Source organism: Petromyzon marinus, chromosome 23 (genome assembly GCF_048934315.1).
Source record: "Petromyzon marinus isolate PM22_M1 ecotype Great Lakes invasive population chromosome 23, UKy_Petmar_22M1.pri1.0, whole genome shotgun sequence".
Classification (NCBI taxonomy): Eukaryota; Metazoa; Chordata; class Hyperoartia; order Petromyzontiformes; family Petromyzontidae; genus Petromyzon; species Petromyzon marinus.
The window spans coordinates 27578428-27650516 of record NC_133689.1 but is presented as its reverse complement, the minus strand read 5'-3'; the positions used below and the strand labels follow the sequence as shown (position 1 = coordinate 27650516).

Below are 72089 nucleotides of genomic sequence, written 5' to 3'. Positions count from 1 at the left end.
ATGGCGTGATATCAAAACCATTATAGTGAACTACATGACGTGTGTAAGAAAACTATATAAACATCTATTGGAAACATTTCATGAAAATATGTACAAAAATGAACACGTTAATAGTGTTTCATGGTATTCCAAAAATCTAGGCATATTTGATTGGTTAAGATGGTTTACTCGTTGGGATGATAAATGGCAATGATCCTTCATCATGTAAAAGATTGTAAGCTGCTTTCAAAAATATATATTTTTTGAAGATCGTATTCACATTCTGCAACAGTCTATTTTCGACATCAAACCATAATGTGTCTGTCGACTGCTACTAAGCATGCATCAATTTCCAATTGCAATCGGGTGAACAAACATTGAAATGTGTCACATGTTCGTGTCTGGGTGACTTTTGCTTGAGATTAGGGATCTTGTGAAAAAAGTTATAAGACTTTATATGAAAACCTCCTCCACAGAGGCCGATTTTGACACTGTTGGTACAAGTCATCAGAAAGTCCAATTAGCTCCATCCACATCCTTCTGAACCACATAATTCCATCTCTTCTAGCCTATAACACATCCATTTAGCCCCATCCAGCCAAACAAGCTGTATCATGGGACCTTATCCAGAATCAAAGTGTGAAAAATAATAAAAGGTTTCATCCTTTCTGGCAGTAAAGCAGGAAGTGGTGTTAAAATGTTCAAACAACCAATTAGAAACCTGTTGCAAGGAATCAAGTTACTGCATTAACCACACGGTACCTGTGGTGAATATGCAAACAAACATGCTCTGATAATATTTGCATTGTCTTTGAAACTGATTGGCCTACAGAGACAGCCTTCTTTATGAACTAGTCTCACCACCAGTGTCAGACCAGAGATCGCCAAAAGGCGAACAGTACAAAGGCAATGCCACACGTATCGGAGCATTTATAGCTAACCACTGTGCCCACCGCTCCCCACTCACTCGGTGTGCTAACCGCGGTGCCACCACTCCCCCCTCATACAATGTGCAAACCACTACGCCACCAATCTCCACATTCTCACACAGTGCGCTCACCGCTGCGCCACCGGTCCCCACTCACATCTAGAATATGAATTAAATATCCACAGTCATCGTTTTCTGATTTCCGAAATAATTGTTCCCGAAATAATACGAGTTGCATTTCATTCAACATTGGGAAGGGGTCTGCCCTTCGTTTAAGGCCCTGGCTGCTTACAGAATTGTCCAGACTGTTTTGCCTCAGCAGCTTTCCTCTTTTCTCCCCCTGATGACGATCGCTTGTGTTGTGATCGAAACGTCGTAGTTTTTTTGTTATTTTTTTAAATTATTTTCTTTCAACCTATCTACGTGACTTTACCGAAAGACCCAAAGAATATGATTGCATGGATGTTTATGAGGTCTGTTGCCGAGGGTTTCAAAGTGGAGGCCTCTCTCAGTACATAAGAGTGAGGGGTTGTAGGTTTCGGCTTGGGTCATGGGTACGGGTTATTTTTTTGGCATATTTTAAACAAAAATCGAATTCCAATGTGGATATTGTGATGTTTGGATTATTGACGGTAGAATTAATATTATTGCGAATATTTCTTATATTCTCGTTTTATGGCACTGATTATTGATGTAAAAAATAGGTTCAAATTTAAAAACGGCATGCAAAGAAGGTTACAGTTAATTATGAAACAATTCGCAACTGTTGATGTATGTGTTGTAGTGTATGATTGTCTGCGCGACTCAATTTCTGAGGATCTCACATTTATTTCTATATTATTGTACATTTTACAGTAGTACTATAAAAATAAAATGAAAAAAATGTTAGATTTTCACCACAAACTAGGCTACAATGGTTATGATGTGATAATTAGATTTTCACCACAAACTAGGCTACAATGGTTATGATATTGTGATTAGATTTTCTGCCACCAAATTACAATTAGATTCGTTGCTTCGCATATTCCCTGATATTTTGTTTAGACCGCAAGCATGTATCCATTTAAACTTTTGCTAACTAGCTTGTTTATGTCATCTAGAATATGAATACAATTTTCACCATCGGTTTTTTTTTATTTCTGGGACAATTGTGCCCTAAATAATAGGAGTTGCATTACATTCAGATCCTGGCTGATGACTTAGTTGCCTCCAGTCTGTGATGTCAGTCATGTGGGTGGTACCTTTGACATCATGATGTCTATGACGTCATGCACCACGTGTCATTCATATTGGAAGAGCTGCGTTATTGGTGGCTGTGTTTCTTGCCTCAGCTAAAATAAGCGTGATATTATTTAGCCTCGTGGTTATTAAAGCCTCCACTACTGTTGATGAAACTGAAATTAATCTCAGGAGTTGTCAGCCTGCACATAATTTAACCGGTGAGCCTGAAAGGGGTGGTTTAAGGATTATTTGCGTGTTAATCGGGTTTATTATTGAAGCTTTCAAGGGTGTGGGGGTCTCACTCACTACATGAGCATGAGGGGTTTGGGGGTTTAGCTTAGCTTAAGGTAACGTGTTGTAACAAATACTTTTGAATATACAATTTTAGCATATGTTATCAGAAAATCAAACTGCAATGTCGTGGCTATTATGATTCTTGACGGTAGAATTAATATTGATGTGGATATTTCTGACAGTCGTTTTATGCGACTGATTATTGATGTAAAAATTAGTTTCAAATAGAAACGGCATGCAAAAAAGGTGAACATTAATCATTAAACAATTCCCAATTGTTTATTTGTGTTGCAGTGTATGATCATCTGCTTGACACAATTTATGATTTTCTTTTATTTCTATAATATTGTAAAGGTTACAATCGTTTTTTCATAAGATGCCATTTTAAAAATATAATTTTACATTGTCACCACAAAGTAGACTCAAATATTCATAATATTGTGGTAATTGGATTGTCTGCCATCAAATTAAGACAATTAGATTCGTTACTTGGAATATCGCTTCATATATTGCCGTTTCTAACATTGTTTAGACCGTAACCGTGTAACCATTCAAAACGTTGATAACGAGCCTGTTTAAGTCATCTAGATTACGAATAAAATGTACACAATCATCATTTTCTTATTACTGGGACAATTGTGCCCGAAATAATCTGAGTTACATTATATTTAACATTAGGAAGGGGTCTGCTGTTCAGGTCAGATCCTGGCTGATGACGTAGTTGTCTCCAGTCTGTGATGACAGTCATGTGGGTGGTACCTTTGACATCATGATGTCTATGACGTCATGCACCACGTGTCATTCATATTGGAAGAGTTGTGTTTATTGGTGGCTGTTTCTTGTCTCAGCTAAAATAAGCGTGATATTATTTAGCCTCGTCGTTATTAAAGCCTCCACTATTGTTGATGAAACTGAAATTAATCTCCGCAGTTGTCAGCCTGCACATCATTTAACCGGTGAGCCTGAAAGGGGTGGTTTAAGGATTGTTTGCGTGTTAATGGGGTTTATTATTGAGGCTCTCAAGGGTGTGGGGGTCTCACTCACTACATGGAGCATGAGGGGTTTGGGGGTTTCGCTCAGCTTATGGTAACGTGTTGTAACAAATACGTTTAAATATAATTTTAGCAAATGTTATTATGAAATCAAACTACAATGTCGTGGATAGTGATTTTTGGATTCTTGACGGTAGAATTAAAATTGATGTAGATATTTCTTACATTGTAAAAATTAGTTTCAAATAGAAACGGCATGCAAAAAAGGTGAACATTAATCATTAAACAATTCTTAATTGTTAATTTACGTGTTGCAGTTTATGATCGTCTGCTTGACACAATTTATTATTTTCTCTTTTATTTCTATAATATTGTAAATGTTACAATAGTTTTCATAATAATGCAAATACTCCTGCATTTTGTCTTGTTATTCAACAATTATTTAATTGATGGAAAACATTGTTTGTAAAGCAAAATTATGTAAATGCATTTACAATTAAATAATGTGCAACTGGACGCGATTATTTCGCATTCTAGTTTTTAAAAGATGCACAACCGGTGATAAAAGTAAAGTTAATCTCGTCAGTTGTGAGCCTGGTCTTCACATCTGAAAAGTGAGCCCGATACGGGCGTTTTAAAAATGATCAGGGATTGTTGTTAATGATTAGGGGTGAAAAGTTGTGGTTATGGGCTACAGGCTGAGTTTTAGTGTTTGGGGATAGAGTGAAGGGTTAGAGTTCAGTTATAATTAGAGGTTGGAGTTTGCCATAGGGGCAAGTGTGATACAGTTACGGTTTAGGAGTTAGAGGTACGGTTGTGTGTTAGGGTTTGTGTATTAAGGGTTAGTGTTCGGTATGAGGGGTTAGGGTTGCCTATCAGGTGTTCGGGTTATGCTTGAGTAATAGTATTGTTGTTTGGGCGAGGGATATTGCTCAGGTTATTCGATTGGTTGACCTCTGAATAGATTACCCGTTATGTTCCCGATTTCATCAGGTCTCAGAAGCCAAGCAGGGTCTAGCTTGGGGAGTGATTGGATGTCCTAGCATTGGGTGGCCACCACGTGCTATAGATGGTGTAATAGCCATTGTGAGCATTCCTAGGGCAGTGCAGAAATATATTTTCTTTTGTAGTCTCCCCGACCTTCACCAACCCACACTGACCAGCGTTTTAAAGTATGGTTACATAACCCTCATCATCCATGAGGTATTGAGAGGCCTCTATCAACCAGTGGATTAATACAAATGGGTTCTACATGAACATGGTTAAGTCTGACGATTATGTTCAATGGAATAGTGGATTGGAATAAACATGTGTGAGTGGGTGAGTGAATTAGTGAGTGAGCGGGTGCACAAGTGAGTGAGTTGGAAGTAAGCAAGTAAATGAAGGGGCTTGTAAATCAATATGCACAAGAGTGAATGAACTGGTACTGTGAGTGGGAAATGGTAATAATTGAGAGGATGAGTGATTCGTTGAGTTGATAAATTTGATCCTTGTTCCAGCCCCTCCAGGCCACCACCATCAAACAGACACAACACCGACACCATGGACAGACAACTTAAGTGGACTGATATCTTGGAGCACTGAGAGTAAGTTACATATACCTACATAAAATAGTTTGTTAGAATCAGAATATTTATATATTCTGAAGGATTCTGATGAGTTAAACTTACTTTTCACAAATTACTAGGAAATGCAGAGGAGAACTCCCTAATAATGACATTCAGTAGAACTGTCTTGGTGGGTAAGGGATTAGACACTGATCCAGCATGGCAGAGAACGTTGGTTAAGCTCTGGGTTTCAGCAACCTATAATTAAACTAGGGTCTCAAGTTTATGGAATGAATGATCTCAACATGCTCACAAAAACATGACATGTAAAGTGTTAATGCCATGTGATGAATATTTCTCAATAGCAGGGCCTGTAGTGTGATGAGGTAACTAGAGGGATCTCAGAATGAGTTCTGTGAAATCTCCATGTGCTTCGTTCTCTAATCCATCACTCATCCTTTGAATGAAATGTCTGTGCTCCGTAGCCCGGAAGTCGCAGCTCCAAACGACCACGTGGGGGGACATGGACAGAGTTTACCCTTTCTCGAACCAAAGTGACAACAATGGCGACCAAAAGGTGTGTATGTGGTCGGTGAGGGTCAAAGACACCATCCCTACACGATAGCACACCATGCCACCACACGATCAAACTACAACATGACTACACATCACCAAACCATCTCTCCACACCACCTTTCCCATCATACCACCCCACCATCCAGTCAATAACCCATCATAGAACCTCACCATGTGTCTACAGTCTACACCATCACATGACAAGATCTCTCCATAACATTCCAACACATCACATCTAAATACCACCACATCATCTCCCGACATCACCCCATCTTGCCACCATGTCACGCCATATCCCACTCGTGCATGCACATCAATTGGCCTTTTTTTCAGGCAGTGATGCGACCTCAGTCTGTGAGCTCATTGGAAGGTGCTATTCCAGTTGCCCACGATGAGCGCTGCTGTTAGATTTTTTCCAGATTATGGGCAGCTAGATCCTTACAATGGAACATTATGTGGCACCTATTGCCCGTGATGAATGTTGATAACAATCGCCACTAAAATTATCGCAGTTGATCAAGACCTTAATGGGGTTCATGAGGTCTGTGGGGTCGATAGGTGTCTGTGGGAATATATGAGGGTGTAACATGTATCATTAGTTTGTAGGGTTTAGGTGAATTAGGGGTTAGGGCTACATTAATGCTGTGTTCAAAAGTACTGATTGGTAAAGGTATTTTTTAACATCGGGTGATTGTGTATATGTATGTGTGTGCTCGGCATATTTGGATGAGTCAATATACATGTTTGCGTCCATGCATAAGTGTGCGAGTAGGCATTTGTGTATGGGTGGAAATGCATGTTTGCGTGCGGGTATGATTTTGTGCATGTGTGCATGTCTGAATGTTCTTGTGCTTATCGTTGCGCATATGTATGAATGGAAGCAGCTCAAGTGTAGGCGCCCCAAGAACCAGAGGAGCATTCGGGAGGTGAATAACCTCGGCGAGGTGAAGCCTCGAGGAGGAGAAGCGCATCACCAAATTGAAGCACCACTGCCTCCTGACCACGGCCGCCAGCACCACCGCCAGCACCACTCCTGTGCAGGGCCCAATCACACTGCACATTGGAGAAGATGTCTTTAGAGAAGGAGCCGCCGAGCCAGGGTAAGCAACTCTGCGTGTGTCCTGTGTGTATTTATTATTGTTTACGCAGGATAAGCATCACCGAGTCTCAAGACCTTTTTTCAGCAGGGTCCTGCCAAGTTTTGTTAGTAATTGGGAACAAATTTGCTGTTGTTTGCTATCCCAATTGAGTGATTTGCATTGCTTATGTGGGTTCAGTTATGGGGAGAAAGCTGCAGAGCCCACCCAGAACAGGGGGAGAGAACAAACGCCACAGAGAAAGTGGCCAAAGTTGGGAATCGAACCCAGATCCCTCTAGCTATGAGGCAAATATGTTCCAGCTCTGCCACCCGCACAAACACAGACAGTGCAAACCCCACATGTACATTCGGCGATAGAAATGTTCTCCATAATTGGTTTCTGGGTGAGACCACGTAACAATGCGGTAATACATTCACCATGTAACCCTACATCCACTATTGTTGCCAGACTAATGCCCGTTTCCTGGCCAACTGCCAAGTGTATTTTTACTGCACGAGGATAGCTACCATTGGGAGGAGGGGGGAGCCCCCTTTCAAATGCATTGAGACGAGAAATGCAAGATGTGAGTGGCTCATCACCTGTAAAGCGCTCTGAGATGCCATCAAAGTCAAAGGGGGCAACTTAGTCGACCACGAATCACCATAGATATTTTTTCCACAATCGTGCATGCGTGAAGCGGGCCAGCGATAGCGGGTTCATCACTCACTGCCTACAGTTCAGCTCTGGTGTCCTGCCCTGGGTATTACTGCTGCTGCGTAAACCACAAAGACACGCACACCCTCTCCTTCGTAGCAGACGTTAAAGATCTCCCCCGATGTCATTGGAAATGAGTATGCCATTGTGTGCCAGGGATCAATTATAATACACATACAAATGTCACTGCAAGTAATTCGATTGGATTTACACAGCAATGCCAGCCACTCCTGTGAAACTACAGCAGTCTGTGTTAGATTCAGCAGCACCTTTCTTCGTGCTAGCCTTGCATTGAGATAATGACAGCTGCAATGCCAAGCGTACTCACTGATTGTGATGTTGTGTGGTTATTAAATTCGAATTAATCCGCCACAGTCCACCTACAGATTGTAAGGAGACTATTGCGATGTCTGCCATAGCAGGAAGGTTGAACGGTGTCATGCGCGTCTCTTCACGGAGCGGAGCCAGCGCAGCAATCCTCGCAGGCCGTTGAAGAGAGGAGAGAGGTTGTGGAGAAGAAGATGAAAGAGGAAGTGAAGGAGGAGGTGAAAGAGGAAATGGAGAAGGTGGAGAGGGAGTTGGAGAAGACAAATGAGGAGATAGCGGTGGAGGACGAAGAGGACGACAAGGAGATGGAGGAGAAGATGGCTGTGGAGGAGGAAAAGGAGAAGATGGTGGTGGTGGAAGAGATGGTGATGCAGGAGGTCGAAAAGACGGAGAAAGAGAAGACGGAGGAGACAGAGGAGGCGACGGGGAAGGAGACAGAGGAGGAGACAGTGGCAGGAGGCGGTGATAGTGCAGGAACGAAAGGGCCTGGCTCGTGTGGCGAACGCGATCCGTGCGCTCTTCCGCAGCATGATGCTGTTTGGTTGCGGCCGGTCGACCGCACAGTTGGGATGATGGAGGTGCCACTGGGACCGCAGCCGGGGAAGGAAACTGAGCAGCAGATGCCAGGACTGCACTGGACACTGACTGCTGCGAACAGACTAACTCTGTTAAGAGTGAGGATCAATCCAATGCATTATTTAATAATTATCATTGTTGTTTTTATCATAAACTTTATGACATACACCTATGAGGAAACAATGTAACTTTGCATTGCTTGTGAGCGCTGCCTGGGTTGGTTCAATGTGCCTTGGCTTGTGTGCAGTGTCCCGGCTGTGTGTGCGGCGGTACAATGACAACCATGTCATGAGAGAAGTTTCAGGCAATGGCCCTTCTTCAGAACGTGTACAAGCAGTGGTGGGAAAAGATAATCAGGCGATTCGTCTGACACATCCACCCCTTCACTGCCCCACTGCCAAGCTGCTTCCGCTGTCCTGCTGCCCCTCTGCCCACTGCCCCTCTGCTCCGCTGCCCCACTGCTTTGGTGCCACTCTGCCCTAATGCCCCGCTGTTCCATTGCTCCACTTTCCCACTGCCATCACAGCCATCACGAAGCAGCGAGACGTCCATACCACCTCATTAAATATTACTCTGATGTGCACGCAGAGAGAGACCCTCGTTTAGCATTGCATACTGGAGGGGGCTGCTGTGATGCAATGGCTCGTAAACTTCACTGGCAATAGAGAGATTGCTGGTTCCACCTTCTGGCACAGCAGTTGAAACAAATGGTCGAGTATCTGAAGTTCCCCTGCCTCTGTCCGCCAAACAGTACAACTGGGTACACCAAAATCGAGTGGAAAGTTGCGTGTGGTGGGTAAATGTGTGGATACTCCTTCCTCTTCAAAATCATCGGGCGAGTCTGGAAGAATAGACCAAAATATCGTTCAAACGCCTTTCTAGAGGTCTCTATTGTGGAATTTCTTCCTGCCAGCAGAGGCATGAGAAAGCAATTGCAGGACCGCTCCACATTACCAATTGCCTTGGCAAAGTATTCCAATAATGCTGCTTACTAAGCAGGCTGCATATGTATTTAACATGTGGAGGGGGGGGGGTGTTGATTGTCTAGAGATGGTCCAGTGGCTCAGAGGTCAGAGCACTAAAATGGGGTTGAATCCAGGCAGTCACCTACGATTAAAAGCAGGTTCTCAAGTCTGCAAGTCTGGTGAATTAATGGTCTCGGCTCGGTTGCCATTGACTGCACATAATACACCATCACATTACTGCTTGGGTGAGTGGGAAATTGAGTAAGTGGGTGGGTAGGTGGATGAATTAGTGCATTGGTGTGTGGATGTGTGGGTGAGTGGATGGGTAATTGGATGCGTAATTGGATGAGTTGGTGCCTGGGTGAGTGGATGGTTGGTGGTTAAATGGGTGGATGGGTAATTGAATGAGTGGGTCAGTGTGTAGATTGGTGGATGTGTGAATGTGTTCATGAGTAAGTGGGTGGTTGAGTTGGTGAATGATTAGGTGGATGGATGAGTGAGTGGGCGGGTCAGTGAGTTAGTTTGAATGAATGGCTAATTAAATGAATGGGGAGGTGGATACATTATTTGGTGCTTGGGTGGGTCAGTGGGTAATTGAGCGAGTGGGTGAATGAGTATGTGGGTGACTGGATTTTTGAATGAATGATTTGGTGAATGGGTGAGTTCGTGAGTGTGTGTGAGTGATTGGGTGAGTGAGGGTGGGTGAGTGAGGGTGGGTGGGTGGGTGAGTAGGTGGGTGAGCGGGTGAGAGTAGGTTGGTGGGTGGGTGAGGGTGAGTGGGTGATTGAGTGAGTGGATGAGTGGGTGGGTGAGTGTGTCGATATGTGGCGAGTCTGTCCCTGGTGAGTGTCTCTGGTGAGTCTGAGGACCAGACACTGTTCTGACCATTCCGTCCCCTTCGAGCGCCTTGCTGGCCTTCATCGGGGCTCACTACCAACACAAGCTGCCCCAGATATGTATATAAGAATCAAAATCTGAATATGTAATCATACTGGAGGAATCCGATGAGCTATACAGCTTTCAGAGATGTCCAGTAGGGACGGCTTTGTACGTTACAGCAACAAACAATACAAAAAAAACGATCGGAGTGCAAGGTATAGGAAAAGTAAACAAATCCCTAAAAGAATAAACTAAGCAAATTTTTAAAATGTTATCAGGTGAAGTCCAATGAGGTATTAGCTTATTTTTCAGAAGCCAATTGACCACAACTGATAACTCATGTCTGGAGGCAGCTATTGAAGGCCGAATTTCTTTCGCACCGTACATAGGCAACCGTGCTAGTCGGAGGTGCCGGGGAAGGATAACAAAAGTATTAGGTTAGGATCAGGGCTATAGTGTCAGGGCTACAGGATGTAGGGGCACTGCAGGTTCTCCACAAGGCACGTAATGCCCTCTAGTGGACAAACGCATAACTACAGCTGCTGCAGCTCAAGGAACAAGATAACCGAGCTGTACAGCCTCCACATCGCCACTTCTCCATGCACACAATGCGAGTGGTGCTACTCAGCCGCACAAGCTTCTGAGAGTGCATCTCATCATCAACATTAACTCAACACAAGCGGCACCCTGAAACAGGCTTCGTCTTTCAGTGTCTCATCAGCAGTCAGGCTCGCTTGAACTGGTGAACTGCCAGATGTTACCGAGAGGGAACCATTGTTAGACTCGCCTTTTGCCCGTCCAAGGACGGGTGTATTGCAGTAAATCTGAAATTTGCAAACGAAAAAGCAGACCACGACGTGATATTCATTGCATTAATGCGTGTGTCACCGCGCCCTTACAAATTGCACAAACCGATGTTCTGTACTTTTGAGGCATAAGCAATTGGAAAACGACACTATCCAGGAACCTATTTTTTTGTTAGTGATATTAATGAGGGGAGCTGTTTAATGTGGAGTGACGTCTCATGCTCATGATTCTTTCGGTAAAGTCACGTAGAATGGAAACAAAATAATAAAAATAATAATAAAAATTCCCACGAAGTTTTGGCCACAACACAAGTAGCCTTCCTCAGGTGAAGAAACAGAACTGTCGGGAAGACAGCGCTTCAGTGAACACTGCCAGGCTTGGCAGCGTCTTTTAAGCTGGGTGGGAGAAGGAGAGCGCCTTGACAAAGGAGTTTACATATCAACAGTAGCTGTGTTAATGTGTTAGATTAGTAGTAGATTAGTAGGATGTTAAAGTCAGAAATTAGCATGTAACTGGGGGATTAGCATGATGTTAGTGTGAGGGATTAGCACCACGGAGAGCTACGAGCTTTGTTCAGACGAACGAGTCCATCTATGTTCGGAACGGAGGAGGGGGGAGTTAACGTGTGGGATTAGCATGGATGTTAAAGTCAGAAATTAGCATGCTAATCCCCCAGTTACATGCTAATTTCTGACTTTAACATCCTGCTAATCCAATTTCAGAAATTAGCATGTAACTGGGGGATTAGCATGCTAATCCCCCAGTTACATGCTACTTTCTGACTTTAACATCCTGCTAATCCAACACATTAACAAAGCAACTTTTGATATGTAAACTCCTTTGTCAAGGCGCTCTGCTTCTCCCACCCAGCTTAAAAGACGCTGCCAAGCCTGGCACTGAAGAGCTGTCTTCCCGACAGTTCTGTTTCTTCACCTAAGGAAGGCTACTTGTGATGTGGCCGAAACGTCGTGAGAATGTTTTATTTTTGTTTTTTTTATTTTCATTCTACGTGACTTTACCGAAAGAACCAAGAAGATGAATCTCTGCAGTCACGAAAGCTTTAAATCGAAATGCTCACGATTCTTAATGAGGGAGGGGGGGGGGGGTCCATGTGGAGGACGTAACCTGTTCATGATTATTGAGGGGGGCTGTTCGATGTGGAGTGACGTCACTTGTTCATGATTACGAGTGGGGGGGGGGGGGGGGGGGGGGAGTACTCCATCTTGAGTGACGTCACCTACTCATGATTACGAATGAGGGGTGGGGGTGTGTCCATTTGGAGGACGTCACCTTCTCATGAATATTAATGAGGGGGGCTAGTCGATGTGGAGTGACGTCACGAACGTTAAGGCCATACATTCCTGGGTGATTACAGTAGATATATAACAACCGCCATTCGCCCCTAAGTGGCGGTGACGTCACCACGACGCTTGTGCCAGGCCATGTGCACCTCGAGGCCACGTGCAGTGTCGAACGCCCGCTGGCAGGAGGTCACGGGGCAGACCCAGGTGCCACGGGTCGACTGAGATGACTGGCTGATGCACCACCTGTGCCCCCTACTGTGCCAACCTGCTGTGCCCTAGCCACCCGGCGCTCCGCTCGTTGTTGTGAGCGTCGCTCCTCCGCCCTCCATTGTTGTTGGAGGGCGACTACCTCGAACTGCCCAGTAGCGTCCTTCACGAGCCTCCTCCACAGAGGCCGATTTTGACACCGCTGGTACCAGTCATCGGCAAGTCCACTCAGCTCCACGTCCTCCTGTACCACATCACTCCTCTTCTCTAGCCCGTGCGGCGCCCGTTTAGCCCCCTCGATCCGGCTGAACAAAAGCCGTTTCGGCATGCGGTGGCTGGGCATGCGGGCTACACGACCCAGCCATCGCAGCCATGCCTGCCGGAGGAGCTCACCGATGGGACCTTGCCCAGACCTTTCAAGGATTTGTGAGCTCCTCACACAATCCAGTCTGGTTAAACCCAGGATGGATCGTAGGCAGGCCTGTCTAAATGTTTCTAACCGGCGAAGATGTTCCATTAGGGGGGGGGTCCACGTTTCGCAAGCGTAGAGAAGGGAGGGAATGACCGTGGCCGAGAAGACCCGAAGCTTCGTGTGGCGTGACAGACCAGGTAGCTTCCACACAGCGTTACGCAACCAATGAAAATATATTGCCGCTCGACTGATTCGGAGTGAGACCTCTGCTATTAAACTGGAGCCAGTCATAAGCACACTCCCCAGGTATGGGAAACGCTCTAATCTCTCCACAACTGCCCCATCACCGATTGGGAGTTGTGGGGTTGCAGTGTCCCATGGTACAAAATAACCAGGTAGGTGCTTAGTTTTGGTGGGGTTGATGGTAAGGCCCCATCTCTTAGTGGCACGCTCCAGCCTCAGCAGCAGCATCTCCAACTCCTCTGAATGAGCAGCTATTACCAAATAATCGGCTTACATAACGTGGTTGAGCAATAGGGAGCCATCCCTTGACCGCACCCGGGCATCGATCAGCCTCCCATTATATCTGTACCATATGGAGATTCCCCCGGTACAGCTATTGAAGGCTTCATGAACTACGTGGTCAAAATAGATGTTAAATAATGTGGGAGCAAGAGGACATCCCTGTCGCACCCCAAGGTATACAGGGAATGGCTCGGACTCCTGGCCACGTAGTTTTATCCGGGCTCACCATCATGAAGGTCCTTAATGATCGTGAGCAAAGGGTCAGGTACTCCAAAAGCACGAAGAACAAACCATAGCCCAGGCCTACTGATGGTATCATAGGCCTTGACCAGGTCAATAAAGCATAGATGTAGGTCTTGCTGGAATTCCCTACATCTCTGCTGTAGCAGACGGACAGAAAATATGGCATCTGTGCAGGACCACCCTTTCCTGAAACCGCATTGGGGCTCCGCAAGACTCTTCTCAGCGTGCCTGGCAAGGCGATGTTGAATAATCCTTGCCAGGACCTCCCGGCACACGTGGTGTATTCCGCAAATATGCCCGACTATGAGGGCAGGCACAAGTCGGCGTGAGTAGGTTAAACGTTGAGTTTTATAAGGGCACCACGGGGTGACCAGCCCCTCCCCACCCAGCCCCTCCCATTTTTGTATGCACGACGGACGGTCACAATGATCCCCTGTGGGCTAGTGTCACCAGGAGGTTCCTACCAGTATTAACGATATACATTTCAGATTATTTATTTATTTGGTATAGCCCTGTGAGCAATTTGCCCCTTGAAATCGGGTGCAACCGCAACAAACAAAAAAAGAAAAAACGAACAAGAAAACATCTTCAAGTGACTGTGCAAACAGAAAATCCAGTAAACAGCAAAATATTCTTGAAAAAGCACTGTACACCAACGCTGTGTGCAAAAATCCCAGTGGGATGCAAGTCAAACAACAAAAAGAAAGCTTAGATTAAGGCCACCAGTCGAACTCCGTACTACAAACATGTCCAAACCAAAAAACTTTTCGAAATAACCAAAAAATAAAGCCATAATTGCAATGTAACAGTGATCATAGGGACTGACCGAATTTTTAACAAGTACATGAATAACATGCAACACCAAACCCTAGAGCCACAGCTGGCTGCATGAGTTACTCCACAACAGAAGCATCAGTCGGAGTATCTATTTTTTTAATGCACCTTTAAGATCAGCACGCTAAATCAAAATACAAATAATACTTTGCAGTAGTCATCTGGAGCGAAACATTTTATTTTACGCTAATGAATAGCAGTGGCAGCTAGGGGTGTACAACTCCTCTAGAGCAGTGTTGAGAGAAGATCTCATTGGTAGCGATTCAAGTTGCAGTTTATTGGCAATAGCATTCCAGACCCTGGGGGCATCAATAGCAAAGGCCCTTCCTCCAGTTTTTGTACGGCAATAGGGAATGTGAAGCTGGTAAATGAGCGAAGACCTGAGGTCAAATTTGTTCTTTGAAACAGAGACGAGATCCAGTAGGTAGTCTGCGGAATTGTGTGAGTACATCGTGAATAAATAAGATCTGTTGCACAAGCCGTCGAACATTAAGAGATGTTAAGTTTGACCCAATGTAGAGATCAGTGGTGAGTCCTATATGGGCAGTGCAATGTAAATCTTAAGGCCGAGTGATAGATGGAATCGAGCTTCAGTACTTGGGGCTGATTTTTACACGATGTCACAGTAATCAAGTAGAGGCAGTATGGTAGCTTTTATCAATGCAAAACGGAACATTGGGGGAGAAGCAGTGCTTGTATCGATACAGAAAACCAATTTATATTTTCGTCTTTTTACCAATATAATCAATGCGATCTTCAAAATTCAGTTTTGAATCCAGGATGACCAAGATACTTATAGATCTTGACTTGCTCTATTTGATAATTATTTAATGACTGTAATTGGGGAAAAATAACTTCCAGCTTTAGTCCTGGTGAGAAGCATAGCACCTTGGTTTTGGAGGTATTCAGGACTAGTTTAAGAGCAACTAGCTGATGTATTTTGTTGAAATCACCCTGTAGCTTAGCAATCACGTCATCCGGAGCGGCCAGCAGTAATTAGTATCTTGTAATTTGCAAAAAGATTTACCCTGGGAATGATCCAGGTCAATGCCCAAGTCATTGACAGTTTGGGTGCGAGAAGAGGTAATTTTGTAACCATTTTACTGCGTTTTCAGAAAAACAGAGGCAACTTAGTTTACTTAGCAGGGTGTTGTGGTCTACTGTATCAAAAGCTTTGGACAGGTCAAGAAAATCAGGCACATTACTGCTTAGTATCAAGGCTACTGTAAATGTGATTCAGAGAGTATAATGGAGCAGACGTGGTGCTGTATTTTTTTCAGAACCCAGATTGTTTTAGATGTAGTAGATTGTTGGTGGACAAGGAACTGCTAATTTGGTAGTTCAATAATTTTTCAAAAATTTTCATGAACGGGGACAAAATTGAGATAGGTCGGTAGTTATTTGGATCATCTTTAGGGCCCTCTTTGTGAAGTGGACGGACATAGGAATGTTTCCATTCTAGAACAACTGATGCTTATATGATGGACAGGTTGAAAATATGGGCTATAGGTTTGTATATTAGGTGACCAACAGTTAGTAGAGCAAAGATGGGAATACTATCTGCTCCGGTAGAGGAAGACCCTTTGAGGTAGGACAGTTGTTTCAGAACAATACTTTCGTGGATTTGCTGGAAACTAAAGTCGTTTAATGTTTGGACAGGGGTGTATGAATTTGCATGAGCAGGGGTGACTCCCAATACATTATCAAAAAGATTACCAGCTTCAGAAAAATGAAGGTTAAAATTGTCAACTATTTTTTTGGGATCTGAAAAATGTTCCCCATTTCCGTTAAGCTCAACGGGCGGATTATCTGTATTGGATGTCTTTTCGATACATTTGATTGTTTCCCAGAAAATCCTGGCATTTCCATGTGATTCCAGGAGGAAAAAATAGGCATTTGTTTGACGCATCTATTCCTTAAAATCCTGTATTCTAGCCAGTCATTGACCAAAGTACTTTTCTGAGCACATGTCCAAGCATTGTCCCTAGTTTTCATGAGCTTTGTAATCAAAGGATCAAACCATGGTGGGTGGTTGCCTTTAGTTTTAAATCTAAGCAACGGAGCATGTTTGTTAAGAATTTGGAGAAACGTGTACCTGAAGGTCTCCTAAGCCGTAGTTAGGTTGGGGATATCACAGATCTTGTCAATATTCGAGTGAAGCACATCATTAGTAAATGCCCGAGTGCTGAAGTGTCCGAGTGCTTCGGGTCTGGCTGATGATCTCACCCCAAAAATGGAGTGATCACCAAGGTCTTTACCCAGAACACCAGTCAGTGTGAAATTGTGAGGGGCATTTGTCAATAGGACGTCAGGCAGAGATGACTGTACCAGATTTTTTAGGTTGGGTCTTGTGGGGACATTTATTAATTGAAACAGGTTAAATTCATCTGCAAAATTTGTGGCCACGGCCAGCGGGTTTAGCAAATTCCAATTTAGATCACCAATTAAAACTATTTCACCTTTAGGGAGGCCTCCAAAAAGCTCTGCAGACGCAGCTTCAACATCCTTCCCACTAGGCGGTCTATATCAGGACACTACCAATATATGTTATTTGGGAGAGTTAATCTGAGAGCCAGCCCTTCAAAGCAACATTTTTTAAACAAGGAGTGAGCTGGTGAACATGCAATAGTATTACGATACTATAACATGTACGACCAAAGTTGCAGCCATAGCTGGCAGCATGACACTCCCAGTGTATGATGTGTGCGAGTCAGTGGTAGTGTGAGTGAGTGTATGATGTCTGAGTCAGTGTATGATGAGTGAATGGGTCTGTGGTTGTGTGAGTGATTGATGTGCGAGTGAGTCAGTGTAAGATGAGCGAGTTTATCACGGCATTCTTCTCGCCACCACGGCCTCCATGACGTGGCGAGTGAGCACTCGAGTCAAGAAGTGCCGAAAATAAATGTCACTCTTGGTAGGTAAGAGGCCAATGTTCAGTATAACCCTCCACCAACCGACAGAGGCAATCACTTCAAGTCGTCACTTGGGAAAACATGCCAATTGATTTGGCACTTCAGCAATAGCCGAAATATTAAAAAGCGAGTAAAATTTCCAATTTTATATTCGACGTTTCACTGCAGATACCATTGTCGGCGTTAACAGAACAATAAAATTCACGACGTTTCGACTGCAACACAACAATCATCAGGTGTGAAAACCACGTGACTTTACCGAAAGAACCAAGAATATAGCAATACAACTGTTAAACTTTTTTTTGGTAAACTGTATTCAAGCGACACCCTTTATTGCCTCCATACGCAATAATATAATCGTGATTGAGCGAACCAGTGAGTGAGTGTTGTTGAGACCTGTAGTGTGGTGGTTGAACACAGCTTAACATGTTAATACAGGTTTTAGGATTAGATCCCATAAGTATAGATGCGTCACAACCCTCCACCACCCGACAGCCAATAAGGTATGTCACGTAAACAACGTGCCAAATAGTTAATTAAAATACAATATTGCCAACAGCCTACTGTAGCCAGCACATATGAAGGCTGGTACGATACACAATGGGGTGTGTGGCCAGCACCATGCTTGGCCGCCTTTGTCTCACCAGTGGCGTTGTTTACACATTGTAATTGATACTCATTAGAGGTTAAGTTAATCTAGGGGAGGCCCAGGACCGGCTCAGATAATTGTCACTGGTGTTGGACAATCGAACCCTGGTCGCCATGTTGATTACAGTGTGCTAACCGCTGCGCCACCGCTCCCCACACTAGGTCTGATGCCCTATAAAAATTTGCCCACGAACTGCTCTATTTGAAGGGGTTAGAAGAACCTCACTCCCAGTGATTTCATGGTCGAGCCGTTTCCACAGCTCAAGGGTATGAGCATCTGTGCACCCGGGGGAACCCTAACAGTTTCACACACCATGGCCTGAACCACAGTGTTAGCGATACACCATCCAGTAGGGGACTCCAAAAATCTAAACCGATGCCCCGATGGTAACTCCACACAACCCTGGTCAATTAAAATCCAGAGGGGCATCCTCTTCCAAAAATCCTTTCACAATAAACAAGGCACCGCTAACGAACTTGAAACCAACACCAGGCCCGTCCTTTCAATATCGCCAATCCGTATAGATGCCTTGATTTAGCCCACAATGCCTAAACTCCCACCATTAGCGGCAACACACAGATTCTCTACCAGACCCAGGCAACACACATCTATGGCAGAGTCCTAAAAATAAACTCTGAAACCATGGTGGCGGATGCCCCCGTATATGAGCATTCGCACCTCAACAGCCTCCACAAAGCCACATACCGTGGATGATCCCGCTGCCATGACACAGTGTGCCAGTGCGGTCCATTGCCAATCATCATGCACCGAAGCACCACCTTCATACCCCGTATTCCTATGCGGGGCGATGGCGTGTGCACCTGACACTGACTGCAATGGGATGCATGAGGTGGCTGTGTCGGCCAGGTGTGTGAAGTATTGCAACTTGCCTTTGGACCCAGAGGAGCGGAGGCTGCCCCAAATCAGCACGGCAGCCCCTGGAGATGTGTCCCGGTAGGCCACAACTGAAAGAGGTAATGGGCCCCCCCCCGCCGCTTGTCCCATCGTCGTCCCACTCCGAATGTCCTCCGCAGGCTCCAACCACCTGACGCGCAGACCCAAGGAGGCTGAGCGCCTGGTTGCCCTTTTCTCCCGGAAATCCAGCCCCTGCCGTCACCCCAGCACGTCGTCGCAGGTTATAGTGGGCCTGGATGCAATGGGCTACCTGAATCGAGGACAGGTCATCCTCCTCTGTGGCCGGCAAACAAACGTTAATTTCCCGAGCCAGCGTCAACATTTTCTCAAGCACCAGAGAATCCAGTCCTGTCCGCTCCATCTTTGGGTACACATCCTTGGCCAGCGACAGCAGTGCGCTGCAGAAAGCGCGGGGTGTCTCCGTCTCCCCCCCCCCCCCCCCCCCCCCCAACTCTGTATTACGAATGTCTGCCGCGCGTTGGACGGTAGATCAAAAATTGCCGCCAACTGGAAGTACGCTTGACGCAGCTTCGTTCTGTCCACCTCCGGAATGTAAAAAAAAACGCCGCCAAGGCTGTCATCCAGTGCGGTGGGAAGAATAAGTAGCGCCTCCGCATCGGACCACCCTGCGAGCTCGCATGGTGGAGAACCGCCGCTGGAAGGCCGCCCAATCACCCCCCGCAGCCGAAAATTAATTGAGAAGCGGCAGCCGCTGCGCGAGGGAAGGTGCCCCCGGATGAGCTGTCGGCGGCAGGTTAAAGGGACCCAATTCCTGCCCTCGGTCGGCAGTGATGGCGGAGTCGCCCGCTCGCCACCCCTGAGCCACAGCCCCTTCCTTCGGCTGTTTCCTGCCCAGCTGCCCCCCAGGGTTGACACTGTGGAAAGCAGCCCCACGATGCGCTTGCTGATTGCCCGCAGCCCCCCTTCAGCCGGCGGCAGTGCAGAGCCGTCGCCCTTTGCTCGCTGCCCCGCCGGGATCACCACTCCGGGGCTCCCCACAAGGGGTCCCGGTTGCCAGCCCTGCCCGGCAATTCTCCTTGCCCGAGGGTATGCGGGTGAGAGCCTTCCTCTTCATGTGTTTCAGCATAGTCTATTTCCCCCTCAAGGATTCGAAGAAAGAAATTTCATAACAATCCTAAAATATAAAAAAAAAAAATTCGTTAACACGCCTGACACCAAATGTTGTGTTCTAGTTCACAGACACTAATAGGATGTACTCTCTCTCTTTTATTCCGACCTTCAGAGCCTTAGGGGATAACCACACACCGGGTCGGGACAACATGCTGCCAAACCCACAGCTTGAAAAGGGTGAAGATCACAATTACAACAGCACGACGAATTCTATTCCAGATCGCAGCTGCCCCGACTGTGAGTTGGAGCTCGCCTTATATCCTGAAAAGCGTGGCCAGGCTCCACCCTCGGCCCTGCACCCCTCTGGATCCTTCAGATGGCTTCATGCTTTGCCCACAGCTGCAACTGGTAGAACGGGCTGATAGTCCTAATGCCATTGTCTACCAATCTCCCAGCGGCACGCGCTCCAGTGACTCATTCCACGTCACCACACAAGTGTGTGAGCATTAGCTAATAATTAAGTCAGTATCCATCGAGCAGTGGATTAAACATATCCGATGATGAAGAATTTAAACTGAAAGCATACACTTATATTTTATTAACGAAGAGCGTACAGACATTAAATGGCTCAATCGTGGCATGATGCCTCAATCTTCCACCTATCTAAATATGGCGACATAATTGACGTGAATAATTTCACACATTAAACTCATATTGCACACGTGTATATATTCTGCGCGAAGATGACTGAACAAAATATAATATATAATGCCAACCAACCGAATAAATGTTCCGTGTAGTTAACTGGTTCACAGTGGGTGTCCATTAAATGTGTAGTGACATATAATGGGTCACTACGGCACCTAGTGCCATCTACCGACAGAGAGAAGAATAGTGGGTATAGTAGCCCTCTGCCAGCAGAGTATATGTCATGGTAGACGTCTCTGGGGCTGGCAGAGTAGAGGGCAGTTGAGGATGTAGCAGCCCGATTGGCCGCACGGGCACGTGATGGCATGTAGGCCAAAGGTGACAGAGGGGACACGTGTTGTAGGACCCAGTACCTTCTAGTGAGTTCCAGAAGGGGGCGTGGCCGAGGGCAGAGCCAGGCAGGGGACACGTGGAAGACGATCCAGAACCTTCTAGTAGGTTCTGGAGGGAATCGTGTCCGAGGGCGGAGCGGGGCCATGCTGAGCGGTATGAAAGGGGGGTCCCGGGGCTGCATCAGGGCTGTTTGCTGCAATAGAACCCGCCTTGCTACGTCTTTTCTTCGGTCTTCATGCTCAGCAACTTGGGTCAGGCAGTGTGCCGACTGACCTGACGCGTTTGTGTCGTTACCCCATTGTGGTCATAGAATACATGTGTTGCCTCCTGAATCAGTGTGTCTTTGAAGTGAGCCCACTACACGTGCACTGTACTTAAATACATACGAAAAATACTTAGAAATTATAACTAAGCTCGTCTGAATTATACGTGAGGCTAACAAGATAAATACATTGTAAATTGAGAACGCCGCAATAAAATAAATACGTAATACTATCAAACTTAGTCACGTATTATTGATGTAATAGACTTGGAGTGAGTTCAACTGAGTCGCAGACATAGACTTGGAGGCAACACATGTATTTAACTCCAACACACGGGATAACTACCCTTTAACAGAATAACAACCTATGGTGGTGACCACCAGGCTAACTACACTAATTACAACGTAACGAGCTACTACGGACCGGGACCACAGCTCGGGTCCAGGTCCACGTATTGGAGACTCATTGAACTGAGAACGGAGAACGTAGAACGTAGACAAAGGTTTATTCATGGATGAACAACAACGCCGGTCCCTCTGGGGACCCAGATTATATTCTCTGCGACGTGGCTGGCTCTGCACTTGGCCATGACCACCTTCCAAAATCCTCGGGAAGGATCTGGATTCTAACCACGTGACCACACCTAGCCACCACTTGGGCCCCTTTGTAGACTTAACTGGTCACGTGTCCTCTCGGGTCAACCAGAGTGCCATGCCCTCTAGTAACCTCATTCCTATGGTCAGCACTCCCACACCCTGTCCTGTAGGGTTGGCACTGCACGCCAAGCATGGTGCCATCTAGCGCTATCCATCAGCGCTCACCGGGCCCCTCTAAGGCCAGTACTAGACCCACACTTTTGTGGTTTCCGTGATGTGGCTACACCACACACCATGCCTCTCTAGGGCCGGCACTGCACAGTGACTTCCCGCGATGTCACTACATAACCCCCCCCCCCCCCCCCTTTGTAGCACTCAACAGTCCCGGCTGTCAACTCCCCCTTCAACAAAAGAACAACCCCTTAGTGTTCCGCAACAAACAAATACCCCAACCCATCTATACAACATATACACTATATACAGAATATACAGTAACTAATGGGGGAAGAGGATGGAAGTACATAACAACAATAGGCAAAAAAAGTAAGAGAGAAAAGGGAAAAAAGAGAGAGAAAAAAACAAAACGCAGTAACACATGAAACCTTGGACCCCCTCCAGCACCAGCATCTCCCACACTCACCGTGTAACAACATCCACAAGCATAATGAAGGCCAGGTTCAGCCAATAACCAATACAACTGCCGAGCGGCTGATGTCAAATTTTTGGAGCAGATGACACTTCTTCGGCTTAAATTTGAGGTTCGCCACACACATTTTAAGAATGACAGCACGTAACTGTTCCAGATGTTCTTCAAACGTACAGCTAAAAACGAAAACATCATCGAGACATATCAGGCACGATACCCACTGCAGGCCAGCTAGAACCAGTTCTATCAATCGCTGGAACATAGCCAGCGTGGAATGAAGACCCATCGGAAGCCGATTAATTTCAAATAAGACTTGTGGTGTATGAAAGGCTGTCTTGGGCTTAGAGGACTCATCTAGTGGCAACTCCCAAAATCAGGATAGGAAGTCAAGAGTCGAAAAATAATGTGCTCCTGCGAGAGCATCCAGGGAATCGTCCATCCAAGGAAGAGGGTATGTGTCAACCACAGATATCTTATTAAGCTTCCGGAAGTCAACACAGAAGTGCAAACTACAATCCTGCTTTTTAACAAGGACAATCAGGACTCCCCACGGGCTGGTGGACAGCGAGATAATATTGGCGGCCAACATTTCCTCAACTGCCAGCCGTACGTGTTCTTTTTCCATAGGGCTCAGCCGATAGGGGTTCTGCCGGATGGGAGTGGCGTCGCCCGTATCGATGTGGTGACTCAAAAGCGTAGTGCGGCTGATGTCAAATTTGCCCTTGCTAAATACATCGGAGAATTCACGCAAAAGCGCCCTCAACTCCCACCTCTGGGACTCAGAAAAATCAGAATTTTCGGAACAAAATGTATCCATCAGAAACCTGTTGCGGCTTCGTATTTAAAACGGCCCCCTTACCGCTATCGATGTTTCCCTCATGAAGCGCGGGTGATGTGTGGGCTAGCACGGTGCCCTCCTGAATGACAGACGTGTCCAACCCTGCATTCAGGACTTGAATGAACGGTTCCTGGTCATTGGATAACCAGAGTCTGGGCGCCTACCAACCTCAACTTCCGAATGGCTTTGTTTGAGGGTCCTAGGAGAATTCCTCCCGCAGTCGCCTCCAGGTCTAGCGGCTTGCGCAATCATAAAGGAACGAACATTTTCACACCGGGGGGAATCTTTACGGTCTTACTCGCAAGCGCTTGTACAGTAGTGTGGCCATGCCCATTCGAGTGGGAGAAAGCGAAAAGGCCATTTGACGGCCCGATGGCAACTCAAGGCAACCATGATCGATCAAAATTATTAGGGGCATCTTCCCCAATATGTCAGTCTTGAGCAAGCAAAGCACGGCCAAGGACGTTGATACATGAACTGGTCCCGTCATTTTCTGGGTTGGAATCATTCTCAGGTGGTGCAATATATTTGGGAGGGTCAACATTGTAATCAAGTGCACCCTGTTAGGAAGAGACAATGGGATATGATTCCACACTACCAGGGAAGTTTGGATCTATTGGGGTAGATGGGAGAAGTTCACCTTAAAAAGCTCACTCAGCCGACTCGGAATAATGACTCCGAGATATTTAATCCTCTCAAGGCACCATTTGAAGGGGCAGAATTTAATTGGGAGGCCTTGAGAGTCTGGGAGATGGTAATTAGTTATGATTTGTTTACATTTAGCTTATATCCTGCCATTTCTCCATATTCCTTAATCTCCTTCAGGAGGGCCGGGATTGAGGTTACAGGCTCGGTGATATTATATTGTCTGCATAGAGATGTATTTGATTTACTCAATCCCCACAGGACAGCACTTTGATCTCTATGCTTTTTCTAATCTTCTCAGCCAGGGCTTCTATGGATAGCACGCTCAGGAGGGAGAATTCCATGCGTGAGTGTGAACCTTCTTGAAATGATTCCGTTGGTGGAGACCGTTGTGCAGGGGTGGCGAATACAATATATGGCACCAATTGACGAATCGGGTCAGTATCCCTATTTCTTCCATGGTACTGAACAGGAACTTCTATTTTGTATTTTGTGGTGTGTTGTATATATAGGCCTTTTTTCCAAATATTGATATTAAGAATAATTCTGCCAATATTTGTTTTTTTAATAATAATAGATCGGGGTGTCGCTTGGGGCAAAAAGGGGGCGACACAAACATCCTCCCCTCAAACAGCAGCTGCCTCCAACAAGCTACACCAGGCAAGGAAGTAGCCATAAAATGTAATAAATAAATAAAAACCGGTGCAAAAGGGGGAGAGGGGGGGTTGCTAATGAGATTCTGGGGAAATCTCTACACGGCTTCAAAGACCGCCACAAAGCACGTACAAACAATAGGCGCCACAATTCTTCCCGGGCGGCGAGAACCGAACGGACAACTTTTTTGTAGTTTATTTTAGTTAACGGTAAAGTTCGAAACTTCGCGACAAGAATAAGTCTACATCATAGACTACCAACACACTCACCAAGATTACGAACCAGACAAAGGTTGAGAATAGTGGCTTTTATTTATTACTTACCTTCTTATAATCTTATTCACCATATATATTGTTTTTTTATTGTATCTTTCTATCTATGTGACTTTACCTAAAGAACCAAGGAATATGAGTTCTGGCAATCACGAAAGCTTAACTCAAAACTTAGTTATATCTCCAACCTCAGGATATTAAAATATAACTCGAGAATAAGAAGCACAGATCCCTGGTGACATGGACAAAGAACAAAGCTTAATTAAACCATAAGAATACCTGAGGTAACAACTATGGTAGATCACAAATCTTGGTTAAACATAAACCAATTAATAATTATAAAGTATTAGACCGAGGGTCATCCAGAAGAAATACAATGCGAAACAGGTCAATCACACACGACCAAGACAATATGTATTCCATAGAATCAGAGCCTCCCATCCACCTTTGTCTTCCAGAAGGACGTGGTAGCAATAACTCACATATGCAGGGAGGGCGCCTCCCCTTGAGATATCAAACACCACGAAGTATTCTAAACCAAGCGTACTGTAAACACTGCTCAAAATATACCTTGAGTCACTTAAAGAGTCAACACCGCAAAAAGGGATACACACTAAGATAAGGGGTGGAAAATAATGTTTCTTTTTCTCTCAACTCACAACCCACAAGAGTGAACAGAAAACATAGTAACGGGAGGTCACACTTCAAGAGACGGCGCCCCTCTTTTTGAGAGACAAGAAAATGTAACATCTCCAACGGCGAGGGAAGAGGGGGGAGAACGCAACCGGGCAAAAGGAACCCCTCCCTCCTTCCAGATTAATCATTGCAGAAGTTGGAAAACTAGAAAAACACACTTAGGGACAATTGAAAGCATCTGTTTCCACAGTTGGCGAGATGGCTTGAGGAGGGGGACAGGAACCAGGCCTTGATGAGACTTAACAGATTGCTTAATAAATCAGAACACACACACACAACGTACACCGGACAAACAACTGCTCCCACAAGCTGAGAGTGAAATCAAAGGAATTCCGGTCATTTGTGAGAAGGCAAGCCAAGGGTAGAGAATTTTAGATATAAGCAGGGACACAACACACACAATTCAGTTCTGCAAGTGGCAGGCTTCGGGAATCTTCCCCCGATAGGGAGCTGCATCGACAGAAGCCACGAGTCTACGAAGTCAACGGAAATTGAGTCTTGCTGCGGCAAGCTCAGGGGGTGGGCCCCGCAATCGACACAGGATGGCGAGGCTTGCAGAGTAGCGATGTGTCACCGATTACGAGTTCGGCGCTGACAGACAAAGTATCGCTGAAAGTTTTATTCTACATTGAATGCCAGCTCCCACAACGAAGCCGAGCTTAATCAGCATACTTACATCACACTTGCATAACTTCATACAATTCAGTGTATTATCCCGATTGATAATACAACCCTATACAACGAGGCAGGGCCTAATTATCATAATTGCATACATTAGCATACTTACATACACTTGCATAACTTAACACAATTACACCTTCCTAATTAGCATAAAGTTATTTGCATAATTACATACGTTGTTGGATAATTACACGTTTTTTATTTTCATTTTTTCGTTATAATTTTTATATTTCAAGACCCAAAATATACAACAGGTGACATCAACCGCATTGACGAGGGTCCTTATGTTATCTGCGGAGTCTCTCCCCCTGATGACTATATATGCTGAAGTTACTTTTAAATTTCCATACGATTTTTGTTTACATATATAATCATTGACAGCTCTCGTTTAATCTATTGCTGGATGAATGTCTTTCCATGGCTTGTCGATCGTGGGGTTTGTTTAACCGTACATGATCACCCTCGTCAGTGCGGGTTGATAAATTTGTATGTATGTGTGTTACGTAATAAACCGTGCTAATCGGAGGTGGGGATGACTGATTTAAGGGAACACCACCCTGTTTATATACCAGGTTTTATTTGATCAAAACATTCATCATCTAAAAGGTAATAAAGTATTTGGCTGCCATCAATTTTCGTGATAAGCCACTTCGTTGAGCTATATGGCCAGGTCGCTTCTGAAAGGGAACAGTACGGCTGAGTGGACCTTGCATGGTAAAATAAACATAGTTGTCTAGAAACATTGGCGTTCAACTCACAGCTTTTAAGTTGGTGCTTGCGGTGTTTTAAATTAAATATCAAAAGCAGCCTGGCTGGGCACTGGAATAAGTGTCCCGAATAGTTTGAGGACCATTTGTGATATTTTAAGAATTTTTAATTATTATGAATTTAATCAATATTTTAATGTTGCTTGTTGTTTTACTGTGAGTCTTAAATGTTAATGTCAATGTTACATCACGAAATCTTGGTCTGTGCGGCTTTTCAGTTTCCTGGGTGTTATGTGGGCTAGGTTTTTTTTCTTTCCAATCCTGGCCAGCTGGCTCAAAACAGTGATGTTGGCCGTAACCAAAATAGTTCTGAGATTATCGGGTTCATAGAGCAGCGCTGTTCTACATCCACCTCTACAAATCTGTAAATTATCTTTCAAATTGTATCAATCTTGATTTGAAATTGTATCATTTCGATGTTTTCTGCAATCATGTATTTTTTTACGTCGTGGTCCTAAAATACTGAAATGTAATATTTTACAGATTGTGCTTTGTTGTTTGTTTTTGGCAATACAGAGATACAAATGTGATTAAAAGTAATGTGCTAATACATTAATACGTAAATATATCGGGCCCTGGTCTACAGAATACCTATTACTGTTTATGGTGATTTGGTCCAGTTATAATGAATGCGTGCTATCTGAAGCAGTTTAATGCCAGATTGATCATAGCCAAGACAACCAAGTAATTGATCTCTATTTTATTTATAGTGTGCTTTAACCTGGTAAGGCAGGTTTGCGTTTAGAATATCACATAGCTCAAAATCATAACGTTTTAATTTCCAGATTGGGAGTAGTTTCATTTTTCTACGGTTGATCAAACGAGAACCCCTTAGATGAGATTTAGAGTCACACAAACTGCCAACTATGTTAAGAGGCCACCTTTATGTGTGTTCCGCAGTACACAGCTTCATGTGAAGCAACAGCAATGGTAGTATGTCCGACATCCTTCCATGTGTAATGAGCGACTTCTGCGACACGTCGTTTAGAGGGTACTCTTCTTTATTTCACACATGGGCACAACACAGGCCAACGTTATCTTCTCTTCTCCCGAGTACACACGTAGATATTAACGCCTCACAGACGACACACACGGGTGATCTCCCGGCGGGTCCCGCCCGTCCACTCCCGGCCTCGCCGCTGACTGATGGCGTGCTGGTGAGGGCGGTGGAGCTCCGCGTGGCCGGATGACGGAGAGAGATGACGGCGAGCAGCGACGCAGTCCGGACCCAAGACTCCACACACCGACCACGAGTCCGCCTCCGCTTATATTAGTGCAGGCGCGGCTAATCTCCGCCCCCGGCCACGCTCTCTCGTGTAACTTTCTAGCCGGCTCTCGGAGTTTCTCGGTCAGCCCCACCCTTCACCTTTGGCCCAAATACCTCTCTCTTTTGGAATTGGATAATGTTTATAGTGGTGCCTGTACCCGTGCTTCCCTTTACTAACCAGTAGATGGCACTATCTGATTACACATGTAATTAGAGAAGATGCAACACGTGTTACCTTCACACATCAGCCGATGACCTTTATACGGTCTTTCCTGGCGAATAAACTGATGGCAGCGAAGCAAATGGACCACCCCTGAAGGACACGGCAGCCTTCCGATTAGTCCATCGCCGTGAATCGTGCAGCTCAACGTGGACGGATTGTGAAGCATCAAATGCGACTATCTTGTGAATGTTTTGAGGACAGAAGACATCATGTCCTGGCGCTGCATGATGGTGCACTTGAGAAGTCAAGGCTCCTGCTGGAAGATTCGTGGATACTGCCTTGTGACAGTGAGCCACAAACCCCGAAACGCTGACTGGCATTCTTTGTTACAGAAGACATCAGAGACACCATTCAAGTGCTGGACATCCCCGCTTTCCTGAACTATCACCATCAAGATCAGCGAACTGGCTGTCGTGAACTCGTATCAATCACGACCCACAGAATGGTCACAGCCAACGGTACCAACAGTGAATGAACACCTCAATACCACACTCAAAATATATTTGTATTGTTAAATGCTATACAGAGCGTTTACTCATTTTAAGTTAATACATAGTTTACTGCATATCAGAATGCACATTTTGTTGTATTTAAGACAGTTACATTAGATACCAAGGGCAAAGATAAAACTTGCTTGAAATGTTCAGGAACCGAAAGCATTAGCCAATCCCATATCATAGGTTTGGTCCGTACACTCCTTGAGAGCATCTCTAATGCTTTTGAAATGATCATGAAGCCCAGGCGATCATCACTAAGTGCATTGCGCTCATTCTAATCCTGCGGTCGGGGCCGTGCCGGGACTCAGCCGCGATTGAACGTGGAGGTCACGTAAAGAGCGAAATACCATGCTCAGAGAAATTGTTCAAGAAAGGGACGGGCAAGAAGGCGTGACAAGGGGATGTGGGATTTTAAACCATTAAATAAACTTTTCTTCATTTTTACAGATAAAGATCACTCAGCTATATATATTTTTTTCAGAAGCGACCTGGCAGCAAATGATAGCCCCATGAAGTGGCTTATCATTTTGAAATTTATAGCAGCCAAATACTCTAAACGCACATTTAGAAATGTGTAGGGAAACCCCATCTACCTGACCAAGAGGAGAGAGACATGTAAACTCCAAATATACAGGCATCCGAGTCGGAATCGAACCTACGAACTCCTGCATACAAGGCGAGGGAGATAACATTTCGCCTCTGCAAATTGGTGGAAAATGTTAAAGGATGCCACCAATGCATTATTTGGGCTAAAATGCAAAGAATACATTGGCAGGAAGAGAGAGGAGAGGAAGAGAGAGTTTATAAACAGGTGTGAGACAGGCTGGGGGCTCAGGGTGAAGAAAAGGGTGGATGTCATTAATGAGTGTTGATGCCCTGCCCAACGCGCGGTCGTGTTCGTGTTGAAGGGAACAATACAAATTCCGTGATCAAGACGATTTTTGTGGATTTCCTTTCACGATTGAAATTAGATTTGAAGCCAGAAATCCCTCACTCAGTGCTTTATGTAAAGACTATTAATCGTAAACACTTTTTGCTTTATAATGTAACTAGCAGCCCGCGCGTCCTGTCGACGTCACCCTTCCTCCAGTCAGCCAACCAGCAAAAAAATTGTCTTCATATTATCGTGTATTGGTGGATGGTTGGTGGATGGTTGGGGGATGGGGGGGAGGTGTGATGACGTCACCACGTACAAACCCTGCTCAATGCCGTGGGATGATTTTAAACTACTGACTGCAACTCTCATCCACTTATATGGCCAAAACGTCAGCTATTGTCTGTTTCATTTTAAGGAAGCGTTATTGACCAATCCGATTGGTTTGTTGTTGTTTGTGCTTGCGCACCACTACCAACATAGTAATACTAAAGACACTGATGAAACAATACGAATCGGTTTTACCCTTTCTGGCAAAAAACAACAGGCGGTGTGCATTAACCACACGTACTTGTGGCAAAACATGCTAAGAAACTTGCTTTGATAATATATGCATTGTCTTTAAAACTGATTTGCCTACAGCAGAGATCCTTCTTTATGGCATTGTTTCACCATTGTTAGACCAGAGAACGCCAAAAGGTCAACGCATTTGGGGGAAATTCTTTCATTTTCCCCTGCCACAGAAAGTAACATTTGTAAAATAATCAAAACCACTTTAAAGCTTTCGTGACTGCAATGATTCATCTTCTTTGGTTCTTTCGGTAAAGTCACGTAGAATGATAATAAAATAATAAATTGATAAAATAAAATAACACAATAATATTCTCACGACGTTTCGGCCACAACACAAGCGGTAGGACAGTCTCGCCCCCTTCACCTGATGAAGGCCGCTTGTGTTGTGGCCGAAACGTCGTGAGAATATTATTGTGTTATTTTATTTTATCAATTTATTATTTTATTATCATTCTACGTGACTTTACCGAAAGAACCAAAGAAGATGAATCAAAACCACGTTGGTTTTTTGTATTCCTATACAACAGAAATTTTGAAAAAATAATTCGAGAAGTAAACTTAATGGGTCCGTTTAACACGTAGGCTTTCGTGACCTATATTATTCATAATAAACATAATAAACGTGTTTGGGTGAGATCGCGTTATTTATAAATGTGTCGTAACCCTCCACCACCCGACACGGCCAAACAGTAGAAAATGTGTCACGTTCACAGAAGACAAATAGTTCTCTTCTTTAGCCCACCGGTGTGGAAGAGTGATTCAACATCATTTACAATTTTTGAGTACGACGTTTCGCTGGTAATTACATCCAGCATCATCGGGCAATTTGCCAGAATAGTGAAGCCCTCCACTCCCGGTCTTAAATAGAGCAGCACGTTGACGTCGTCATATAACCTAATCTGGTGCAGTGATTTGAGGCGGAGAGGGGGAGGGTATTGTAATTATATAATAGATTGGTAATCATTCAATTGTTATTAATTAGTATTTCATTCCCCTATAAGGAATTGGAATTGTAATCTATTTTTTTAACAATACGCTTCCAGGCCGCACTAAGCCTGTAGCTGTCATAGCGATTAAAGTATTTATCTTAATTTCAATGGATTCTCTAATTAGTTTTGGCCAGTAATAATTAGTTTTACACAACGCTTCAACGTTATCAAAATCAATTGAGTGTCCTTGTTGACAAGCATGTTCTGCCACTGCCGAAAGTTGTGTTTGAGATAATTTTACATTTATTTGATGTTCTTTTATGTGGCAGATGCTATATTGGTCAGACTGGATGTAACATCAGAGTAAGATGGTTACGACACATTTATAAATTATGCGATCTAACCCAAGAACGTTTATTAATGGGTCCGATTGTTTCGTAGAGTCATTAGCGACTAGGCTAAAACTCTCGAGTCCTTACACTTCAGAACTCAGCTTCATCACAAGTGGCTCTTTCGATTCGAACCCAGGATCTGAGCGGTGCAACACCTTGACCTCTGCTCAAACCGACCACCTCGAGTTCAAACATATTCAACATGAAAGCTATATTTGGTCGTGCTATCAATGATGACCATGGCGACACAATAAACTTCCTGATCTCTCGGTCGTTTTTGGATGTGGGGATTCACTGAGCTCACAGCGTCATCGTGACAGGTAACATGCATTACACGGAAGTGTCAAAGTGCCATCAGACTATTTTAGGAAACTGCTGGTGTTTTGATGTTAGTGATGTATATATGTTGTTTACTTCTTGATTTGTTTGCTTATTGATTTGTAACACTTGCTGCGTGTTTGTCTGCTGGCCGAGTCACCGTTGGTAACGAGCTGTAGAGTTCAATGTGTTATTGACTTGGCTAATCAACTTCTTATTCTATTTCTGAACCCCGCCCCCCCACATAGATTCCCGACCACGGCGAACATCAAACGGCAAGAGGATTCAGAACTAATTCCCCCACCCTCCCGCCGCCCCTCCTCCCACCCCTCTAAAGATAGAGGTCCCCCGTGTAGCCTAAATAGACCTGTTGGGGTAATTGCTGTTAGAGAATAGCACCTGAGAAGTCTTGCACGGCACACGAGGAGGTGGGTAGCTATCACAATGCCCGGCCGCATTTCTCTCTCGTGGCGATGTTTGCTACACACGACACCAGGTACTCATTTGAGGCCCAGAACCGGTTCTGGTGATCGTCACTGGTGCTGGCCGTGAGCAGGAATTGAACTCGGGTGGCCGGGTTCGTAGCACAACGGGCTAACCGCTGTACCGCCGCTCCCCACCCTTTCAAACATATACCCCGTATAGCCTGAACAAACTGGTGGGGCAGGGGATGTTAGCGAGCACCTATGAAGGCCAGAACAGCACACGAGAGGGTGGGTGAGCAGCACCACACCCAGCCTCCTTTGTCTCCCTAGTGGCGATGTTTTTACGCACCGCACCAGATACTCATGTGAGGCTAAGTCGACCTAGGGGAGGCCAAGGACCGGTTCAGATAGGCGTCGCCGATGTTGGCCGTGAGCGGGGAATCGAACTCGGGTATTCGGGTTCGTAGCGAAATGCGCCAACCACTGCGCCACCCATCCCCACCCCTCCACCCTACTCGTCGCGAACACTGACCCAGCATGGTGGTCAAGTATTGTCGAAACAGCTCCCACAACCAACGTGGCGTCGGGATTCCAACATCTATTGGTAACGATGCTGGTGGGTGATGTTGATGAATGATGCTAATGTTCATCATGATTATGATGATGGTGGCAATGGTGGTAATGCATTTAATGATGGCGATGGCGCTGTTGTTGATGTTTGATGACTCAATGTTAATGATGATGACGTGATTGATGTTGTTCATGGCAAACAATGATGATGACGGAATTACGCTGCTTTGAACATTAACTCACGAAATCGCGACTGTGAACGTTAAGCCGCAGAGAATATCAGCTTCCTCATTGTAATTGTATGCCCCGTGGCTCAGCAAGTCTCTGCCTCCCTCAGCTATGTCATTGACCACTTGCAAATTAGGGTGTCAAACTGAACCCGGGGTCATCGCTCCCTTTCGATATATATAATCAGTGGTGCTACCACGCTATCTGAGACTAGTACCCCGCTCCCTAGAGGACTCAGTGCTGATGCCTCTGTAGAAGTATGTAGACAGTTGAAATATCTGCATTCAGTGTCAGATGTTTTCTTTCCTCACCACTGGAGTCTAATCTTGCCAATTTTATAATAATCATTATCGCTAGTTCGTGTGACAATTATAATACACGTTGTAAGAGTGTAGCGTATTAACGCAATCGCATCTCAAAGATAAAACTATTGGGCTGATTGTCTCAACGACTCTCAGTTGAGCTCTACAGATGAGTTATGTCCATTAATCACGCCACAGCTCATCGCAGACAGGTAGGGGTTTGATGATTATTGAAGGGAGACCCGAGAGGGAGACTCTACCACCACCGGCATTTAAGCTCCCAAACGCGTAGACGGGCGATGACGAAGCCTCAAGCATCACCGAAGTCCTTAAAGCCACCAGAGAAAGGAGAGGCGGGAGCTGTTGAATGGAAATGCGAGTGCCCGTGTGCGGACGAACGCAGGGACGTGCAGAGGAAAGCACAATCAGAAGAAGTGGAGCCCCAAACCCAATGCGAGAAGTAAGTTAACGTTTCACCACCACCACAATCACCACAACCAAAACCAGCACCATAACAACCACCACTACCAACAACACAGTACCAACAACACTACCACCATAACCACCGCAAAAGAAACAGATCCACCTCATAGCTTTAACAGACTGTTGGCCCAAGTGCTGTTATCGAGCACCTATTAAGGTTGGAATGGCACACTCGGGAGTGGGTGGCCAGCTCCACGCTCGGCCGCTTTTATCTCCTTTGTGGCGATTTTTACAAAAATGTACTCATTTGAGGTTGAGTCGACCTAGGGGAGGCCTAGGACTGATACAGATAATCGTCTGTACGAGTGGTAGTTAGCGTGCTAGCGTGCTAACTACCACACTACCACTCCCTACACCACAACCACCCCCACAACCACCACAACCACAACCGCCATCAATTATTGTGAGCATCAGCCATGATCCATCCACTGCTGGATGAACACCGCCTCAAGTCGGTGTCATCTCTCACGGTGCTTTGTGGAATGTTCTCGCCCGTCGGCGAGAACATTTCATTGCTCCGCCTCTCAGACAGATGTACTCCCGGACGCGTTCCTTCCTTTGCTTCGTCAGTCCGCGAGGATTTTTTTGACCGTCGGCCACCATCAACGATTCGCGACGATGCATTCCCAAAAAACGCGTACCACTAACGCACGCTTCGACGTGTCAGAAAGTAACGCAGGGTAACTCGCGCTGTGAAATGTGTGACTTGAACTCGTGCATGCGTTCTCTGATCCGCGTGCTCGATGTTTTTTTGTTTTGGTCTCTCGATGCAATTCCAATCGCGCATCTCTCCATTCATGCACACGTGACTCAGAACCGTATTCATATCCTGTATATGTAATTGGATTAGACATATATATACATATATGTATACATGGAAATATGTTTTCGCACCTCCAATGAGCACGGTTGGATCTGTACGGTGCGAAAGAAGGTCAACATACATATATACTTATTTATGTGTCTTAGTATTTAGCGCCTTATATATTTAAGTCCCGAAATCACGGGCTTGCAATTTTACGTTATTTTCGTCGGCGTTTTTGACAATGACGCGAGAATATTTCTACGACCGATTATTGGCCGACACGTGAACCATACCGCCAGGTACGTTAAGCGAAGAATACTAAATCAGCTGATTAAAACCAAGTAAACAAATATAAACTATTTTATTTTACCAAGTAATGCCCACTGTGCTGTAAAGCTATTTTCACATGCGACCTGGCTACAAATGATTGCTCAAACAAATGGCTCATCATGTGGGAATTTATAGCAGCCAAATACTCTAAACGCGTGATTTTTATTCCAAATGTGGAGGGAAAACTCGGAGGACCCGCAAAAAAATCCATGCGGCCATGGGGAGACAGCGAGAGAGGACATGCAAACTCCAAATATACAATAGGCGCAATAGGCGTCAGGGTCGGGATCGAATACACGACCTCCTACATACCAGGCGAGGGAGATAACATCTCGCCACCGTGGTGTTGCTGGTGGCAGCGCCTCCCTTCACCACGGGGAGTCCTATGGGCCCCCGCTAGGGTTGTATGCGGCCCACTCTTCGAGACGGGCCTAAATGACGTATTGAATGGGTGGGGGTACCCACACTTTAACCCACCACATGCGATCAGTCGATCGACTTGAACTGCTGGTTGGACAGAGGCCAGCTGCCGCAACGGGAGAATCGCAAACACTGCAGCATCCCTCGATTATGTTCATTGTCTGCGTGCGTCGATTAGCCTCGGATGAGGGGCGAGATTCAAATGAAACGGCAATGGCCAAACACGCAAATAACATTTTGGCGAATTCCGTATCACCCCCAATTGGTGGCATTGGAGACACTGGTAAGTTTTCGTCAAAACATATAATGGAGTTACTGCGTGCGTGAGACAAATCATGGTCAGCCAACTGTCCTGTGAACCTGGTTACCTCAGCAGCACCAGCAAACAGGTGGGTGATTCGATCGTAGGCGACGAACTAAAATGTATATTTAAAAACAATTACGTAATAAAACCGACCCTCTTATGTTTAGCTTTAATAGCCAACCAGTTTCTGGCAAAGCGAAGCAATGCCCCAGAATGCGTCGCTCAAGCTGCTTGAGTCATCGTCGTCTGGGATCAATGTTGCAGAGGTTGCCATCGCTCCAGCCTCGGCGACAGGAGATGTCAATTTCCTCTCAGGCATGGGTGAGCATCGGTCACAAAGTGGCATCTTCCCCAGTCCACGCTGACCAGAATGGTCACGCATGGTCTTCCTCTCCTTGCCTCTTCGTGCAATGCCCAGCGTCCACCGATCCAGTCTCCTTTGCGCAATTATAAGAGGGTTGTTTTTTGCCCTCCTCTCCATTTGCTTCGTCAACGTCTTCTTCCTATTGGCAACGAATATCGTCGATTAAAGCTCTGAAGTTATTCGACTGAATCTAGCAAAGTGTAGACTGTTGTGACCACTTATCGTGCTTCGTAATCGATTTTCGGTTCAGATCGTATGTGTAAAATGTCGTGTCGCAAAGCTTCCTCCACCTAACGCAACCAATTAAAAAAGTTGTTACGTGAACAAAAGATCTAATGCATTACTGCAGCTTCAGCAACAGCAGCAGCTGATTTCGGAGAGCAATTTCGCAACACAACATTCACTGTGACTCGACCGAACGTCTCTTTCCACCGTAGATCCTGGGACAGGTTCAACATTCGCCCAGACATCGATGAGGAGGAGTCCTCAACTCGGGGTCTTCGGGTTCTCAGGTTTATCCTCCTGACACTGCTCTTCCGTCGCCGTGTTCGGAACGGCGGTGCTCAGCAAGGTGAGGAGAAAGGAGGAACTCCCTCACCTCTCTCCCCAGCCTCACCTCATTGCTGCACGATCACGCGATTCGTTTCCCACACCTACGATTAGCACGGTTGGCTACTTACAGTGGGAAAGAAGCTCAAGATACATACACACATGCCCTCGATATGAAAAAAACTAAAACAAATTTTTATTTTACTAGGAAAAGCCCACTGAGTTGCATAGAATAAAAATGTCATGAGCGACCTGGCCACAAATGATAGCTCAACTTAGTGATGTATCATCATCACTTGGAAATGTATAGCAGTTAAATACTCTGAACGCGTGATGTTGATTCTAAATGTGGAGAGGAAAATTGGGGGATCCAGCGAAAAATCCACACGACCACGGGGAGAGAGAGACCATGCAGACTCTAAATATAAAATAGGCATCGTCAGGGACGGGATCGAACCCACGGGCTCCTGTGTACCAGACGAGCGAGATAACATCTCGTCACCTCAACCCTCACATCGTGTTCATGTAGTCGGCATCTCAGTTGCTATTATTCTTAGTCTCATCGACGACAACCTGTGGGACGTCTCGGTCTGTGGGTTTTATTGTATTCTGTAAGAATATTTATTTTTTTGTCATGCCATGAAATACTTTACACTGCCCTCACCATAACCGCTGACACAGCAATGCCTTTCAGATGTTGCGGATACACACAGGCACACCCGTGTACATATACGAGATATATCTCACTTAAGCCATACTTAATTAATGAGGTTGTCACTGAACAAATGTGCAGCCAATCAATGTGTGTTACTGCTTCAGCAGCAGCAGGAGCATTGATTTATTGATTGACGTTGAGCACCATTGGTGTGGTTGTTGTTGTTGTTGTTCGAGAGTGATCCACACACATTCACCAACTGGGTATGGACGCCTCGCTGGGAGTTACAGCCAGCATCATCAGGCAGTTGCCAGAAATCTGAGGAGGGTTAACTGCACATGTATAGTGAGCAGTGTGCCACAAGCAAGATTCACGTTATAGCTAGAAGTCTGTCACATACTAGACTCGCGTTATAGCAGGCGCAGTGTGCGTTTAATGAAAAACCTTCCATAAAATATAAATTGCGTGAAAGCAGAAGACGCGGAGAGTGAATGCCGCACGCTCAACGAGGATTCCCTATATAGATAGGATGCGCAGAGTATCGTGACGCTTTTTTCTGTCTCGCGTGCGCAATGTGGTGGAATGCAGCTGAGCCTGGTGTACTTGGCCGAGATGAAGAGGGTCGCCAGACAGGCCGGCGAGCTCGACCAGAACCAGTTCTATTCCTGGGTCCTTGCCTTCGTTCTCGTCCTCCCCAACATCTTCAGCTCCATCCGCTGCGGCCTCCGGCTCGCCTTCAAGAACTCCGATGTCTCCAATCGGAAGATGATCGCTCTGGTAAGATTCAGAGAGACAAAGACGGACAGAGGTCAAGGCAAAGGTGCAGTCTTGAAGTTGCTCTGTCAACGCGTGCTCCCTACTTGTCCACGCTGCAAGCCCATGTCTAATCTAAGCTATATTTCTATAGAGCGCCTTCTCCCAATGCACTCTATGATGTAGCTTGCATAACATTTACAGAATGGAATGATCTAGTGTACACGGGCATGTTACAAGGATTGAGGAATGAGTGAGAGTGATAGAGGCATACTTAGGGGTAACGGAAGAGCTATAAAAAGAAGAAAGAGACGGAGTTGAGGGGCGAGGGGAGGGAAGAGAAAGCGAATGGGTCACCACGATGGCGAGATGTTATATTCCTATCCTAGTATACAGGTCGTGATTTCGATCCGGACTCTGACGCCTGTTTATTTGGAGTGTGCATATTCTCCCTGGGTGGAGTATTTGGCTGCTATAAATGTCCACGTGATAAGCCACTTCGTTGAGCTATCGTTTATGGCTTCTGAAAAAGAAGCTAATAGCTCAGTGGACTTTACCTGCTAAAGTAATTTTTTTTGTAAATTCTGTTTATAAGTGATTTGCTTATCTTTCCCATACTTTACACTTCCGTGTTTTTTGTATTGTTTGTTGTTGTAACGATCTGACCCACCTCGAATGGACATCTAAGAAAAAGAGTTGTATAGCTGATCGCATTCCTCAAGTATAAATGTAAATGATTCTGCTAGACCCCCCCCCCCGCTCCCCCTTGGTTCTGGGTGGACAGAGCGAGGAGACGTCACAAACTCGCCCGTTTATTTCAGCTGCCGCACTGGGAGATAGACCCGGCGGCCTAAGGAATTGCACGTCGACTGTGCTGACCATTACCTCGCAGCAGCAACACCGCGTCTATGTCGCTAACAAAAATGAAACAATGAATATCATTCACGGAGTCATTTGACAATCCATTGCTGGACATACAAAATGTGGAAAGAGTATGTTGGGGATGCTGCAGCTGCGTTGGCAGTGGTGCCCAAGGCCAATTAACAACAATAACAGCATACTCTTTGGTTCTATTCGGTAAAGTCACGTAGGTAAAAAAATAAAACAACAAAAATCACGACGTTTTGACCACAACACAAGTGGCCTTCATCAGGTGAAGGGGACCGTACTGTCACGAGGACAGCGTTGGAGTGAAGACATTCCAGCCCAGGTCACGTCCTTTTAAGCTGTGTGGGAGGACAGAAAACGCTTTGACAAAGGAATTCGCATAAAATGACCCTAAAGTGCAATAGGACCGGCAAGGAGGGGGGAGAGGGGGAGGGGAGTGTGAAGAGGAATGACCGTAACGTAAAGGATCAGCACGGAGGGGGGAGGGGGAGGGGAGTTTACAAATGTGGTTTGAAGTGAAATAAGCTGCAATGAAAGTTCGGTATATCACTACTTGGATAAATATACTACCATTGAAATTAGTTAAATGTCTGGTATGATTTAGTACCCCGGGGTTTACAAATTGAGCTGCACTTGTGGTGATTGCTATATCGGGGAGACGAAACGACATGTCTCTGACCGAATTCGCGAGCACAAATCAGATTTCAAACACGGCAGAACGAATTCTTCTGCCGTAGCTGACCACTGTTACAACGCTGAGGGTGATCACGATATAATTTTCTCCGATACCAAGGTCCTTTGTAAAGCCACGGGTTTTCATCAGAGATTTATCCACGAGGCAATTCAGATTTACAAACACAGAAACAATTTCAGCCGAGAAGATGGTTTCAAATTAAGCAATCATTGGAAAGATGTTCTAAATCATACCAAACATTAAACTAAATTCAATGGTACAGTATATTTATCCAAGTAGTGATATACCGAACTTTAATTCCAGCTTATTTCACTTCACACCACATTTGTAAACCCCCCTCCCCCCCCCCCCCCCGTGCTGGTCCTCTACATTACGGTCATTCCCCTTCACACTCCCCTCCCCCTCTCCCCCCCTCCTTGCCGGTCATATTGCACTTTACGGTAATTTTATGCTAATTCCTTTGCCAAAGCGTTTTGTGTCCTCCCACACAGCTTAAAAGGACGCGACCTGGGCTGGACTGTCTTCACTCCAACGCTGTCCTCGTGACAGTACGGTCCCCTTCACCTGATGAAGGCCACTTGTGTTGTGGCCGAAACGTCGTGATTTTTGTTTTTATTTTTTACCTACGTGACTTTACCGAATAGAACCGAAGAGTATGGATCCTTGCAGTCACGAAAGCTTCAAATCTAGAAACAATAACAACCTTAATAACAAACTCTGCGGGGCCTTGATGTAGGCATTCCTTTTAAGGAGGTCTTGTTGTTATCGTTAATCCACGTTGGGCCATGTCCATCAGTGGGGGTTGATTTTTTCCCAAGCCTCACCAACGTTGGCCAGCGCAGTTGTCACCTGTTTTGTACAAAGACGACAATTAGGCCTTTAAAAAACAAACCACGATAGCGCCGGCGTTTGTTTGGCGTGTGTTTCACCATTCCAACAATCCTCAATCTCTCTATGTCTCAGTGTCCTTGCGTTTGTTTGGGCATCACCCAGAACTGCCTGCTGGAAGGCTTCATTGGCCTCGGAGCGGCGCTCATGGCCATCGTCGTCCTCCCGGCGGAGTCGGCGAACCTTTTCAGCAGCATCCTCCTCCTCAACGGTGTCACCCTGGTGCCGAGCGCGCTGCAGTTCGCCGGCAGGTGGACGGGACGCAGGAAGCCGCCCCGGACGTCCAAGCTTCTGAGTCTGGCCTCCCTCTGCTGCTGTCTCGTCGCCTTAGCACTGTCGGTCGCCAAGGCGGCGTTGGTGGCGCCCGACAATGGCTCCACGGAGGCAAGAAGGTTCGCGCACCTGGCGCTGCTGCTGCTGAGCCTGCTGCTCGTGTCCCTGTCGTGGTGGGAGAACTTCCTGCCCGCTGGTTGGCTCCGGGAATTCCGCAACGCCATCGGGGAATCGCGGAACCTCGCCGAGTTCTACGGCTCGCTCGTGCGCACGCTCATCATCGTGGCGGTCGTGCTGCTGGACGCGGGCGTCGAGGACGAGTGGAGGAGCTTCAGCGCCATCGCCGGCATCGCGGAACACCGCGAGAGCATTGCGCTCGCCCTGGCTCTGCTGGGCGTGCAGGTGGGCGCCTCCATCCTCTGCAAGTGGCTCGCGAACGCCGCCTGCAAGATCCGCCAGCAGGGGAGCTGCTTCGCCGCGCCGCTCTGCCTCGCCACGCCCGCTGCCCTGGCAGTCGTCTTTGCCCTCCACCTCGCGCTCGACACCTCGGGCGACTCTCGCTACGACTGCGAGTCGGTCCGACGGTGGAACGGCTCCGAGCGGACGATGCCCGCAACCGCCTCACTCTTCTACGACCGCACGGCCGCCGCCGTCTGCTCGTTCGTAGGCGCCGGCGAGGACTCCGCAGTGGACGCCGTGGCCACGTTCGGCGCCGGGGCTCTGTGGTTGGCGGCGCTGCTGCTGGCGGCGGCGCCCGCGTTGCGCCCAGATGACGCGACGCGCATGGAGCGCACACGCGAGCTCTTCGTACGCCGCACCCCGCAGCCTGCGTGTCTCATTGCGGGGCTGCTGCTCAACCGGCGGCAGCAGCAGCAGGAGGAGGAGGAGGTGGTGGTGCTGGAGGAGAGGAGGTCCGTATGTTGGTGTTGGTGCGATGTATTGGACTTGCGTGTGTGACTATGAGCGTGTGTGACTATGAGTAATTTGTGACTAGGTATTAGGTGTGTGTGTGACTAGGGGTCTCTGTGAGTAGGTGTGTGTGTGTGTGACTAGGTTGGTTCATGTAGCCCGCATGCCCAGCTACCGTATGTTGAAACGGCTTTTGTTCGGCCGGGTCGAGGGGGCTAGGCGGGCGCGGCACGGGCTAGAGAAGAGATGGAGTGATGTGGTACAGGGAGACGTGGAGCTGAGTGGACTTGCCGATGACTGGTACCAGCGGTGTCAAGATCGGCCTCTGTGGAGGAGGCTCGTGAAGGATGCTACTGGGCAGTTGGAGGCAGTCGCCCTCCAACAACAACGGAGGGTGGAGGAGCGACGCTCACAACAACGAGCCGAGCGCCGTGTGGCTAAAGCACAGCAGGTTGGCACAGGTGGTGCATCAGCCAGTCATCTCAGTCAGTCGACCCGTAGCACCTGGGTCTGCCCCGTGACCTCCTGCCAGTGGGCGTTCGACACTTCACGTGGCCTCAAGGTGCACATGGCCTGGCACAAGCGTCGTGGTGACGTCACCGCCACTTAGTGGCGAATGGCGGTTGTGTGACTAGGTGTCTCTGTGAGTAGGTGTGTGTGTGACTAGGTGTCTTTGTGAGTAGGTGTGTGTGTGTGACTAGGTGTCTCTGTGAGTAGGTGTGTGTGTGTGTGACTAGGTGTCTCTGTGAGTAGGTGTGTGTGTGTGTGACTAGGTGTCTCTGTGAGTAGGTGTGTGTGTGTGTGACTAGGTGTCTCTGTGAGTAGGTGTGTGTGTGACTAGGTGTCTCTGTGAGTAGGTGTGTGTGTGACTAGGTGTCTCTGTGAGTAGGTGTGTGTGTGTGTGTGACCAGGTGTCTCTGTGAGTAGTGTTGTATATGTGGGTGTGTGAAAATTGATGAAAAATAATTAAAACCAAATGAAATTCGAAATTTGCATAATTAATCCGAAATTATGCTAATTCGTGTAATTATGCGTGTAACTATGCTAATTAGAGAGGTAATCGTATTCATTTATACGAGAGGGTGTGGTTGTGTTAATGATAGCCTTCATGATAATCAGGCCCCGCCTCGTTGACGAGGTGGGGTTATCAATCAGGATAACGCAATCAATCGTGTGCAGTTACGCTAGTGTCAATTCGGCCTCGTTGTCTAACTTCGTATTATTGATCAGCATAATACAATGATTCTCGCTTTAACACTCCCTGAGTGTTCATATTTTAGGTCCCAAGTTCATATCATTCGCTTTATTAACGTTTAATGAGTGTGGATTGGTGTGTTTATAGTTTAGGTTCCCGAGTTCATATCTCGTCGCAGGATACAGATTTATGCAAAAATTCCAGGAAAGAATCACACGACCACTTCTGTATTAATCAATTTATTTTCTAATTAAACCTTAACTATAATATGTATGTGACTCTCAATCTCGGAACTTCAACACGGTATCCACACGGTATCAAGACAGTATCATCAACGACTGTACGATTTCACTTTGATAACACATGGACCCCGCATAAAGCGATTGCTGTTAGTGAGAGAGAGAGTTAGCACATGCCAACGCTATGCTACACAAAAGCTTATACATTATAATATGAACGATCATTATGCTTGAAATGGTCAGCACATTATCACAGGCGATTGATTAACATGCAACGGTATTCATATAAAAAGACAATCAAACAGTTATTATTTCCAAAGGCATAAATGTAACAACAGATCCACCGGACAGACTATAAGATTACCGAAATGGCTTAGTGTGAGGGTATGCGGCGGAACGGGTTATCTCACGGGAGATTAATTAATTAATTCGTGAATAAGATTGTATGATCAGAAAATCGGTTTAGCACGATTCCTCCCCGGGAGCGTAGCTTCGTGGCAAAGGTTCCAAGGGTTAATTCGCATTGATGGATCGGTTGGTAACTTATGCGATTAGAAGTACAGTCCAAAACAAAATATTAAAGAGGGAAATGATGAATATACTTATAAATGTCAGACTGTTATCACACAATCGATGCTTCCACAGCCAGATGGTTCACGGACTTGAGTGTTCGCCTCTGGTTAAGGACCCGTGTATGTTTGAGTGATATGAATTGTTTTGAATAGTCAGTGTTTGGAATTAATTATTTGCGTTGCCATACGCTGAAGTTGGCATCGCTTGGAGGAGAAGTAGCCTCGCTCCCTTTAGAGCGGTGAGGTGTGTGGGAGTGCATCATACGAATCGCCGCCCTCCTCCACGCAGCAGCCAGCCTCTGTCCACGGGGGAGAGTTGCTTGATCGCTCTCAGTGCTGCTCAGTGGACACCTCTCTCCACTGCTGGATGAGCTGCGCGATCACGCTCGTGCTGGTTCGCTGACAGCAGTTTCTCTCCGCTGTTGGATGAGCTGCATCGGCACGCTCCCTCTCTCTGGGTGGAGAACTCGAACGTGCTCGTTGCTGGTTTGCTGAAAGCAGGTTTTTCTCCACTGCTGGATGACTCAAGTCGCACGTGCTCTTGCTCTGGTTTGCAGAAGCTCTTGCTTGGTGCGTCGGTCGCTCTGCAGCTGGACTCAATGTAGAATAATCTTTCAGCAATACTCTGTCTTTCAGCTCTTGGAAATCACACTAGGTGACGCCTCACTACCCTGCGAGTCTTGCCAACGTCAGTGGGTAGCGACGGGGCCACTTTGGCTTCTGCTCGCCGCCCCCTGCTCTGCAGCTCGCCGGCTGGCGACCTGTTGCTCTCGTTCCCGATTGGAACTGCTCCTGAGCCGACCCACTGGTCGAACTCCCCGCGTTCCGACCTCCTCCGAGTCGAACTCCCCGAGTTCCGACCCCCCTGGTCGAACTCCCCGAGTTCCGACCCCTCCGAGTCGAACTGTCTCCCGAGAGTCGACCCACTCCTGTCGAACTCTGGTGTTTCAATGCTCAGGATCCTCTTTTTATGCCCAAAAATCCCTTCACTCGGATCCTGCCCACAAGGCGGGGTTTCTTTCGATTTTTGCTGTGTCAGGATTTGTCCGTATGTATCTGCGTCCGTGTGTGTGTCCGTACGTGTCAGTGTGTGTCCTTGTGCATCACTCACGGTATATTCCGTTGTCATACTCCTACCATAAAACCCACAAGTAAAACAATCAAATGTTATAAATTGTCTCGAAGGCGCCTCTCTGTCTGGGTGCACAACCTGGAGGGAGGGGCGATATTCCCTCCGACTTTCACCGACGCACAAAGAAATGGTTAAAAAGTTTTAAGTTAACATTTCATCAGAGTTCCATAGTTATGATTCTGTATTAATCCAAGGTCTGAGTCAGCTTCTCGTTGTGGTGTTTGACTCGTGTTTCCCCAAGCGTATACACACTCCTACCCCGCGCTGCAGGGATACAAAGACGGCCGGGATTTCCCTTTCTCTCCGACCCTGGGTTTAACATCGCCCTTTGCTTATGTTGCAGTTTTGCTGTGCGCTTGCATTTCTTTTCCTCTCTAATCTTACTTTAACCCTGCTTATTATTTGTGTATGGGTGGAGGCTAGAGCATTTATGTTGACTTAGGAAAACCTGATTGTTATAGGCTTCGGGTCAAGTCGTATAGAAATGATTAAAATATGGAAATACATTTAATGTTAAACCAATAGACGGTTGATGGTTACATTGATGTAGCTATTGGCAGGGTTCAATTGAAGTTGGTGTGAAGATCCATAACTTTAGCCTACCCTGTCGTTGAATTCCGATTTTAAGTTACTTTAATAGTAATTTAGAACCAATCATCTTTTTGACTGAACTATATCTAGGCTAACGCAAACTCCCAGTGACCCTGGCTTGGTGTGTTTACGTCAGCCCCTGGCAATCCGCTGTGCTCTGCTCTCTATCTGCTCCCTCTGACCCTGGGAGGGCTCTTAATGTCAAAATCGTGTTAGTGGGTCATGGTAAAGATAACCTCCACATGCCATGCGGAGGCCTGGTTTGGTGTTTTTATTCATTATTATTATAAAAAAAACCAATAGAAACATGTATCTATATGTATCGGAAAATTACCTGTTAACATTAAGATGGAAAAGGGGCCTAGATACAACATTCCGCCCTTTTAAAAATGATCGGTGGTCAATTGGCCACGGGTCATTTTTAAAACAAAGAATCTATGCACTTTTCCATCATGAATCATCAATATTACTCAAGTAATTTTTCCTTACAACGCGCGCACGTCACAACTTATGATTGCATTTGAAATAAGAAAAGAAATACTAAAAGGAAGGTAAAACAAGGGGACATTGTTTTACTGGCTACATGTTATAGGAGATGTCGTTATTCCATGTACACACGTTCAATACTGTCCGCAATCGGAATACATTTTCGGGTTTGACCAGTGGGAAATTCAACAAAAATGCCAGCTGTCTGGTCTGGGAGTCCCCATGTATGGGTGTGGCTGTACCCATTTTAAAGGCAATTTGTACCTGTGTTGTACTGATTGTTTCCAGGGATGCTGATGGTAGCACATTTTTTTTTTTAGTGTTGGAGTTACCAGATATGAAGGAATTTGTCCTTGGAGAAGATCACTGATGCTGCCGCTGGTGCAATGCAACAGGTCTTTGGATCAACCATTGAATTGGCTGTCGAGTATTCTCTTCTTCGTACAGATCTCGGATTGGGAAACCCAATTCTTGGATTGTTAAGTTAACCATGGCGGAGTGCAGGTTAACGAGAACCACGGTGTCTCTCTGTCTTTCTCATGTTACCTCTCTGCCACCTTTGTACCAAGTCATTGATAACCTGACTGACTCTTTTAGTCACGAGTGTATCATATCTCTCATGGCCAGGTATCTTAGAGTTACCTATGACCCTTCCATGCAACATCATCATATCATCGTCCCGGCTCATCGTCGTGATGGCTTTGGCCAAATGAACATGGCTCACTGGTTCGTAGCGGTAATTTATTTTATCACTCCCTTTCCATGTGAGATTGTGTGACGTGAAGTTATGCTGTGCGTAACCAGGATCAACATACACCACGAGTTTCCGTGCTCGACTGTTGGGGTCATTTGCATTCTCCGCAGCCCTGTGCACATCTGCTGCCTCTGGGAGTCGATTTGACTCTGGGCCACGATTCCCTTCTGCGCTACGATTCCGTGCCACGATTCGATTCTTGGTCACGATTCGATTCCGTGCTTTTGAGTGTGCTGTGTTTCAACACAATTCCCGATCCGTCACGGATATTCTTCTCCTCCACTTCAACACTCTGATCTCCATCCCTCCTTAGTGTGCCCGAGCACAATTTAACATCCAAAGGCTGATGTCTGCATTCATCTGCCTCTTCCACAGTACACTCACGCACTTCCGCGACACAAGGGGTGGCATTTATATTTACCAGACAATCAGGTTTTCCTTTCCCTCCCTGCGATTGGTTATCATCTCCTGTAGGATCACACTTTAATGCAGTTATGTTTCCCTGCTCGATAGGTGTGTCAATTACGGGAGCAACACTTGCGCTCTCCACCACATTATCAGAACTGGTACCCGACGCAGTTATTTTTTTCCAATCATTGGGACCCTCCTGGTTTACCTTGTCAACAGCAGCCTGCTTAATTTTTTTAACGGGTCCATGATTTCCCTGCAGCTCCACGGACACCGCTCTTACTGAAAGCTCCCTCTCAACCAATGTGATTGATTCATCACGTGCCCGTGTCATTTTTTGTGTCTCAGCCAAGCTCACGCCTGTCTCCCTATTCCTCATGCCTCTGCTCTCTCCTGGTAAAACTGGTGGGGGAATCGATCGGAAGTGGGCTGATTGTGTTTGATCCCTCGTGTGTCGTGGCATTGGGACCCGGCATGATTCTGCTCTTGGTCTACACACACCGCGATTCTCGCAAATATGCGTCCCTGCACGCTGCGATCGCTCCCAGCCTGCGGGCCATTGCCTCGCTGGTGGTGCTGTGTTTCTGCTCACGTGATTTTTATTTCCCTCTGAAACGCTGGTTACATCATCCCTCTCCCTGGGTGTCGTAGAACTATTGTCTTTAGCTCTGTACAGCCAAGCTCTGTGCGCCTTATCCTCTATATGGTGTAAGGAGGCTGTTTCTGGATTCAAAACCATTCCCACAATTTCTGTAATCTCTGGACTCAAAGACCCAAAAAACATAACTTTGAACCTTTTGCCACCTTCGTGATACTGATCCACATCACCCGCGTAGTACGCTCTTTTAAACCGTAGGAGGTAATCTCGCGGATCCTCGTCTGCGCACTGGGTCATAGATTTTGCAGCATTAAATCCCTCAGACCATGTTAAATATTCTCCAAACTTCCGGCTCACTGCCAGGCTCAGCTTTTTGAAATCGTTCCGAACCTTGTATGAAAGCGACTTTACCCATGGTATAGACTGCTCGTGCAAGTTTCGTCTCAGTAAACTGGCTTTCTCATTCGTTTTCCTCAAACCCCTGATCACTGCTTCTGCTTCTACCGTTGCGATGTGAGCGTGTATGTCTCTGTTCCTATCGTGTGGATCAAAGTAGGGAATTCTGACGAGAGCCTTGTCCATCAATTTCAGAGTTTTACTACTGAATGAGTATTCGGACAGTTGATCATCGTCAGAGGCGTCTGTTCCTGAGGAGTGCTCACTCGAGCTGTCACCATCACGGTGGCGCTGCTTAACATAACTTTTGTAGTGCCTCTTGCACCTGTAACGTGAGTCAACTTTGCTCGGTGATTCCTGCTTATCCCATGGCTCATGCTTGTGTGATGTGCGTCTTTCTGGAAAGTAATCTCTGCCATAGGTTCCACGTCGGTCGTGCTTGCGTGGAATGCGTCTACCAAATGAGCTGTCTCTGTCATGTCGCTCGTCTTGCCCCAGCTCCGCCCTTTTTTGCTCGATCAGTACAGAATATCCTGCTGACTTAGTGTTAATATTTTTTTCCTCTCTACCCTCGAAGTTGTCAGTCCTATGTTTTCCTGTTTTCATCCGTATCTCTCCCTCCCCTCTCTCGAGTCGCGAGGGGGAATCTCTGTCAAAACCACTTTGATTGGTAGCCACACCTCCTGTGTGACCTGTCTCTGGTTTACGTCCGCGTGGCTCGGAGTGTGGTAAACTGTTACTCCCATATGTGTTATGTGTATCAACATCTGGGGGTTTCGCTGGTGCATTCTGCGCCGACTCTTTTTCTCTCACGAGGGTGTGCAGACGCTCTACCTCCTCTATTAGGGACAGTTTCTCCTTTCTTTCCCTTTCAAATTTTACCTCATTCCATAATCTTTTTCTGTCTGTCTGTGTGAGGAGATATGAGTCTAACCTTACTATTTCTGCAATTTTTACATCACGTTCGGCTTTGTTACATGTCATCACGTCCTTAAGTAGTTTCCTCCTATGTGCCTTAACATCTTCTATATGTCTCCCCTCCCATATGTCTCTCTGCTCTGTCTGCTCTCTAGCAGTCCGTCCAGTACATTTTAACACAAATTCACGATATTGTTTTTCCATAGATTCTATCTCCTCCTAGGAGGTCCCCTCTATATCGGTGTTATGCGTTGGGGTGTCAAACTCAGAATGTTGCGGGTCATGCCGTTCTCTATTATGTAGTGTAGTTAATAGACTTAAGAGTGTATCTTAATTCTAACATCTCATGTGCGGCGTGAGTTACTCTGGAATTCCACTTCAGAGCACATATAAAAACATTTGTATCACAGGATATTGGTTCAACTCGAGCAAATAATCTTACCCCCACTGTCTTTGTTATCCACTGCTACTCTGGTATTTTCCTTCAGAGTGCGTTTTTTTGTTTGTTTTACCCGTTTACAGTCGCATGGCAATGTTAGTTCACAATACCTTGATTAATGCAACAGTGATTCGTTCCTTAATTTAAGCATAAACTGTCTGCGAGAGATCCCGGACGAGCCCCCAATTTGTTGTATATGTGGGTGTGTGAAAATTGATGAAAAATAATTAAAACTAAATGAAATTCGAAATTTGCATAATTAATCCGAAATTATGCTAATTCGTGTAATTATGCGTGTAACTATGCTAATTAGAGAGGTAATCGTATTCATTTATACGAGAGGGTGTGGTTGTGTTAATGATAGCCTTCATGATAATCAGGCCCCGCCTCATTGACGAGGTGGGGTTATCAATCAGGATAACGCAATCAATCGTGTGCAGTTACGCTAGTGTCAATTCGGCCTCGTTGTCTAACTTCGTATTATTGATCAGCATAATACAATGATTCTCGCTTTAACACTCCCTGAGTGTTCATATTTTAGGTCCCAAGTTCATATCATTCGCTTTATTAACGTTTAATGAGTGTGGATTGGTGTGTTTATAGTTTAGGTTCCCGAGTTCATATCTCGTCGCAGGATACAGATTTATGCAAAAATTCCAGGAAAGAATCACACGACCACTTCTGTATTAATCAATTTATTTTCTAATTAAACCTTAACTATAATATGTATGTGACTCTCAATCTCGGAACTTCAACACGGTATCCACACGGTATCAAGACAGTATCATCAACGACTGTACGATTTCACTTTGATAACACATGGACCCCGCATAAAGCGATTGCTGTTAGTGAGAGAGAGAGTCAGCACATGCCAACGCTATGCTACACAAAAGCTTATACATTATAATATGAACGATCATTATGCTTGAAATGGTCAGCACATTATCACAGGCGATTGATTAACATGCAACGGTATTCATATAAAAAGACAATCAAACAGTTATTATTTCCAAAGGCATAAATGTAACAACAGATCCACCGGACAGACTATAAGATTACCGAAATGGCTTAGTGTGAGGGTATGCGGCGGAACGGGTTATCTCACGGGAGATTAATTAATTAATTCGTGAATAAGATTGTATGATCAGAAAATCGGTTTAGCACGATTCCTCCCCGGGAGCATAGCTTCGTGGCGAAGGTTCCAAGGGTTAATTCGCATTGATGGATCGGTTGGTAACTTATGCGATTAGAAGTACAGTCCAAAACAAAATATTAAAGAGGGAAATTATGAATATACTTATAAATGTCAGACTGTTATCACACGATCGATGCTTCCACAGCCAGATGGTTCACGGACTTGAGTGTTCGCCTCTGGTTAAGGACCCGTGTATGTTTGAGTGATATGAATTGTTTTGAATAGTCAGTGTTTGGAATTAATTCTTTGCGTTGCCATACGCTGAAGTTGGCATCGCTTGGAGGAGAAGTAGCCTCGCTCCCTTTAGAGCGGTGAGGTGTGTGGGAGTGCATCATACGAATCGCCGCCCTCCTCCACGCAGCAGCCAGCCTCTGTCCACGGGGGAGAGTTGCTTGATCGCTCTCAGTGCTGCTCAGTGGACACCTCTCTCCACTGCTGGATGAGCTGCGCAATCACGCTCGTGCTGGTTCGCTGACAGCAGTTTCTCTCCGCTGTTGGATGAGCTGCATCGGCACGCTCCCTCTCTCTGGGTGGAGAACTCGAACGTGCTCGTTGCTGGTTTGCTGAAAGCAGGTTTTTCTCCACTGCTGGATGACTCAAGTCGCACGTGCTCTTGCTCTGGTTTGCAGAAGCTCTTGCTTAGTGCGTCGGTCGCTCTCAGCTGGACTCAATGTAGAATAATCTTTCAGCAATACTCTGTCTTTCAGCTCTTGGAAATCACACTAGGTGACGCCTCACTACCCTGCGAGTCTTGCCAACGTCAGTGGGTAGCGACGGGGCCACTTTGGCTTCTGCTCGCCGCCCCCTGCTCTACAGCTCGCCGGCTGGCGACCTGTTGCTCTCGTTCCCGATTGGAACTGCTCCTGAGCCGACCCACTGGTCGAACTCCCCACGTTCCGACCTCCTCCGAGTCGAACTCCCCGAGTTCCGACCCCCCTGGTCGAACTCCCCGAGTTCCGACCCCTCTGAGTCGAACTGTCTCCCGAGAGTCGACCCACTCCTGTCGAACTCTGGTGTTTCAATGCTCAGGATCCTCTTTTTATGCCCAAAAATCCCTTCACTCGGATCCTGCCCACAAGGCGGGGTTTCTTTCGATTTTTGCTGTGTCAGGATTTGTCCGTATGTATCTGCGTCCGTGTGTGTGTCCGTACGTGTCAGTGTGTGTCCTTGTGCATCACCCACGGTATATTCCGTTGTCATACTCCTACCATAAAACCCACAAGTAAAACATTCAAATGTTATAAATTGTCTCGAAGGCGCCTCTCTGTCTGGGTGCACAACCTGGAGGGAGGGGCGATATTCCCTCCGACTTTCACCGACGCACAAAGAAATGGTTAAAAAGTTTTAAGTTAACATTTCATCAGAGTTCCATAGTTATGATTCTGTATTAATCCAAGGTCTGAGTCAGCTTCTCGTTGTGGTGTTTGACTCGTGTTTCCCCAAGCGTATACACACTCCTACCCCGCGCTGCAGGGATACAAAGACGGCCGGGATTTCCCTTTCTCTCCGACCCTGGGTTTAACATCGCCCTTTGCTTATGTTGCAGTTTTGCTGTGCGCTTGCATTTCTTTTCCTCTCTACTCTTACTTTAACCCTGCTTATTATTTGCGTATGGGTGGAGGCTAGAGCATTTATGTTGACTTAGGAAAACCTGATTGTTATAGGCTTCGGGTCAAGTCGTATAGAAATGATTAAAATATGGAAATACATTTAATGTTAAACCAATAGACGGTTGATGGTTACATTGATGTAGCTATTGGCAGGGTTCAATTGAAGTTGGTGTGAAGATCCATAACTTTAGCCTACCCTGTCGTTGAATTCCGATTTTAAGTTACTTTAATAGTAATGTAGAACCAATCAGCTTTTTGACTAAACTATATCTAGGCTAGCGCAAACTCCCAGTGACCCTGGCTTGGTGTGTTTACGTCAGCCCCTGGCAATCCGCTGTGCTCTGCTCTCTATCTGCTCCCTCTGACCCTGGGAGGGCTCTTAATGTCAAAATCGTGTTAGTGGGTCATGGTAAAGATAACCTCCACATGCCATGCGGAGGCCTGGTTTGGTGTTTTTATTCATTATTATAAAAAAAACTCAATAGAAACATGTATCTATATGTATCGGAAAATTACTTTTTAACATTAAGATGGAAAAGGGGCCTAGATACAACAGTAGGAGTGTGTATGTGACTAGGTGTCTCTGTGAGTAGGTGTGTGTGAATAGGTCATGGCCTCCCCTTGCTAAAATTAGTAACTGGTGTGGTGTGTAAACATCACCACTGGGGAGGCGGCCGGGCGTGGTGTTGGCCACCCACCCGCTTGTGTGCAGTGCCGGCCTTCATAGGTGCTCGCTATCAGCACGTCCCCCAACAGTTTGTTCAGGCTACACAGGGGAACTCTTTTTGTTTGCTGTATTTATGTGACGAGGTGTAAGTGTCATTAGATGTCTGTGTGACAAGGTGTGTGTCTGTGTGACTAGGTGTGTGTCTGTGTGACTGGCCATAAACTCCCTCAAGTCCCGTTTCCCGCTTCATCGGTGCTAGTCGCTAACAGCCCTTGCCCCAACAGTCTCTCAAGGCTCTATGGGCGATCTTTGTTTTTAGTTTGTGTTAGTCTGATCGATGCCTTTGTCTATGTTTCGTGTTTTGAGTGTCGGAGGTTAAGTATGAGCAGTGTAATCAAAGCAGGATTTTTTTTCTTTCTGAATTTATTTCATAATGATGACGATTTGTGACGTTTGCCCTTCTATTCTACAGACTGAAATATGTCCATCCCACAATATGCCCAATGCATAAAACAGAGAACCGCGCTCTGCGATTCCCTCTCTCAATCTGAACATGATTTCATCTTCTCGTTGTATCCTCTAGCAACCACAAGCAAGAGAGGGTGAAGATCTACTTGTGCGCAACCATGTGGCACGAGACCAAGGAGGAGATGACGAAGATCATCTCGTCCATCCTGAGGTGGTATATTCCCTATCGCCCAATTCCATCAAACGGCCGGATCCCAAGGGCCAGTGGGGGTCCCTCGCGAATATGGAGATGGGGTGTGGTCACGGCCCCGCGCACTTTCAAATGCCCTTCTGCGGCCGTCTGGAACACTCTTCCTTCCGATATTAGGAAACAACTGGAGCTATTTACTTTTAAATAATATTGACAACTAATTTCTTCAGAATTTATTTTTTGTGTTTAGATTGTTGTCCTTCTCCTGCACATTCGATTATCTTGGTTGGGTATGTATGGTGTGAAAGAAGTCCACCACACATACGTACATTCATTTCTGCAGGGCACCACACCAGTCAGGCTACCACGCTACCGCGTCCCTCCCTTCAGCTCAACGAGATTTGAGGATATTAATCTAAACTGCACGTTTAAAGTGTCCTGAAAAAAATATATCGTGATATATGCAGCAATGCATATGCCGGTGAAAAAATGTTAAACAAAATAGAACCACATTACTGTGGCTCTTATTTGGACAATCTACAGCAATGCCATATTACCATGTCGCATATACGACCGTCATATTTCGACCTTGGACATTTAACCGCTTACACGCAGTGCAGTATTTGTGGGCGGTGTATTTTCAATTTTCTTTGGATGCTCGTAAATATGACATCTTCACATGGAGCAGCGCGTTACTAACCTCGAGAACATTTGCCCTCCTTCGAACGTCGCAACTAATCAGCTGATCGTGTTTAACGCGGACCGGTCTTTGTATGTGACCATTGAACGATGTTTGTGAATTGTGTAAGCTGTAAACTTCTCTTGAGTTAACACGTCTGGGCTCCCGCAACAAAAATTATTATGATGCATGCTAATATTGAGAGCGTCGACAGGTGAGAGCCTGGGCAGGTGAGAGCCTCAACCAGGTGAGATCCTGGACAGATGAGAGCCTGGATGGGTTAGAGTCTGCTTCTTGGTTGCTCCTGCGTGTGCACCAGTGGGAGATACAGAGAGAGCTCCAGACGGCTGCTGACTGGTACAGCTACAGAGAAACGCACTCATCCAGAAGCCGGTGCCGGCGATGGGTAGAGATCGTTGTGAGTTGAACTCAGTAGGATGCGGTGGAAGTTTGCTGTGATCAGTGGGATGAGAAAGGTGTAGGAAACGTTTCGGCGGGAGACCTTGGGAGAGCGCTCGATTGCAGAGGAGAGCGATGCTGTACCATGACCTTGACTCGATGGGGAGCGTGTGGCGGGATAACAATAACGACCCTTCCCCCTTGCCGCTGCCAGGCTGGACAGGAGTGAGCCAAAGGATCTCAACGTCGGTTCCCGCGGCGGAGGGAAGAAGAAGAATGAGAAAAAGGAGGAGATGGAGAAGAATGAGAATAAGAAGGAGGAAGAAGAGGGGAAGGAGGGGCAGGATGGGAAGGAGGAGGAGAAGGAGAAAAATAAAGAAGAGAAGAAGAAAGAGAATGAGGAAAAGAAGCAGAAGGAGGAAAAGGAGGAAAAGAAGTGGGAGAAGGAGAATAATCATGAGGAGGAGGGGAAGACGGTGAAGCGGGAACCGTACGACTTCTCGGCTCACATCTACTTCGACGACGCCTTCGAGAGGAAGGGAGATCGCATGGTGGTCAACCAGTTCGTGACCAGCCTCACGGACGTCATCGCTGAAGTGTGCCGGTCAGTGCACCGGATGTTATTCTGTGGTAGCGATGAGCTGGGTGGGTGGGTGGAGGGAGGGAGGGATGGATGGATAGAGGCACGGGCCTTGTAATAACAAAGCACGGGACGACACGGGGTGGTTAAGCTCAGCTCGTGGTGCGAGAGACCACGGGAAGGATGGCAACAGGTTGCGCCGATGCCTTCGTTCAGAAGTGAATAGATCATGGTGAACGATGACGATGATTGGTGATGGTCACGCAGATGAACGTCGTGAGTGCGGATCGCAGGGCTAGCAATGCCTTCCTTGCGTCACCATCACCGTTGTTGAGTGCAAATCCGAAGGTGCACAAACTGACAATTGGCCGGCAAACAGAGACACTATGGTGGGCGGTGTGATAGATGGACGTTCACGCGCGTGTTGAATTGAGCAGAAACCTCATCTGTTGAACTATTTTTTGCACCATACGTAGCCAACCTTGCTGTAGAGCGGACTAGGCGCTTAACATAATTTACACAAACGGTGCAGCACTGGGGAGATAAAAGCAGGCGGGTGTGGTGCTGGTCACCCACCCCCTTGTGTGTCGGGCCGGCCTTCATGGGTGCTACTGGCTAACAGCCCTTGCCCCAACACTCTGTTGAAGGCTATACGGGGGGATCTTTGTCTTTTGTTCGTGCGTTGGTAAGAATTTGGGCAACGAGACGACTCAGTCTGGGCGACCGAGGCCCTCGCCGTGGGTGGAGCAATCGAGCAGCGAAGTTCGTGTGAACAGTAACAATGGTTGTAGAAGTAGTAGCGATAGAAGTGAGATACGGAGGCGACTGACTGGCAGAGAGCGAGCAAACGACTGGGAAATAATCTTTGAGTGCTGGATCATCAGTCACCCACGACTGCTGCTGCTTTACTCAATTCCGAATCAGAATATGTATTTATACTGCATGAGGAATTCGATGAGCTAAAAGCTCTATTTCACAGATGTCCAGCAGGGGCGGGTCAGACCGTTACCTCAACAAACAACACGATAGGAGTGCAAAGTATAGGACAAGTTAGCAGATCACAAATAAAACGAAACTATTCTTTTTTTTTACCAGGTAAGACCCACTGAGGTATAATCTTTTTTTAGAAGCGCACTGGCCGCAAATGATAGCGTAACGAAGTGGCTTATCATGTGGAAATTTATAGCAGCAAAATAATCAAAATTATAAAAAAATATTCGAGTGCAGCAGTGAGGTGGCAACTGGGGACTTCATCCCAGATATGACAGCAGTAGCAGCAATGGAACATAGTAATTGGAGCACGTCTTCTCTTTCGCTTGTGCTGCTGCTGCTGATGTGAAGGTATTTTGATAAAAACTCGAAGATTCCACAAGAGGCGCCCTCAATGGAGAGGACTCAGACGCCGTACGGAGCGCGACTCTCCTACAAACTCCCGCACGGCAACTCGCTGTGCGTGCACCTCAAAGACAAGGAGATGATCCGCCACCGCAAGCGCTGGCCCCAGGTATTTGTTGCATCCCTGGGCTTCAGATCTTCTGCCCCAAATCTCATTGGGCCACAAACCCTACAACCGCATCCACACTTAGAGCATAGTAGCAACAGCAACAGCTGATGTGCTTATACATGACGATGACGATTATGCACAATTGGAAAAGTAAATATCTCGGTCAGTGTCCAGCGACGATACGTATGTTTGTTGAACTTCTATCGCACTGTACCTCACCAACCATGCTAATTGGTGGTACAGAGAAAGATAAAAATAAATAAACACAAAAAAATAAATTAGTATCCAATCTAGAGTTAAAAGTGCACAGCTTCGGTGCATTCCTGATATCGACAGTGGTCACCACCTGGAACAGAGCGACTGAACACACAACGACTCAACACCCGATTCACAACACAAATGAAGGGAGAGGCATCATCACAGCAGCGATGATTCGCCACTCCGCTACTCCTGACGCAATCATCTGGATCGTCAACCACCTCGATGTAAATTTACAGCTCGCTCTACGAGTCGACATCAGCATCAGCCGTAAGAAGCAGATGGCAATAGCTCACATCTATTGAAGCCATCTGTATGCTACCTCGAGAGTCATGCTCTCATATTGAAATTAAATCACGTGATGATTAATAATTCGTTTCACGTGCGAATCAGTGCACACCATAGAGACGAAGATACCACGTATAGGCTCAGCAGGCTTTTTGGGGCAAGTGCTGTAAACGAGTTGCACACAGCAGTGTTGTCCGTGACCGAGTGTTCCCCGACTCGATTGATTTGGTGTTCCGTGGTGTTACCCGTTGAGTGCTATGATGATGATGACTGCACCAGGGTTGTTATCGATGTATCACAGCAATCTCACGCCGATACTCATTTGCGTGTTGTTCTATTGCCTTCTATCCACGACTGGGGGGGGGGGGGGGAAGGTTGGTGGCGCTGTTGAGTTACACTTGAGCAGCACGCGCTGTCATGGCCATTGGGTCGAGAATAATAACGGAGCGGCAGCCAAAGAATGGAACTCATTGCGGAGAGGTGACCACTGGGGAGATGGAGCGATGGAATCAGTCGGTAATAGAGGTTCTGGGTGGATAACGACTCAGGATCTCATGAAACATCGCGACGACTTGGGTAGGTCTTAATCCAGTAGTGGATCAATCACGGCGGCTGCTGCTGCTGCTGATGGTGATTGTTGTTATTAAACCCCTTGACGTGTTCTGTACAGGTGATGTACTTGTACTACCTCCTTGGCTGGAAGGTCTACCACAAGATCCACACAGTTAAGAAAGATGAACAAGAGGAATGGGTAGAGGTAAGGATTTTGTAAACTGCAAAGACAACGACGCCTCATATATCCATTAACAGACTGTTGAGGCAAGTACTGTTAGCGAGCACTTGTTAAGGGTGGGATGGCATGCGAGCGGGTCGTGTGTCCAACACCACGCCCATCCGCCTTTTTCTCGCCAGTGCTAATGTTTACTCATTTAAGGCCAAGCCGACATAGGGGAGGCCACTTTCAACTTAGCAGTATAAATGGGTAGGCCCTGCACATTCCGTGGATGGGCAGTTCTACATGCGGTGGGGTAGAGTGTGAGTATTCGCACTCTACCCCACCGCACGCGAACCACACGCAAGCTGCCCATCCAGGGAACGTGCAGGGCCTACCCAATTATACTTCTCCCAAGACGTGGGAGCAGTGTGGAAGTGTAGGCCAAATACACCCTGCTAGGGTGCCGCCATGGCGAGATTTTAACTACCTCGCTTGGTATGCAGGAGGCACTGCGTTCGATCCCGACCCTGATGCCTGCCTATTTTAAGTTTACGTGTCTCTCTCCCCTTGGCCGCATGGATATATCTCTGGGTCCTCCGGTTTTTCCCTCCACATTTAGAATCAACATCACGCATTTCGTGTATTTGGCTGCTATAAATATCCAAGTGATAATCCACTTTGTTGAGCTATTATTTGTGATAGCCAGGTCGCTTCTGAAAAGAGCTAATTGCTCAGTGGGTCTTGCCTAGTAAATTTAAATTGTTTCGTTTGTTAGAGGGTCTCTCTCTCTCAGGCCCTTTCCCTCTGGGTCGAGGCCCAGTCATAGCGTGCACTATGCGTGTCTCTGCACGCAGAGTCGGCACATTTAGAAGTTAATCTTTGGTTGCCTTTCTGGCACAATCTGTCACTCAACGCGCCATCATCACGTTGATACTCAAAATAGTGTAGTGGGTTCCACGGAGGCACACACTTGAACTCGGAGGCAACACGTTTATTCTTACACCCCAACAGGGTAACTACATAAACATACAGCAGGTTAACTAGACGACAACGGGTAACTAGACCACAACGGGGTAACTACATAACCGGGTCAGTAAGTAACACACTGCCTGACCCACGATGCCGAGCATAAAGACCGACGACCGAGGATCGAAGAGGCGTAGCACCGACACGTTCCATTCCAACAGACAGCCTGGATCGGCTCTCGGGACCTCCCTTTTATGCCCCTGAGCGTGGCCTGGCTCCGCCCTCGGCCACGCACCCTTCTGGATATTACCAGAAGGTTCTAGGCCTAATATCACGTGTCCTTCTCGCCACCTTTTGGCCCCCCTCATTATCCTGTCCTGGTCACGTGCCCTCTCGGGTTCACCTAGACTGTCACGTCCTCAACTGCCCTCTCTCTGATAGTCACCAGAAACATGCCCCGTAGGGCGCCCTTCCATGCCAAACATACTCTGGTGCCAGAGAGAGGCTCTAACACGCACAGTTCCCCTATTCTGTCAGTAACTGGTGCTAAACGCCGTAGTGACCCAATATAGGTCACTACAATAGCAATATAACTTTCTATACAAAAATAAACAAATATATACACTTATTACAGTTGTTTAAAATAGAAGTGTAAAATAGGTTTGCGGCTGAAATTTAGTTGTATTTATGTTTAACTTCTTTCACACCATACGTAGCCAACCGTGCTAATCGGAGGTGTGGGGGCAGGACAACAAACCAAACACAAAAAGCAGTTCTAGAGAATGTAGTTTCCAATCTAATTGATTATTTAAAAGTGCAAACCTCCAGTTGCTTCCTAATATCGGAAGGAAGAGCGTTCCAGACAACTGTAGAAGCGCATCTGAAAGCGCGAGATGCAGTGCCCATCTTTGTTCGATGGCTCGCCCAAAGCCGCTGCTGCGAGGATGACCGGAGTTAGTTGTTGGTGTACGCAAGCGAAAAGAGCCGCGTTGTTGCTGTTGAGTTGTCACTTAATGAAGTGACGATGGAGTCAAGTGTGCGCACCGCTTCAGGGAGGTTGTTTCCAGAGGTTGTAGCGCTGCAGATAGAAACGATCTCTCCACCCGCGTGGTTGTTATTACGAATCCACTGGAGCTATGCACTTTTAAATAATCTATTTGAACACTCATTTCTGTGAAATGCAGTTTGTGTTTAGTTTGTATCCTTTCCTGACGAACATGGTTGGCTACATACGATGCGAAAGAAGTTATACATACATACAATACATACAGCTAAGGCCGTAGTCATGGAGTCAACATTGGGGGGGGGGACTAAGTCTTCCAGGGGGTCTCCCCCAGAAAAAATTCTTAATTTGAATACTGGTTTCCTGCCATTTCCTGCCTAAAATATATAAAAAAATATTCACTAACACATAGGACTTTTTTTTACAATAATGTCTAATAGTGTATTGTATTCCAATGCTCTGTTTTTTCTTATTTACCTTTTCTTGTTTCATTGTATGTAATGGCAGAGATCAGGGATTAATAAAGTACAACCATAACTACAATCATATAAACAGAAATTTGTTTTATAGCAATACATTGGGGGGGACATTTTGAGCATATTTGAATATTGGGGGAGACATCCTCCTTGCATACAGCATGCATACGTTGTGTGTTTGGTTGTTAGAGGTTGGAGAAGGAGCGTTGGGGTTGAGGAGCTAAGTGAGCGGGTTGCTTTGCTTGCTCTGTACGAGGTCACGGCTGTAATGCCACCGCTGTTGCTGATCTGTCTCCATGCCACTACTCCCCGTTCACCGCCGCAGAGGAAGAAGCGCAACACCTACGTGCTGGCCTTGGACGGAGACACGGACTTCTACCCCTCGGCGCTCTCCATGCTGGTCGACCGACTCACGAGGGACTCCACCGTTGGCGCCGCCTACGGGAGAATTCACCCGACGGGCGTGGGTGCGCAGACAGCTGTGGTGTGTGTGGTGGTGCAGGGTGTGTGTGTGGTGCAGGATGTGTGTGTGTGGTGCAGGATGTGTGTGTGTGGTGCAGGATGTGTGTGTGTGGTGCAGGATGCTTGTGTGGTGCAGGATGTCTGTAGTGCAGGATGCTTGTGTGGTGCAGGATGTGTGTGGTGCAGGATGTGTGTAGTGCAGGATGCTTGTGTGGTGCAGGATGTGTGTAGTGCAGGATGTGTGTGTGATGTAGGATGCGCGTGTGTGTGGTGCAGAGTGGTGGTGCAGTGGTTAGTGCACTGCGCTATGAACCTGGCGACCCAAGTTCGATTCTCGCTCAAGGTCAACACCAGTGACGATTATCTGAACCCGTACAGCGGCTCCCCTAGGTCAACTCAGCCTCAAATTATAACCTGGTACGATGTTTAAATGTCGCCGCTGGGGAGACAAAGGCGGCCGGGCATGGTGCTGGCCACCCACCCCCTCGGTGTGCCGTGCTGGCCTTCATAGGCGCTTCTTGTGAACAGTACTTGTTCCAACAGTCTATTAAGGCTACACAGGGGATCTTTGTCTTTGGTGCGGGATGTCACCAGATATCAGCAGCGCCGAGCCTGGACAGCGCTTGAGAATGGGTGCGTGTGGATGGCAGATGTGTACAGCGTGATTTTACTGGTAGGAAACGTAGTGCACTGGAAGCCCAACCGGGATTAATTCACAGGAGGCAGGGGATTAATTGTGCATGTCTGTGGATGTCTGTCCACGTGGGAGGGGTGCGGCTGGGTGGAGAAGGGATGGTAGGGAGGGGCTGGGTGGGGAGGGTGGGGAGGGGCTGGGTGAGGAGGGTGGGGCTGGGTGGGGGGTGGGAGGGGTGGGGCTGGGTGGGGTGGGGCTGGGTGGGGAGGGGCTGGTCACCCCGTGATGCCCTTATATGGACTGGAAGCCCAACCGGGATTAATTCTCACAGGAGGCAGGGGATTAAGTGTGTATGTCTGTGGATGTCTGTCCACGTGGGAGGGGTGGGGCTGGGTGGAGAGGGGAGGGTAGGGTGGAGCTGGGTGGAGAGGGGAGGGTAGGGAGGGGCTGGGTGGGGAGGGGCTGGGTGGGGAGGGGAGGGTGGGGCTGGGTGGTGGGAGGGGTGGGGCTGGGTGGGGAGGGGCTGGTCACCCCGTGGTGCCCTTATAAAACTCAAGGTTTAACCTACTCACGCCGGCTTGTGCCCGCCCTCACAGTCGGGCATATTTGCGGAATACACCACGCTGCCGTTGACCCTGGCCATTGACCGAGCAACCCAACGTTCCTACCAGCTCCCTCCACAGGAATGTGTTAATTGTTTACAAGTTATGGAAACCCGCGACAGTGATTAACGTTTGGATCGGATCTGATTTTGTTGATTTCGCATTCTGGGTGGGGAAATCAACGCCCCGCCCAGCCCCACTTCCTGGTCGTGCCACACAATTTAACTGTGCGAACCACATGCCCGCCCCGCACGTTTTATTGCTCGGCTTTTTATTGCTCGGCGTATTAACTTCAGGACCTTGAACGCCTTCGCCTCTGTTAAAGTCCTGCAGTAAAATGGCACTCAACCCAATCAGATTACGCACAACCGTTGCAGGTCGGAATTAAGCATTCAACAATTAATTCCCATCAGGTTATCGTTGAAGTAATTGGAAAACATGCAAATTGCAGTGGCCTAGGGTGTCCCTGATGCAATCCTCACGCAAGATTCACCCTCAGTGCACACGCTGTTTCAGCAGACTAACAGAACGCCAGTTTAACACGTAGGCTTTTGCAAGCAATATTATTCATATTAAAGGTTTTTGTGTTAGTTCGCATAAGTATAAATGTTTAGTAACCCTCTACCTCCCTACACAGCCAGTCAGGTTTGTCACTTAAACAAAATGCGCCAATTAATGACTACTTCAGCCCACCCGTGTATTGGAGAGTAAATCTACATTTACAATTCGAGTACGATTTGCGAAATCGCCCGATGATGCTGAATGCAATTACCAGCAAAACCTCGTACTCAAATTGTAAATGTGTTGTCTCTCTCTGCTTGTGTCTGTCTTTGTGTCTCCGTGTTTGTGTCTTGTCTCTTTCTCAAATTTTACACTTAACTTCTAATTTAGCAATCTTTGGAAGAACGTAATCAACCAGGCTATGCGTTAATTGTGTGTTGACCGACTCTCTGTGTTGCATTGCATTACTTTCCCAAATTTTACTAAGTTTTTTTATTCAGTTTATTTTCTCTGTGTCTCCATGTTCTTTTTAGTATTTCCTGCAGTCACGAAAGCTCCAAAGCTCTCATTGACATGCTAATTTATCTACCCCCCCCTCTCTCTCTGCCCCCCTCTCTCTATTTAAGTCCTCGACACAGAGGCCATGTTTCTCTGTGTGCCTATGTGTGTGTCTCTCTCTGCTGATGTGTCTGTATATGTGTCTCCGTGTCCGTGTTTTGTCTCTCAAATTTAGCAATCTTTGGAAGAGCGTAATCAACCAGGTAGGGTTGATTACGTTGTATTGCATTATATTTCTAAGTTGACCAGGTTTGTTTTTTCTCATTCATTCGTACCTGATGATGATTGCTTGTGTTGCAATCGAAACGTCGTATTCTATTATTTAATTTATTTTGTTTCTACGTGACTTTACCGAAAGAACCAAAAAGTAATTCCTTCAGTCACGAAAGCTCCAAATCAAGCTTACTGGCTGTGTCAGATGGAGGAGGGTTATGACACATTTATACTTACGTGATCTAACCCAAAAACCTTTAATGTGAATCACAGAACGCCGTTGCTACCACAACTACTCGGGATGTTTAAATAAAGTTAAATAAACACACACGTAAGCACGGTGGAAGGATTGTAATTAAATCAACACGCATCCACCACAGCAATACTGAGTGGACATGGAGCAGGATTAGTATATCATGAAGTGGTCTGAGAAAGACCACTACCACCGCTAGTAATGGAAGTTTAACTTTACATAACTCAAATGAAATACCAAAATACTGCAAAGACTTCGGAGTAAATTACGCAAATCCTATAGAATTATTAAGTGAAAATAAAATCAATATCATTATTATCAGCCGTGATCCATACACTGCGGGATGAAGGCCTCCCCCCAAGTCGTCGCCATCTCTCACGACTCGCCGATGTAATAATCTAACATATCGCCAACCTTGGTAATCGTCCAACCTTCCTGACCAGCTGGCTCGCAAACAATAAATAAATAGATGGCCATGAAATCTGCCAGGAGAAGATAGCAGTGGGCATGAGCTGGCACGTGCCATGCTGAGCTGAGGCAGACCACAGGCTGACTAACACCAATTCTAGATTTAAAGCTTTCGTGACTGCAAGGATCCATACTCTTTGGTTCTATTGGGTAAAGTCACGTAGGTAAAAAAAAAAATAACAAAAATCACGACGTTTCGACCACAACACAAGTGGCCTTCATCAGGTGAAGGGACCAACCTGTCTGGAGGACAGCGTTGGAGTGAAAAAAGTCAAGAGCAGGTCGCCTCCTTTAAGCTGTGAGTGGGTAAACAGAAAAAACGCCTTGACAAAGGAATTAGCATAAAAATGTAAAGCTGTGCAAGCTCGCAAATAGCATCAAAAATACATTAGCACCACCGTGAGAGTTTGGCATGCCACTAATTGAATGAATATACTGTACCATTAAAAATAAATTTAACGTTTGGTTCGATTTAGAACATCTTTCCAATGGTTGCTTAATTTGAAGCCATCTTCTCGGTTGAAATTGTGTCTGTGTTTGTAGATCTGGATTGCCTCGTGAACAAATCTCTGATAAAAATCCGTGGGTTTGCAAAGAACCTTGGTATCGGAGAAAATTATATCGTGATCACCCACAGCGTTGTAACAATGATCAGCTACGGCAGAATAATTCGTTTTGCCGTGTTTCAAATCTGATTTGTGCTCGCGAATTCGGTCAGAGACATGTCGCTTTGTCTCCCCGATATAGCAATCACCGCAGGTACAACTCAATTTGTAAACCCCGGGGTACTGTAAGTCAGGAATGACATCCTTCGCGGATGGGATCAGATCACGGTCTCTTTGTTCACCAAGGTCCCAGTACCTAATACCATTGAAATAATTGAAAATTTGGTCCAACATGGACTAGACCCCGACACACCTGCACTGGTTAGGCACTGCCTCAAAAATACCTACTTTACTTGGAATGGCTCCTTCTACAAACAAAATGAGGGTACCCCCATGGGATCCCCCTTGTCACCAGTGATAGCCAATATTTTCATGGAGAAATTTGAATCAGACGCCATCCAGACTTCCACCCTCAGACCTTCCCTGTGGAAGAGATATGTGGATGACACTTTCGTCATTTGGCCACATGGCCTCCCAGCTCTGAACCTTTTCATCGCCACATCAATTCCAGACATCCCGCCATCAAATTCACCATGGACGTGGAGAAAGATGGCAAGCTACCATTCTTAGATGTTCTGTTTGAGAGGAGACCTGATGGCTCATTGGGGCATTCTGTCTACAGGAAACCCACCCACACAGATTCCTACTTGAAACCTGATTCCCACCACCACCCAGCCCAAAAGAATTATCTCATCAAAACTTTATACCATAGGGCTCATTGCATTTCGGACCAACACCACCTGACCAGTGAATTAAAACATGTACACCTGGCCCTCAAAAGGAATGGATACTCTGACCGTACCATCCGCCAAGCTGTTTCTCCCTCCATACAGAAACAACCACTTGATACTCCGGTAAAAACCATCACACTACCATATATAGCAGGCGTTACTAAAAACATTTCCAAAATTCTAAACAAACACAAGATCCAGGTCCGGTTCAATACAGTACACAAAATTCGTGATCTGATCCCATCCGTGAAGGATGTCATTCCTGACTTACAGTACCCCGGGGTTTACAAATCGAGTTGTACCTGCGGTGATTGCTATATCGGGGAGACAAAGCGACATGTCTCTGACTGAATTCGCGAGCACAAATCAGATTTGAAACACGGGAAAACGAATTCTTCTGCCGTAGCTGATCATTGTTACAATGCTTTGGGTGATCACGATATAATTTTCTCCGATACCAAGGCTCTTTGCAAACCCACGGGTTTTTATCAGAGATTTGTTCACGAGGCAATCTAAATCTACAAACACAGACACAATTTCAACCGAGAATATGGCTTCAAATTAAGAAACCATTGGAAAGATGTTCTAAATCGAACCAAACGTTAAAGGAATTTTTAATGGTACAGTATATTCATTCAATTAGTGGCATCCCAAACTCTCACGGTGGTGCTAATGTATCTTTGATTCTATTTGCGAGCTTGCACAGCTTTACATTTTATGCTAATTCCTTTGTCAAGGCGTATTTTCTGTTTACCCACTCACAGCTTAGAGGCGACCTGCGCTTGACTTTTTTCACTCCAACGCTGTCCTCCGGACAGGTTGGTCCCTTCACCTGATGAAGACCACTTGTGTTGTGGTCAAAACGTCGTGATTTTTGTTATTTTATTTTTTTACCTACGTGACTTTACCCAATAGAACCACAGAGTATGACTAACACCAAACAGTGTTGTATATGTGGGTTATGAAAATTTGATGAAAATAATGAAAATTAAATGAAATTTAAAATTAGCATAATTTATCCAAAATTACATGAATTTGTGTAATTATGCGTATAAATTATGCTAATTCGAGATATAATCGTATTAATTTATGCGAGTGGGTGTGGTTATGATACTGCAGGTCGTTATGATAATCGGGCCCCGCCTCGGTGACGAAGGTTGGTTATCAATTGAGATGAGACAATTAATCGCATGCGGTTATGCAGGTGTTGTGAGCGTGAATGAGAGAGTCAACTTGGCTTCGTTGTTTAACTCCGTATTAGCAATAAGGATACGATTATTCTCGCTTTGACATTTATTGATTATGTGTGTTAGTGTGCTTATGATAGGTCCACCAAGGTTCAGATCTCAATCGCAGAACAATTCTTATGCGGAATTTCAGAAAGAATCACGCACAACCCTTCTGCTTTAATCAATTTTATTCTCTAGCTAAACTTTAATTTTGGATAATATGAGAATGCTCAATCTCGGAATTTCAACACAGCATTAACACGGTAACCATCACGATTGCGTTTCACTTTCATTCATTCCCCCCCGCATAGCGCGAGCAGTTGGTGAGAGAGAGATGCTAAGAACATGCATATGCTATCCTAACAAAAACCTTAACCTTATAATATGCAAATTCGTATTTGAAAATTGCCCACACAGTACCACATCCCTTCATAGACCTTCAAGTCAATTCTTATCACGTTGTTTCACTTTGGGTATTGGCAATTAATTTTTATGCAATGTAACACGAACATATGAGAAATATGAATAAAGTCCTTAAAATTATGCAACGATATTCATACGAAAAACAATAAAACAAGTATTATTCCTACAGGCACAAATGTGCGTTAATGGATTCGTTGGCAAGATTATGCCATTGAAAAGAAAAAGGTACGACTCTTTTGCTTCTAAATGACCTTATCCACGTAACTCAATGGCAGCAGTGTTTTTCATTATCAATTGATTTTTAATGCACCGCCTTGGAGTGGCAACCCTTCTTGATTATCCCGATATGCGTATCGTGTGTCTTCTTTATCACTGGTTCAATTCTTTGCGTAAAGCAGACGCCGAGGTTGGCATCTCTTATGTCAAAAATGTGTTTGTTCCCTGCGGAGCAGTGGGGGTGTGAGGGTGAGCGTGTGGGGGAGGGGGCATATGAACACGGTACACAGTTTCTGTCCACAGCTGGCTGGAAGAGTCGGCACGACGCTCGCCGTCGTCGCGCCGATGGGTGTTGAGTGTGGGCCCGCTGCTCTCTCCTGGTGCTGCTCGAACGCTCTCAGCGCTGGTGGCGCACGGTGGCGTGAAGTGGCGTTGGTGGCGTGAACAGTGGCGCGCTGTAGCGCTGGCTGGCGCTGGTGGCGCGCTCTGAAGTGGCGCGCAGTGGTGGCGCTGGTGGCCCGAACAGTGGCGCGCAGTGGCGCTGACACTCTTGCTGGTCAGGCTCTTTCCGCTGCTGGATAAGCCAAGTCGCACGCGCTCTCTCTGTTGAGATGCCCGAGCGCTCTCAGCTGATTCGTTGGCAGCCGGGTTCTTCACTGCTGGATGACTGAGCTGCACGCTCTTGCTTGGCAGCGCTGGCTGCGCTGCAGCTAGAAGCTGGCACTTGATGTAGGAATAAAGTTTTGAGTGATACTTCGTCCCTTCGGCTCTGAAATCACTTTCGTTGATACATCGCGACTCGGCGATCCTCGCTACTCAGCGAGGCTCGCACTTCTTGGAGCCAGTCGTTCGCTGTGACTGCTCGTGTCTTGTCGAACTTCTTGAACTGTTGATCTGTCTTGACTGAACTTTTGAAAAAATGGTTGGACCGTTATATTAAAAAAAAATTCTCCGCTCTGCGCAGTGAAAGGGGGGGGGGCGTGGCCTGTGTGTGTGTGTGTACGTGCGTGTGTGTGGCATTCCACAAGCCATCTGCGTTATACGATCCTGGGGGGCGGAGGGGACGACCCTCTTTGTAACAACAAGCCATTCCTCACTAGGGTGTTAAATTCTTTTCTCGTGCTGCGGGGAGAGACAAAGACGACCGGGATCTCTTTCTCTCTCCAACCCTTGAGTGAGAGAAAACAGATACCCCTTTTTCACCGTCCTTCCGTGGCAGTCTGGAGATTTCGCAGATAACCTCTGCCCTCTCTTGGAGTTTATTATTCTATACATTTATGTCCTTTTTACGATTTCCATCTGTGTTTGCGTGCTTTTGGGTTTGTGTGTTTTATGCATTATTTTTCTTTATTATTAAAAAAATATATATATCGGCAGATATTGTTAATATCAATTTTGGAAAAAGCTCATATCCAACAATATTTACGACAAAATCAAACTACATGGCACGCACTAATATCTAATCTCGATGCTTTAACGCACAATTCAAATGTCCTTCGTTTATTAAGTGGTCAAGCTAGGCGGGACCGGCTAGGACACAAACCCCACTTTTCACCCAGGAAACCGGAGAGCACAGATTTAGCCACTCCTTGACTCATTCTTATAACAAAAATCACATCTATTTATGAATGCACATTTTTATAAATAACAAATACGCAATTAAAACAGGAGAATAATTCAAAGAGCATGTATTTTTTTACTTGACCCCACCCATCCCTCTGCTCCCTGCCCTCCCGCTTTCCCACCGTGGCCTCCCGGGTCGCTCTTCCCGGCTTGCTTCTCTTCCTCACCTCCTGCCCTCTCTCCCTCCTTTCGTCTCCCCAGCATTCCCTTCCCTACCCTCTAGCCGTCCACTCCCTCTCCACCCCAAATGTTTCCGACCTTCCCCTCCAATGCCCACCTGCCTATTCCCTCTCCCTCCTCCTGTACTTCCCCACCCCTCCTCTTGACTCGCCCCCCGGCCCCCCTCTCTCTCCCCCCGGCCCCCCTCTCTCTCCCCCCGTCCTCCCTCTCTCTCCCCCCCCCCCCCTCCTCCCTCTCTCCCCCGGCCCCCCTCTCTCCCACCGGCCCCCCTCTTCTCCCCCGGCCCCCCTCTCTCTCCCCGGCCCCCTCTCTCTGCCCCGGCCCCCTCTCCTCTGCCAGGCCCCCCTCTCTCTGCCCCCGGCCCCCTCTCTTTCCCCCGGCCCCCCTCTCTCTGCCCGCCCCTCTCTCTCTCCCCCCGGCCCCCCTCTCTCTCCCCCCCCCGGCCCCCCTCTCTCTCCCCCGGCCCCCTCTCTCTCCCCCGCCCACCCTCTCTCTCCCCCAGCCCCCCTCTCTCTCCCCCCGGCCCCCCTCTCTCTCCCGCCAAACCCCCTCTCTCTCCCCCGGCCCCCCTCTCTCTCCCCCAGGCCCCCCTCTCTCTCCCCCCGGCCACCCTCTCTCTCCCCCCGGCCCGCCTCTCTCTCCCCCCGGCCCCCTTCTCTCTGCCCCCGGCCCCCCTCTCTCTCCCCCCGGCCCCCCTCTCTCTCCCCCCGGCCCCCCACTCTCTCCCGCTGGCCCCCCTCTCTCTCCCACCGGGCCTCCCTCTCTCTCCCCCCGGCCCCCTCTCTCTCCCCCCCGGCCCCGCTCTCTCTCCCCCCGGCCCCCTCTCTCTCCCCCGGCCGCCCTCTCTCTCCCCCACTGCCCCCCTCTCTTTGCCACGGCCCCCCTCTCTCTCCTCCCGCCCCCCTCTCTCTCTCCCCCGGCCCCCTCTCTCTCCCCACGGCCCCCCTCTCTCTCCCCACGGCCCCCTCTCTCTCCCCACGGCCCCCCTCTCTCTGCCCCCGCCCCCCTCTCTCTGCCCCCGGCACCCCTCTCTCTGCCCCCGGCCCCCCTCTCTCTGCCCCCGCCCCCCTCTCTCTGCCCCCCGGCCCCCTCTCTCTCTCCCCCCGGCCCCCCTCTCTCTGCCCCCGGCCCCCTCTCTCTCCCCCGGCCCCCCTCTCTCTCCCCCGTCCCTCCCTCTCTCTCCCCCCGGCCCCCCTCTCTCTCCCACCGGCCCCCCTCTCTCCCCCCCGGCCCCCCTCTCTCTGCCCCCGGCCCCCCTCTCTCTGCCCCAGGCCCCCCTCTCTCTGCCCCCGGCCCCCCTCTCTCTCCCCCCGGCCCCCCCTCTCTCTCCCCCGTCCTCCCTCTCTCTCCCCCCGGCCCCCCTCTCTCTCCCCACCGGCCCCCTCTCTCCCCCCCGGCCCCCTCTCTCTGCCCCCGGCCCCCCTCTCTCTGCCCCAGGCCCCCCTCTCTCTGCCCCCGGCCCCCCTCTCTCTCCCCCCGGCCCCCTCTCTCTGCCCCCGACCCCCCTCTCTCTCCCCCCGGCCCCCCTCTCTCTCCCCCGGCCCCCCTCTCTCTCCCCCCGGCCACCCTCTCTCTCCCGCCAGCCCCCCTCTCTCTCCCCCCGGCCCCCCTCTCTCTCCGCCAAACCCCCTCTCTCTCCCCCCGGCCCCCCTCTCTCTCCCCCAGGCCCCCTCTCTCTCCCCCCGGCCCCCCTCTCTCTCCCCCCGGCCCGCCTCTCTCTCCCCCGGCCCCCTTCTCTCTGCCCCCGGCCCCCCTCTCTCTCCCCCCGGCCCCCCTCTCTCTCCCCCCGGCCCCCCACTCTCTCCCGCTGGCCCCCCTCTCTCTCCCACCGGCCTCCCTCTCTCTCCCCCCGGCCCCCTCTCTCTCCCCCCGGCCCCGCTCTCTCTCCCCCGGCCCCCCTCTCTCTCCACCCGGCCGCCCTCTCTCTCCCCACTGCCCCCCTCTCTTTGCCACGGCCCCCTCTCTCTCCTCCCGGCCCCCCTCTCTCTCCCCCCGGCCCCCCTCTCTCTCCCCACGGCCCCCCTCTCTCCCCCACGGCCCCCCTCTCTCTCCCCACCGGCCCCCCCTCTCTCTCTCCACGGCCTCTTCTCTCTCCCCACGGCCCCCTCTCTCTCCCACCGGCCCCCCTCTGTCTCGCCCCGGCCCCCCTCTCTCTCCCCCCGGCCCCCCTCTCTATCCCCCCGGCCCCCCTCTCTCTCCCCCCAGCCCCCCTCTCTCTACCCCGGCTGCCCTCTCTCTCCCCCCGGCCCCCCTCTCTCTGCCCCCGGCCCACCTCTCTATCCCCCCGGCCACCCTCTCTCTCCCCCCAGCCCCCCTCTCTCTGCCCCCGACCCCCCTCTCTCTCCCCCCGGCCCCCCTCTCTCTTCACACGGCCCCCCCTCTCTCTCCACACGGCCCCTTTCTCTCTCCCCACCGCCCCCCTCTCTCTCCCACGCCCCCCTCTCTCTCCCCACGGCCCCCCTCTCTCTCCCCCCGGCCCCCCTCTCTCTCCCCCCGGCCCCCCTCTCTCTTCCCCCCGGCCCCCCTCTCTCTCCCCCGGCCCCCCTCTCTCTTCCCCGGCCCCCCTCTCTCTGCCCCCGCCCCCCTCTCTCTGCCCCGGCACCCCTCTCTCCCCCCCGGCCCCCCTCTCTCTGCCCC

The 72089-nt window shown here is 47.3% G+C and overlaps 1 protein-coding gene and 2 long non-coding RNA genes across 4 annotated transcripts; 2 read left to right on the top strand and 1 right to left on the bottom strand.

Moving 5' to 3' along the window:
* Nucleotides 1-33862: 33862 nt before the first annotated feature.
* LOC142925723 (uncharacterized) lies at nucleotides 33863-38214 on the top strand. The gene is made up of 3 exons (XR_012942658.1): nucleotides 33863-34113; nucleotides 36797-36930; nucleotides 38152-38214. It is a non-coding gene; the product is annotated as an uncharacterized LOC142925723 (long non-coding RNA).
* On the bottom strand, nucleotides 37492-40681 carry LOC142925724 (uncharacterized). The gene is made up of 2 exons (XR_012942659.1): nucleotides 40602-40681; nucleotides 37492-38337 (listed from the first exon to the last, which is right to left on the bottom strand). It is a non-coding gene; the product is annotated as an uncharacterized LOC142925724 (long non-coding RNA).
* Nucleotides 40682-40852: 171 nt separating this feature from the next.
* Nucleotides 40853-68409, top strand: LOC142925722 (uncharacterized). Of its 2 annotated transcripts, XM_076069132.1 has the most exons (7): nucleotides 40853-41970; nucleotides 53752-53847; nucleotides 55119-55508; nucleotides 56826-56988; nucleotides 58205-58291; nucleotides 61020-61161; nucleotides 67953-68409. In XM_076069132.1, the coding sequence occupies exons 1-7, from the start codon at nucleotides 40853-40855 to the stop codon at nucleotides 68003-68005; spliced, it is 2049 nt and encodes a 682-aa protein (XP_075925247.1). In that variant the 3' UTR covers nucleotides 68006-68409. The 2 variants fall into 2 exon arrangements, with proteins under 2 accessions (XP_075925247.1, XP_075925246.1); XM_076069131.1 differs by lacking the exon at nucleotides 67953-68409 and having other exon boundaries at nucleotides 61020-61940.
* Nucleotides 68410-72089: the final 3680 nt, after the last annotated feature.

Excerpts from the sequence above, each read along its gene's own strand:
- LOC142925722 (XM_076069131.1), top strand. The coding sequence starts at position 40,853 with ATGTCTCAGTGTCCTTGCGTTTGTTTGGGCATCACCCAGAACTGCCTG. Across the intron at positions 53,848-55,118 it reads ATCATCTCGTCCATCCTGAG|GCTGGACAGGAGTGAGCCAA; the intron begins GTGGTATATTCC and ends TGCCGCTGCCAG. Across the intron at positions 55,509-56,825 it reads GTCATCGCTGAAGTGTGCCG|GTATTTTGATAAAAACTCGA; the intron begins GTCAGTGCACCG and ends GCTGATGTGAAG.